Source organism: Helianthus annuus, chromosome 14 (genome assembly GCF_002127325.2).
Source record: "Helianthus annuus cultivar XRQ/B chromosome 14, HanXRQr2.0-SUNRISE, whole genome shotgun sequence".
NCBI lineage: Eukaryota > Viridiplantae > Streptophyta > Magnoliopsida > Asterales > Asteraceae > Helianthus > Helianthus annuus.
In genome coordinates, this window is record NC_035446.2 from 116,780,192 (window position 1) to 116,852,280 (window position 72,089).

General features: G+C 37.5%; 3 protein-coding genes across 3 annotated transcripts in view; all 3 read right to left on the minus strand.

Annotated features, from left to right (window-relative positions):
• The window catches only part of LOC110909173 (cysteine-rich receptor-like protein kinase 2), a 4,174-nt gene extending 3,862 nt beyond the window's left edge, over positions 1-312 (minus strand). Inside the window, exon 1 of the mRNA XM_022154196.2 lies at positions 1-312. This exon is cut by the window's left edge and continues 105 nt beyond it. Within this exon, the coding sequence (XP_022009888.1) occupies positions 1-281 (281 nt within the window). The 5' untranslated portion in view covers positions 282-312.
• A 17,745-nt stretch (positions 313-18,057) lies between these two features.
• Positions 18,058-18,921, minus strand: LOC110907240 (activating signal cointegrator 1 complex subunit 2 homolog). Its single transcript, XM_022152248.1, has 2 exons — positions 18,754-18,921; positions 18,058-18,594 (listed from the first exon to the last, which is right to left on the minus strand). Exons 1-2 carry the CDS (start codon positions 18,919-18,921, stop codon positions 18,058-18,060), a joined length of 705 nt encoding a protein of 234 aa, XP_022007940.1.
• Positions 18,922-28,787: 9,866 nt separating this feature from the next.
• Positions 28,788-29,666, minus strand: LOC110907238 (extensin-like). The gene has a single exon (XM_022152247.1). It carries the CDS (start codon positions 29,664-29,666, stop codon positions 28,788-28,790), a length of 879 nt encoding a protein of 292 aa, XP_022007939.1.
• Between the last annotated feature and the right edge of the window lie 42,423 nt (positions 29,667-72,089).

Below are 72,089 nucleotides of genomic sequence, written 5' to 3' on the forward strand. Positions count from 1 at the left end.
AGATATCCCCTGCACCAAGCAAGGCCCCATACTGACTCACCATTGAGCAAAGTGCGTGCCGTGGCATAGCGGCTTGTGGTTAACTGGCTACGGAGGCCAGAAAGGGTGGTGTTAAGGTTGCTCAAGAAATACTTATCGTTCAGACCTCTGTACTTGCTACAATAATATCTCAACAGAGTGCTATTTCTATCGGTCGGCTGTGAGGTCACTTGTTCTGCCATGGTTATGAGCACCACCACCACCACCCACAGGCTGGCTAGACGCCATGACTTCATGCTCATCTTCTTTTTGTTTATATGTATTTGCCTTTTAGCTTACCTGTTATCTGACCAAGAAGAAAAGTATCTCGTAATTTATAAGACATGACTAAAGGACTTGTGAGGAATCTCACAATCCATTTCCGAAGGTGTTTAATATTAATAATTATTAGTAAATTAAATAGATTGCCACCCGAAATTAATTATAATCGTTTATTAGAAGTAAGATAAAACATTACATAAGTAAATACTGTTTTTTTTTTTTGAAAAGTTTATACTTTTTCGACAAAGTTATGCATATTTGGGATGGTGTTTGGAGACGGTGATTTTTGAATTGATCTTCGGGTGTAGGTTTTCTGATTTTGTAATAACCGAATAGCCTTATGAACTGTGTAATCAATTTCATTATAAAGTATTTCGTATATACGAAATCTCTAAGGCTGGTGTGTATGGGGTCCGTCCCCCATGCGTCGAGGACCGGCGCCGTGTGGAACACCATCCCCCCCCCCCGGTCCCCGTCCTCTCCGGCGAGTGCTTGACGTTGGAGACAGGCACTAAATGCCAAAAATTGTGGGGACCAATGCATATTTTGTAATGTTTATCTAATGTTTTTTAATGATAAAAAATATAAAAGTGGTGGGGTAGAATCATCTAGGACCATCCTCCCATTTCCACTAGTTTTGTGAGATGTACCATCCTTGGGAGGACTATGATGTGGTTCCTACGTGACGGATCAACCTTCAAGGGAGGATGGACACCATACCCTCTAGCTTAATAAGATAAGACATAAAGTGTTTCTTATGAAACGAGATGTAATTTCAGAGATAACTGAACTTGTGAGTTCATTGTATATCTAACATACCAATTAAATACCTTATATATGATTTTTTTTTTCTTTCACCATGAATCATTGCAAAGTTTCATGAAGGGGTATAACAATTGCAAGTAACTATTACTGTTACAACCACCAAAGCCAAATTTGATGTGGATGACTAAAGTTGCAACTGAAGACCACATTTAATGCTTAATATCATATTTGATTAGGATGACTAAAGTTGCAAATAAAGACCAAATTTGGTACTCATGTGGTCTAATTTACACATGTTTTATGTGAATATTTCCTATACTTTTTTCTAGCTTTTGGATTTATATGAATACTTCCTATACTTTTTGGTAGCTTATGGATTATGTTTGGTTGAAATCTACTTGTAATTGGGTTTTATATAATTCATAGTTATGGAGAAAATATATGATAGAAATGACTTATATCAAAAGAGTTTAGATATCATAAAGTTTGAATAAAAATTTTATGTTTTGAATTAGATGAAGAATATGTGATATGAATTAATAAGAGTAGCTAAGTTGTTTTTGGTTTGACTTTTTCTTCCGCAGCCAACAAAGGAACTAAACCATGTTACGGCATGTATAAATATATTATCAAGTTGTGGAGACAAATGGAATGATTAGAGGAAAAGGAATTTAATGGTTTGACTTTTTCTTTAGCAGCCAACGAAGCATTTAAACAATGCGAAGCCAAAGCATTAATATATTAACTAAGGTTTTCGTACAAATGGATAACATATAAAATATAAAATGGGCTCAACATAGTAAAGGAGTAATTCTTTTTTTTTTTAATTAAATCTCATCACATATTTTAGTCTTACAATCCAAAAAAAAAAAAAAAAAAACCACTTAATAGAGGCATATGCCTCTTAAATAAGAGGTCTCAGATTCAATTTTGGGTCGGAGTGAATAATTTAAATTATCGGTGTAATAAAATAGAAGCAAGCGTTGTCATTCAAAAAATAAATAAATAAAATAAAATTAAAAAATTTATGTTTTTATACTAGTAGAGTAATTATAATTACCAGTTAGTAATTGTAAGTACTCTAAAGTAATTACTTGCTATACTAATGTAAAAACATGTTTTTTTTTTTTGTTTTTTTTTTTTTTTTGTAATTAAACATTATACTTAAGTAGATGGAAAAAAAAAATCCCTTTACTTCTCATGTTAAAACCATTTTGTATGTTAAACCTCATTTCTATATATTTGATCCCTGCACGTAATATATTATCAAGTTCTAGAAAAGAATTATTGGAGGAAAAGAATTTTTTCTTAATGACTAAATGTTACACTCACTGGGTGTTGAATTTATTACCACCTTCTATTTAAACATCTAAACGGTTTTCCTTCTATCACTAAGCCAAAGCCTAAAAAATAGGGGAGGCCCTCAAATGCAGGTTATGATAAGTTTAAGGATTAAAAAGAGTTGCGAATGGACCAGCTAGAAAGCCCGTATTAAATCTATTTCTATACAACAATATGCCACCGAGTCCTATCATTATGAAGAATTGAAGTTGTACACACTACACACATCGCCATTTATTTGTTTTTGGGCCAGCCGCATGTCATGAGCTCAGGCCCAACTCCATTATAGCAATCTGCCAAACGATCCCACATGTCATGAAATTTATATTAGCATCCTATTACATGATACAACTTGGTTTTACGAGGACCCCATTGTTTTGAGAGACCCACTGTTATACGACAGGGAGATACCCACATAATACATCGAGATAAGGACTGCAGACGGATTCAAGAAATTGTTTAGGGACAATTTGGAGGTGGAAAGCGGATTGGTTCGAGTTCAAGGCGTTGGATCGGAGATTCAAGTTCGTTTGCAATTCATTAGTTTTTTTTCGGTTTAGCTAAACTATTTGTTTTTTTTAGACTTGATAACTATGATTTGCGTATAGTTTATGATTTGTTTATTATTTTCGTTCTTGATTTTGTTTCTTGGCTCGTTCGTTTATCTACCTGGGTTTGTGATGATCAATCGTGTTAATTAGTAATTTATTGGGTTTTTTTTGGTAATTTATTGATGGATTAATACTAAAGTAAACAACCTAATAATATTTGACCACATGTATATGATTTCTTAGCTCTAATTTATTATTAATCAATCGTTCCTCGTGTGTTTTAGTAAATGTCTTTCAGGTATAGATGCATGTCAGGTTACCTACTTTTTGTTTGTAACTAATTTATGGTTTACGGCGCACGTCTCCCATATGAGCATTCTTTAATAATTTAGAGGAGTTTGGTGTTCTACATATTTTGGAGACTAGGAGATAGATAGTTGGGATTGTCTTTGGTGCTAGGTATTTAAATGCAGTGAGACTTGGAGGAGATCTGCCAAAGTTCCCTAATATTATTTGCTTTCCTGAGTCTTGTCAAGAGTTTTTAGGTTACCCCGTACACTCTAAGGTGTGTTGTGATGGAGATCTAGTCTTTGATTACTTTAATATTGTTGGAGAGACAGTGGTGATCCAAACCATAACAATAAGCTTTATATGACATTTAGGATTCTTGGGAGTCCTTGATGAGACCGGAAGGAGATTCAGCTTGACATTGATCTTAGAGTGTCATATCCTTAGAATCTGCTTCCATCAGAGTTACCATTCCCGAGAAAAAATCGAGAGTCACAAATAGGATTCCAAACCTGGGTAGTACTTTATCACCCTTGATTTCCCCTTAGCATCCATAGTTGCGTATTGGTAGTCTAGCTAGTCTAGTTAATATTAGGTTAGTAGTTAAATAATTAATTAATAATCTTAACAAAATAATCCAGTTATGTAATTATTTAGGTCAGAGTCTAGGTAGCGTCACTAGTCTCTCGTGGGTTCAATCTTCGGACTTCCAGTAGGCTTTAGTGCATTCGATAGGTACACTTGCCAGTCTTGTGGTATAGCATTAGGAAAGTCTAGAGTATTACTAGAGAGTCTAGGTTGGGTGTAGTTAAGTAATTTTAGTAGACCATAGTTAGCAAATTAAGTTACTGGCGTCGTGGTTGGGGACACTTAGGCGATTAGATTATTAGCTTTGACTGATCTTACCTTTTTAATTGGTCTTATTTGTAAGTTGAGTCCGTAATTTTTTTATCTTAGTGTTTATTGATGTGCCTGAAAGACAACATAATATTATAGTATAAAAACCAACATTTTGATAGTTATTTGTTGTAAATAACGAGTTTACATTAACCCGCGCGTTGCGGCGGGATATTGTTTATAAATGTCTTTAGTAACCAAACAAAAATAAACGCTCAACCACACACGCATCTTGCGGAACGTTACATAAAACTTGAACCTTGTGACAATTAAAAATGGCCCTTAAAATATAAGTTTATTAATACGACGTAATTGTAATAATGACAAACAAAAGAAAATACGGAAAAATAATCAACTTTTACATAGCTAAACAATTTGCAAGTTTATTATAACAGTTTTTAAAACAAAATTGTTAATCAAAAGCCTCCTGACAGTTTTCTTCTACACACTTAAAACACATAAAAAATGGATCCACGAATCGAAGACGAAGCCAACAGTACACGCCATCGCCATCACAACGACATAGCCGTAGCCGCACATCACCACCACCGAACCGCCGTCTCAACAACACCGCTTCCGAACCACCATCACCACAGCACCTTCAGTGATTCACCGCTGTTCAATTTTGTAAATCCTACACTCTTCATCATCCATCTTCGCCAAAACCTTCGGCCCCGACAATCTCTCTCTGATTTCTCCATAATCGACATGGCCGGAAATTTTTGGTGATGGCGGGGGTTATAAAGGAAGTGAAAGGGTGGCAACCGACAAGGGAACGGTGGTTGTAGGGAATGCGTGAACGGTGCGTCGGTTTAGTTATCAACTTTAGTCATGACGGCATTTGAATGTTGTTGTCGGTTTCATAAACAAGGGTTTGAGAATAGAAACATATATATCACATTATTGTTAGCTGTTCTGATACATCATGTTGTGTTAAGGAAGTTTATATCGACGGTTTATTTTTAATGGGCGCGCTAATTGTGGATGGACGTGTCAGATATTGATATTTGATAAGTGTAGTTATATATAATATATGAATGAAATGGTGTGTATTCGGTGCCTTTTGAACAAAGTGATGCGAAGGTGGGGTTGAGGCACCCTAAGTTACTATTTGTATAAGAGTATAATGTATGGAATGGTTTTAATGTCTGTTTATGAGTATTTTATAAGTTCCATAGTGAAATAAAGAATTTACGGGACAGGCCCAACTCTGTTGTTTACGGGTCGTGAGCCTTGAAAGTTAGTACAGGTCGTGAGCCCCAAGTCAAGACACCGATTATGTGGAAACCCTAGATCAATAACAACAACTTTCCTTTGTTTATGGGCGATAACACAGGTTTGGGTATACGGGTCGTAAACCACCTAACTAACAAACAGGCATTATATAAAGATAGATATGTCATAAAACCCAAAGTTTGGATGAAACAAGAGAAGAGAAGCAAAAAAGGGTTGTTGAAGTTCAAAGGATTTAACATCGGAGATTTAGGAAAGGATTCAAGGAAGAAGAACGTACAGGAGGACAAGAGGTTATTCCTTACTGAGTTAGCACCCTTTGTATTATCATTTCCTGTGATATTATGTCATGTATTCAATGAATTCTTTAGCTTTATTTATTACTATGAGTAGGTAACCGTGCAATAGCCGGTTAGGGTAGGATGATTCTTGTTACTTTGCATTAACTAGGTTGATTTTGTTATGAAAGTGTGTTTTTAGTAAGGTTTGCTTATGAACTTGTGATAGTGTATTCTATATGTTGAGTATTGATGTTCAATTGAGTTTGTCTGGATGATTTAGGTATTTCTATGAGGTTTTGCATGTTAGATCTACTTCATTTATCTTTTGGCTATATATCAATCGTTAGTCTAGGGCTGGATGCTCGGTAGACAAAGGAGAAACTAGGTTGGGTATTGGTAATGCATACGAATCACTAATGGGAAGAATCTGAATATAAGTGTTTTGCTTTAAATTGTATAATCTGGATAGTAATTTGCTCGGTTTGTTAATCTGGGTTGCTTTAGCAATATAAGAGACTCTTAGATCACAAAAGATGAGTAGATGTCTTAGTTACTTAGAACTAAATAATTGAGTGTGTCTATAGCTTGATTATTTGGGGACATGGGGCAAACCCGAGGGGGCTCTAGCTTTTTAACACTACATCCTCGTTACTGGTGTCCACTAAGGCGAATTTTTCATAAGAACCATAATCAACTGTTTTACAAAAGTAATAACATGATCTAAACCTAACTGGTTATTCTTTTTGTCATTGTTTTCTCAACTTAATCAAATAAGTTATTTAGAATCTTCCTTATTCTTAAAAATTACTTAGGTTAAATATTACAAAAGATATAGGTTAATAGATCTTAGTATCCACGGATTGATACTTGGGTACTTACCTAGGCCATACTGTAGTATCCGCCATAAACGGATTCTAGAACCCGACCTGTTGTAACCCGAACTCGAACTATAATAAATGATAATATGAGTTTTTATTATTGCTTGTGATTTTTAATTATTATTTAAATTCCTTGTTATTTATTGATTTAATCTATATTAAAAATAAGAATAAAATCAATGCATCAGCTCCTCAAACCTCAAACGAAGGTCATCCAAGCGAAGGTGACCTATCAAGCGAAGGTCATCCCAAGATAAGGTGACCTAAAACGAAGGTGATATCCAACGAAGATGGTCTTCAAATGAATGTGATCTCTAAACGAAGGTCCATCATTCCAAACGAAGGTCCATTAAGTGGAAGCGAAGGTTCAAACAAAGGTCCCTTGAGACCCAGCGAAAGTCCAAGCGAAGGTCATACCTTCAGGCAAAGGTGAGTTGCATATATTTTACTTTCGCAGTTTCACGATTTTAATCATCCGAACAGTCTCGAAACTCCCACCTATTGGTCTGTTGTTTACTGGTTAATTAATGAGTATTTAAGGTAAAACTAAATGCCTACTAATGGACCATTAACCTGTATTAATTGGTAAATTATAAAACAAAAAACAAAGTGTTCTTGTTTTTCTTTTCTTCATCTAAGAACACAAGCCGACAACGTCAAAATTCTCTAAACACACCCACTCTAGAAACGTAACGCGTAACGATACGAAATTTATAGACGTGATTGAACAGTGTTAACCTCTTAAGTGCGGGTTTTCACACCCATGGTCTTTGGAAAGCCGTAGATATTGTGACAACAATTCAGTCGAGGCTTGAAAGAACCTTGCAGCTAAGGCGTTTAGTTTTAGTTATTGCCAAGAGACGTTCTATTTCAGGTTGTAAGTATAAGAAAGCAAAAGTTCATGGGAACAATCTAGGATTGATTCCTAGGAGCATATCGGGTTCAGAAGGCTCATGTGCAAAACCTAAGAGACAAGTTGGAGGCCCTATAAATAGAAAGAGAACCAAACAATCGATAAGTTTTGAGGGATAAGTTATATGGAAAGTTAAGTGGAATGATAGCAAAATTCAAAAATCTTGGATCAAAATTAGAGGACGAGGTACCGATAAGAAAACAACCCTATTCTATTCAGAGAAAGTTATTGCAAATAGTCACTTCAATTAAAGAATACTCCAATTTTAAAGTAATGTCATTTGAAGAAATGGTTAGACTACTAAATGCTTACCAGGAAACAATTAGAACCAAAGAAGAGTCCGGAGATCATCAATTTAAGCTCCTTCTTACTCCTTCAAAAGATCAAATGGGTGGTGATCATGGAGATTTGCAATATAGACGGGGTTGTCAGTACAACATCAAAGGTCGCAACAGGGGCCGAGGAAGTGGACTTGGAAGAGGAGAGGACGTACATGAAAAAGGATTGGGTCGAGATAACATCAACAGAGTCATATATAATTGATAGAGATCGGTTAGTAATCCATAGGTCACTCGGAACGGGTGGGCCAATATCGCCAGGGTTACGGTTGCATCAAATGGAGCTCCATTATGGAGGTTTAAAAAGCATGCATGTGGAAAACCCCACGTTCACAGTTCCCATCACCACTGGTTAATCCATTAGTTTTGTCGTTTTTATTTCCATGTTTTTCCAAGTGGTACTTCATGCTTTCTAAGTAGTTCTTTAGTTTTTTGTTCTCCTAAAATGTTGGACGTGGGATTGTGATCAATTCTGTATGTATTCAGTTTCACTTTCAATGAAAGGTGGTGTTGTTTGTGTTTAAAAATATTGACTCTACTAGAGTAACCGGTTTTATCTTCCATTACTAATCCAAGGTAGCAACTTGGGTGCTGTTATTTGGAACCTACATTGAGTTTAGGTGGTGATTCTTTGTATCCTATACTCAGTTTAGTACGTTCTTCGATTTGAATTGGGTGGTGTTTATGTATCCCGTTCGACCCGTTGTCTATCCGCTCATTTGAATTTTAAATTTCTATCGGTTGTTTACTTTGATTCTTTTCATTTGGTATCAGAGCTAAAACGCGATCTGTTTCAACTCATCTTTGTCCTACAACTACAAAGCATTCAAATCAGCAACAAATTTCTAATCATGGCATACAAGCAGTTAACCATGGAACAACAAATAAGGGACCTACAAGATCAGCTACATGATCTAACCATTGCCATGCAAAGACAAAGAAACCATGAGCGATCTCCTCTGCCATACCAACATGAAGACGAAGAAGATGAAGACCATTATTCTCAAAACAGAGACTACAATTCCAATGGGCGTCGTAACCGTGACACTAACCACAACGGCGACATCAAAGTAGACATACCCGAGTACGATGGACGCTTGGATCAGGATAAGTTCATAGAGTGGTTATGCATGGTTCAACGAGTGTTTGATTACAAGCAAACAACGAAGGAAAAAAGGGTGAAGTTGGTCACTTTGAGGCTGAGGAAATACGCTTCGACATGTTGGGCTAATGTAAGTTCACAACGGGAGAAAATGGGCAAGAGTAAGGTCAGTTCATGCCAATAAATGAAGAAGTTGCTCAAGGACAACTTCATACCAGTGTATATTACCTTGATGAAAGCTTTTCAAAACTCCATTTTATCAAGCAAGGCACGAGATCTATTGAAAACTTTTCTTAAGAAGTTTAACATCTTCTCATGAAAAGTGATATGGGGAAGATAACCCTCAAACATTGGTACGATATCTCGGTGGTCTGGAGTCAACAATTGCAAACAGTGTGGAGCTATAACCATACTCGACGTTGGCTAAACCGAAGTTAATGGCGCACAAGGTGGAGTCTCAACAGAAAGCATGAGTGTCACACCCTGATATTTCCACATATTTCGGTGGGCCCGGTGGGGAGTATCGTGATGTAGTTGATATCATCATAAACAATTAAACACATTTAAGCACAGCAGAAGGCTTGGAAGTTATTACTATTACAACCCAAAATGTTCAAAGTTCAAAATGAAAGAATATACAGACGATTGTAAAAGAGATTCACAGGCAGACCATTAAAACAAATACATAAAACAGAGTTTGACAGACTTTAGGCATCTAAGGATTTGCAAGATCCTCTTAATTAACGCCAAGTAGCTCCAGCCTAGTTCGTGAGGTACCTGTCACTTAGTATTTGGAAAATACGTCAGTTTTCACTGGTAAATACAATTAACAGACTCATTTGAAAGTATTTATGAAAATTGGTTTAGGCGCACCGGGCACAAAAATCTTTTATAACTTGGGACAATTTCATTTAAAATCTTCTATACAGTTTTACATGTTTGTCACACATTTGGGGCCGGTTTGGAAACCGGACGTGATTAACTAACTCACCACTTATAAAACCCACAAAGGAGTTATCCCCAACTTGTGGGTAATTTATTATTTAGCATTTGCATCTGTCGGGTGTATGCCTACAACCCGTGCATAGGTCGTGGCCATTAATAATTTAAATGAGCCAAGGATATCCAGGACATGGTCGTTAACCCCCAATGTTTATTTTATCAAACAAAACAGATTAAAATGGGTTATGCGGATTTATTAATCACAATCCGACTAAATGATCCCATACCCGACCAAGCGGTAATAATTTACCGTATCCCAAGCCCGTATAAGGGAAAATAAGTTAAAAGTATTTACCTGAGTTAATTATGCAAGAAATGCTACTCAGCCGGATATTTCTAAGACTCTATGCAAGTATCTTCTACTAAGGCTACTTAATCTGAAAGGAAGGTTTTATTAACCTATTAGGATACTAACGGGTCTTATTTAAGTCAAACACTTAGACCGGTAGATTATATCTGAAAGGAAGGATACTTTTTGATTCGAAACGCTAGATTAAGCGGGGACTGACGTGAGGTCGAAGTCTCACTCAAATTTAATCCAAATACTACTAGATAGCTAGCGGTAAGTGGGTATCGAGCACAGGGAGTTTGTGAAATGTGCGTTATCTAAATGTATGCCCAAATTGACTAAAGTAAACTAAATTGCAAAAGTATATTCAGAGAATTGGTTGTTTGGTTTTGAAAACTAAAATTAACTAATTTAATTGCAAAAGAAGGATTTGGTTTGTAAACAGAATAAGAGAATATTGATCATCTCGAGGTTCAGGTTTTAAGTGACAACCAATGTTTATGTTCAACTGGAAAGAACTACATAGACATAGCTCATGCAAGATCAATTGTTTGTGATGAAAGGGAACTAAGTATTCGGATTCCTAGAACGCAAGGTTGTTACCCGATGATCAATTAACATATATCTAACCCCTAATCCCTCCCATGATATCTCGATTGCCAACGACACCAAGAACGTATGGTTTAGAATTATAAGCAAACACACATTAACAATTTACAAACTATCAATCAAGCACCATAATAAACTAAACAACACATGCAAAGTCTATTATTCCAGAAATTCAAGAACAAAAACATAATTGTCACAAGAAAACCTTACATTTGAGATGATCCCTAACGAAATTAGCCACTCATGTCTTGAGAAATCATGATCATACACACATCCATGTTCATATGAATCAAAAATACCAAAACAATTGTTTAGAAATGTTCAAAACCAAGCTAGAACAACCAAAATCGCCTCTAGACTGCTGTGTAACTGAATGGGAATGATTGCACATGAAGAGACTCCTTAAAACCGCAATAAAGGTGGCAGTTACAAAGTTCACGCCAGTCGGCGCCGTAACCTACAACACCCGCCGTAGGCTACGGCGGTAATAAAAGTGCTACGATGGCTCTGTACTGGACTACGGTGGTCAATAATTGCCAGTCGGCGCCATAAGCTACGGCCCTTGCCGTAGCCTACGGTAGGCTTCAACAGGAAATTTTGTTTTCAGCATAACTTTTTCGTTTCAACTCCGTTTTCTTCACCATTTTCGCCTACGTTCTCGTAATTTCATCCTCTAACATGTTATCTTCTTAATTCTTCAATTCCAATAATTGATTTTTTTCATTTATTCTCCGTCTTTCAATCTCCAATACTGTTGCGCCTATTCGAAGCTTCATTTCCACACTTTTAAGCCCCAAATGTACCTGAAACACAATATCAAACGTAGTCATCTAATTCTAGACAATTACTCGATTAAATGTAGGATTAAAAATACCATTTATAGCACTTAAGGGTCGTCCTACAGACTACCCGTCACATCCCCACAGTTAACCGTTGCTTGTCCCAAGCAACCAATTCATTTAAAACACAATTTATCAAGCGATCAATCAAGTACAAACCAAGCAACAACTGTCCTCATTTACTAATTCTTTCTTAAAACCACACATAACACACCCCTCACAATAACTCTCTTCTCGGTGGCAAGTAATAACTACGAAAGATACGCTAAATCACACTCAAAGCGAACGGGTAGTTACACGACAATATGCTTGTACTCAAATCGGTCCTTCGCCTAAAGAATTTGCTAAACATGCATGTGAATCAATGGGACTTAAAGGTTGTAACACAACTATTACACCCTAACACGCTTTAACTGAAAAGACGCAGCGGAAAATACGTACCATAAAATTTCTTTCATTATGAATGTCTTAACTTACTTGAAGATCATTTTAAGGTGACACATTTACAATGAATACATCAATCGAACTCATTTACGAAATAGAAACATAAACTATGTTTACTAAATTAGTTATTCAAACATTCCCGTACAATCTAACTTGTGACTCAGTCTTCGATCTCCACTCCTCAGTGATCCTCCGTGACTCGCACAACCTACACTTACCATACAATTTCAAATGTTAGTACACATTATGAACGTAACAAGATTCATACACTTTTACTTTCTATTCCATTATTCCTTTGCACTTAGGAATTTCCGTCTGAGTATCCACTCCCCGGTGAGACTTCAACATTGTACCTGCATTATTCTTCATTCTCAAGGTACACTGTTATTAGCATCAATACTCAATCGTATTGAAAACATATGAGCATACGTACTTACCTACTGGCATACGGTTTTACATGCATATTGGCATCCACATATATACGTTCACACCTACACACGTATGCACCTTCACACTTAAATACATAAAACTTACGCCCATGCATATCTACTCGCATACACACCTACACCGTTACCTACATATATACCTACCTACGTACATATCTACATACTTACACCCATACTTAGAACGGAACATAACTATACACGTGCATACATACATATATACATACATACCCAGGTACTTAATTCATTACCCCGCATACTCGCTTACATACCCCATTCTTATTCGCACATCTTAAACGCTTTCAAAATATCTATCGGGTATGTTTCGATCTTAAAAATGAGTTTCATAGTCATCCGTAACTTACCAAGCCATTTGGTAGGGTTAAGGAACATTATAAAAACTTAACGAGGCTTGGAATAGGTTCACGGGGTCCGAATTCGAAGAAAAACGAAGAAATTACATAAACAATACTTTTACACCTGACCTCCACCGTAAGCTACGGTGGCTACCGTAGCTTACGGTGGCCCCAAAAGCTTACGGTAGAAATAAACTGCCTTACAGCAGAATTAAATGCCCAGCACCCACCGTAGCTTACGGTGGGCACCGTAAGCTACGGTGATGCCCAGTTCAGCCTTCGTATTTAATACTAAAACTCGCATAACTTGCTCGTTTTTTATCCGTTTTACCCGATTCTTTTTCCTACGCGACCGTAATTTAATTCTCCATCACATGGAGTGGAAATCCAATATTTGGACTACCTAACTTTATGACTCTTATGCCTTCAGCTTACTTCCCTTTTACCAAATTTTGACCCGTTCATGCATATCTCAACATAACTTGTTTCTAATTGTCCGTAAAACCTATCCCTGCATTTTAGACTAAGAATCCTTGCCTCGGGTCCGTAATCTTTACGAATTTCATTACCGCTACCTTACTTATACATAATTATTCTACCCGTTTAAACCCATCAAATTACCTTAATGCTTTCCTCATTACATAACCTTACATAATTTCCCCACAATCATGAACATGAAAATTCTATATACATACTAAGGAGTGAGTCGGAAATCACTTACCTTGAGCGTCCAAGTTCAAGCATAGGTTCCATGCTTTCTTTTGACCCGCTAGCCTCCGTTCTTGAGCCCGTAGACATGCTATCTATCCTTACATGACCATACATTGATACCCTTGTTAGTAAACAAGGCCACACATAGCATCAATCACGATAAATCTATGCTCAACAATTGACTATCATTAGTGGATTTCTTGCAACTCATAGCATAGATTAACAATTAGATCCTTTTTACTCGCATAATATAAACACGCCATTACATATCTCGCTATGAATATACCGTGCATCACTTTGACTTCCTAAACCGTACATTTATGACAAGAGATCCACCTCACAACATTCCTACCATTGTTGAGTTTCCATAAAGTCAACCATCAAGCATTTCAATTTCCAACTTAGACACACATTCATTCACAAATTAACATGTTAGAACATAGTCATTATGCCATCTATGCTTCATACTCATTTTGTAGGACATATTTGGTCGCATAATCAAATAGTTACATATACACATATACATACCATTCCGTTCATAACAACATCTTCATAGTTAACGCCAATATCATTTAAGTTTACTCTTTTCTAGGATTCTCATTCGTTCCATAACTATTCTTAAGTCGAAACTAATACGATCAAACAATCCATATATATTCATCACATCATTCAAGCTTATGATACGGATTTCACATATTATTGTCATTTAGGCATTTCATCAAACAACTTGTGTGCGTACTACCATCTAAGCTTAATGTACAACTAATTCATGCATATCCTTCTAACCTCATACATAATTCACCAAAATCCCTCCTTCTAATCATCATGAATCATTTCTACATATTCATTAAACATACTAGTATCACATTTCTTTCAATTCCTCTCACAAGAATCTATCATGCATGCCAAAATACATCAATATTAAGCAAGAATTGGACATGGGTGATCATTCAAGTTGTCATCATCACCATAACCAAATGGGTTTCACATATAAACATCAAATTAACCCAAACCATGCATGATTCATGTTCCAAATGAGGATTCTAACACATACTCATACTCAATTTCATACAATTTCGAAATTTACAACATAACCCACTTCGGGCCTAATCATAAATCTAAATTTTAAGACATACCTTGCGATCCCCTTGTGAAGGTGATCAATAATCCGTGCTCGGTTATGAGTTTAAGCTTCATTTAACCTTTCAATTTGATGATTTCTTGATTAGGGTTCTTGAGCTCTCATGGAGCTTCCTGGCTCCTTCCAGAACACACGTACGTGTGTGTGTGTTTGTGTGTATATTTCATATATAACCTCAACTTTCATTTTACCTCACTTTAGCCCCTCATGTTTGATAATTAAACATAATTGGCACCATTTTCATATTTCCTTAGCTTTTTACCTTTCCCTTAACTAGGTTAATTAGCCTAGTTACTTATTTCATAATATATCCCAAAGGAACATACAACAATATAAACATTCGGGTTTTGGGGTGTTACAACAACTAGGCATACGAGTAGGAAATGGAAATATATGTAGTAGCAAACGAATTAACCCGGTCTTTTATTTCTAACTAAACAAAATAAAAGCAACTATATACAATACATCTCAACATTTTTTTCATTTAATTTTTTTTCATTTCTTTTTTCTCTCTTTTTTTTTCTTTTCTTTTCATTTGTCTTGTCTTTTTTGAACATAACATGATAAGACACTAAAACAAGATAATCAAACTCATACAATACGCAACACTAATAGGCCGGGTCAAATACAGGATATTTTTTAGAGAAACTAGGTACGGGTTATAAATGATCGGCTCTTAGGCTCAAATGGGTTACTAAAGTCCAACCCCCCGCCCCTCTCACTACCATGCTCATATATGTAATTTATGAGATCCAACCCCCCAAATCCCACACTCGCACACACCTTGATGAGGCTACCTAAATGCCCTTATCCTTTTCACATTCATGCAAAGCTAAGGCTTCAAACCACATCTAAGCACAACTTCTAATGTACCCCCACCCATTGCCACTCTCATCAAAGACAAATATTTCTAATAAATTCAAAGAGATGGCTCAACTCTCACCAAGAAAGAACAAGGGGATATGGGGTTGCCGGTGTGTCATGTGATTTAATACTCAAATTTTCGATTTGGACCATTTTTTTCGCTTGATTTGTTCAAAATTTCACAATTTTCACAAATTTTTCAAAATTTCCCTCATCCCCACACTTGGGATACATTGTCCCCAATGCATGGTTTTGAAGAGAAGATCGCTTAACACCAAAAACATCAACTTAACCTTGTTTTCTCAAATCCCAACTTTCTTTTTGTTTTTTTTAAACAACACAAAAGCACACAAAGTAACTACCAACATTTCAAAGCTAAAGAACATAACAAGACTAAGGAAAGAGTACATTGACCTGGTGAAGTTTGACACAACAGATGTTGTAGATAATCCGACTTCCTATCACCACCTTCACACAAATATGTGCACATCTTCCCCACACTTGAATGTCGCCATGGCCTTGAAACATAGAAAGATAAAAAAACAGCAAGATCAATATAAAACCCTGGGTTACCTCCCGAGCAGCGCTAAGTTTCGAGTCTTCAGCCAGACCGTGCCACCCCCATTTATGGTGGCTCAAAGAATCGGTTCCTATTACCTCCCTCACTGTAGCTTGTCATTGGTTGAAATGCATCCATCAAATGTCCATTCGGTGGATAGTCAATTACATACCTGCTCGAACCCTCATACTTCTTTTCACACCCCGGTGGTTTGTTTGTTTTTATTCTTTGATGCACACTTTTCATATGGTCACTAGACTCTCTACCCTTCTCTTCAATAGATTCATAACGAATCTCCCTAGTATGAACATCGAAGTACAACTTATGGTTCTTTTCGGTCATAGTAATAACCCCATCTCTATAGTTGATTTGAGCACTTGCTGTATAAAGAAACGGTCGACCTAAAATTACCCTTTGTTGTGATGCCAATTTGGTAGAAACAAAATCTAAGGCTAGAAAATCCACCGGATAGTCGAATTCTCCCAACCGAATCATGACATTCCTAACCACTCCTCGCGGAAGCGTCCAACTCTCATCCGCCAAGCTCACCATGGTGTCTATATCTTCAAGCGGACCAAAATCATACATGTCATATAGATCACCTGGTAGCACACTCATGCTCACCCCGTAGTCCAACAATGCGTGAGGGATTTTTAATTTTCCCACACGGATAGGCACGATTGGTGCTCCATGTTCTTTATCATTCTCACCATCGGCGTCCTTCCCTATACCTGTATTTATTTAACATGAAGAGGTTAGAAATTTTTCATTAAATTCGGTACTAGGAACGGTGCCTACCACATTGATATTAACGCTTTTTATGTTCTTGGGATTTGTCACCGTCTCACTCGGTAGCTGGCCTTTTGCTTTCTTCAATATCGCCACTTCACTCGCAAGTTGACCCATTTTAGTGGTCAACGATTGAATAGCTTTGTCACGGATTTCATCTTTTTGCATACGAACCTCATCAAGCTGATTTCTTCGTTGCATCTCTATTTGCATTGCTTTCAACATCTCCATGACCTCATTTCCACCAGAGGAACCTTGACCCGAAAACCCACTTTGTTCATTACCCGATTGTTGGAATTTCCTTTGAAAACCTTGATTATTAAATTGTTGGTGAGGAACACAATTTCCTTGGTTTCCTTGAAAGTTCGGGTTAAGTTGATTTGAAGTGTTCCCATATCTAAAATTCGGGTGGTTTCGTAACCCGGGGTGGTATGTATTTGAATTCATGTTGTAATTTCTACCACCCCCACCTTGACCTTCAATAGCATTCACTTCTTCATATTGCCCTTCACCTCCTTAGCAATTTCCAGCTGCATGCCCCAATTCATTGCAAAGTGCACAAACATCATAAATTTGGTTTGTAGTTTGTACATTTGCATCTTCCGCTGCATGCATTTGAGTTCGGGTAATGGATTAAGCCTTCCTCTTCAATGTAACCGCCATTTGTTCCAAGAATGCCCAATCATCTTGCTAGTAATTAACACCGAATGTACCATTCGTGATAGACATCAAATCACGAGCATCCTTGGAACATAACCCCTCATGAAACGCCTTCAACAACTCCCATAATTCAATACCATGATGTGGACAATTTTTAAGCATCAAGTTGAACCGTTCAAACGCTTCATGGAACATCTCACCTTGTTGTTGTTGGAAGCCTCTCAAACTTCTTCTCGCATCATTGGTCTTTTGGGCCGTGAAAAAATCATCCAAAAAGATTTGTTGCATTTCTGCCCACGTATAGATTGATGCTGACGGTAAGGTGTAGAACCATTTCTTTGCCTTATCTTCTAAAGAAAACTGAAAAAGTACCAACTTCACTTCATCTGACGAAAACCCTAGACCACCGATAGTATTGCATATTGTATCATATGCTTCCAAATGAAAATAGGGCTCCTCCATTGCTAAACCCTTATACTTCGGTAGACTTTAAAAAAAATCGTTCTAACCTCAAAAGTCCTTCCTTGATTGTTTTGAGGAATGACTATTGGTGACGGATTGTTGGTAATCACCAGCCTAAAGTGTGCCTCTATACCTCTAACGACATCCCAATTATGTCTTCGTGGAAAGTCCAATTGAACTCTTGGACGTGGTGGACCCATCGGTCTTTGAACTTGTGGTCTTTGAGGCCCGAATTGTTGAGGTGGTGGTTGTTGAAACATTTGCCCCACATGTTGTTGCTGTTGAACTTGCCTTTGAATCGGTGGACCTTGTGGTGGAAATTGTTGAGGAATAATTTGTTGGATCATTAGTTGTTCTTGAGGAACTCTACCATAACCTTGCATCCCTTGACTTCCACATTGACCTTGACCTTGCACGTAAGTATACTCCCCTTGATCTCGATCTCCTCCATACATGTACCCTTCTTCCTCATATCCCCCAAACTCTTTCTCATATCCATCGTCATACCCGTCTCTTCTCACTCCCGAAGGTTGTGGAAACTGTGATGTTTGGTATTGTACCCCTGGTTGTAATGGTTGTTGAAAGGAAGGGGTAGAATGGACTATGGATGAACTTGGTTGAAATAAACCGGGTGGTGGTATTTGTTGTGATGAAGACGATTATCCTGATGTTGGAAAAAACGATGAAAAGGATGGAACGGCTGATGATGTAGGAGCATAGCTAAAAGTGTACTCAGTTTGGGTATTTGCGGATAAGGTGGTGTTGGTCGGTTTAATTTCAGGTGTTGATGTAGGAATGGTAGAATTTGGTGGAGGTGTGGATGATGTTAGTTGACCCATAGTGGGTGGTGGTTGTGCGGGATCCATTGTTCTGATCGGTGTAACTGGTGTTGTATGTGTTGTTGGTAAACCACTGATTTTGTTTTCTCTTAGTAATACTCAGTTTCTTCTCAAAGTTCGTTCAATCACCGGATCAAATACCAATGGTGTTAGCTTGTGAGAGCCTCTAGTATGCATGCACCTGTAAATACCTGCACACTAAACACAACCAGCGTAAACACGAAAAATAACAAACTAAACTATAAAAGGATACTTTATGATTCGAAACACCAGATTAAGCGGGGACTGACGTGAGGTCGAAGTCTCACTCAAATTTAATCCAAATACTACTAGATAGCTAGCGGTAAATGGGTATCGAACACAGGGAGTTTGTGGAATGTGAGTTATCTAAATGTATGTCCAAATTGACTAAAGTAAACTAAATTTGCAAAAGTATATTCAGAGATTTGGTTGTTTGGTTTTGAAAACTAAAATTAACTAATTTAATTGCAAAAGAAGGATTTGGTTTGTAAACAGAATAAGAGAATAGTGATCATCTCAAGGTTCAGGTTTTAAGTGACAACCAATGTTTATGTTCAACTGGAAAGAACTACATAGACATAGCTCATGCAAGATCATTTGTTTGTGATGACAGGGAACTAAGTACTCGGATTCCTAGAACGCGAGGTTGTTACCCGATGATCAATTAACATATATCCAACCCCTAATCCCTCCCATGATATCTCGATTGCCAACGACACCAAGAACGTATGGTTTAGAATTATAAGCAAACACACATTAACAATTTACAAACTATCAATCAAGCACCATAATAAACTAAACAACACATGCAAAGTCTATTATTCTAGAAATTGAAGAACAAAAACATAATTGTCACAAGAAAACCTTATATTTGAGATGATCCCTAATGAAATTAGCCACTCATGTCTTGGGAAATCATCATCATACACATATCCATGTTCATATGAATCAAAAATACCAAAAAAATTGTTTAGAAATGTTCAAAACCAAGCTAGAACATCCAAAATCGCCTCTAGACTGCTGTGTAACCGAATGGGAATGATTGCACATGAAGAGACTCCTTAAAACCGGAATAAAGGTGGCAGGTACAAAGTTCACGCCAGTCGGCAAATAAAAGTGCTACGGTGGCTCTATACTGGACTACGGCGGTCAAAAATTGCCAGTCAGCGCCGTAAGCTACGACCCTTGCCGTAGCCTATGGTAGGCTTCAACAAGAAATTTTGTTTTCAGCATAACTTTTTCGTTTCAACTCCGTTTTTTCATTTATTCTCTGTCTTTCAATCTCGAATCCTCTTGCGCCTATTCGAAGCTTCATTTCCACACTTTTAAGCCCCAAATGTACCTGAAACACGATATCAAACTTAGTCATCTAATTCTAGACAATTACTCGATCAAATGTAGGATTAAAATACCATTTATAGCACTTAATGGTCGTCCTACAGACTACCCGTCAGAGACCGGAATGGAATGTAATTTAGACCCAATAAGTATGAATACTTGTATAATATGGGTAAACTAAATACATTCTGTATTTTGAAGTTTAGATGATATGGTTAAACCCGTGTCGGTTAATTTATGCAAACTAGTTACATAAACCAAACCGAACGCGTATAGGCATGAACGGGTAACCGAATGAGTTATATACAAGTTCCATATGTTATTATTCTTAAAATATGTTAAGACATTAGTAGTATGTCAACATGTATACCCAAAAAGATTTTAAAACTGAATTAGGCCCCATAAGGGCGTTTTGGTCATTTTTGGATCTATAAAAGAGGTTTATACGAAAAGTGAAGTTCTGGTCTAAAACATTTTGTAAAAATATTTAATTTATGATGTTATATCAGTAGGATATCATACATATGTGTGGTTTACCATTTATGGCCAAACTATGCCCCGAAAGGGCATTTGGGTTATTTCACATATGCTTTTAGGGACATAATTGGAATTCCGAGTTCATGACTTATACTTACTGTAAAAATATTAAAAATCATTTATAAAATCAGTAAGTAATAAGTCTTAGGTGCCAAATATGGTTTGAAACCATACTATGCATTTATTAAGCGTAAAAACTGATATTTGACCATAATTTCGAAGTTTAAGTGATTCTGAGATTTTGACCAGCCTTGAATGATCAAAATATTTTATTTTTCATATAAGATCAGTAGCATAAAGTTTTGCATGTTCATTATATGTAAAACTCATTTTATTCGCAAAAAGGGTATTATCGTCAATTATAGATTTATACGAGAACTCAATGTTATGGTCAGTGCATAATCTGATCCAACATTTCAAAAGTTCCTAAAAATGATATCACAACAGTAGGTAAAGAGTTTTGAGTCAAATTTATGTTTAAAGCTTGATTTATATATCAAAGGGCATTTTTGTCTTTATAAAAGCTTCATTTACGATCATTTGCATAACATCAGTTTATGACCAGAATGTGAGTGTTAAAATACTTTAATTATGTTTACTAATCAGTACCTAATCCTTTTGCATGTTCATTTATTTAAAAATCTCATTTTTAGACCATAAGGGCATATTAGTCAACAATAAGCATAATAACGGAAACATGCATATAATTCAGATTACTAAGTGACCATGTAATATAACCTCAGAGGGTTATACTACAACATTATATGGTCACAATGGAACCTTAATACATAAAGGAATTAAGCTAATTCAGGTCAGAACTAAAAGTCAAAGCAAAAGTAAAGCTTTTATGACTTTCGGTTGCTAACCGAGCTTAAACTTAGAATTGTCAGGTTGAACATGTTTAGACATGTTCTAATAATGTTTACCAAGTTATTAAAGTGATAAAACATGTTTCATAACTTCTACATTATCAGTTTTGATTTTTATTTAAAAATCTGACTAGTTTGACTTTTTATTTAATTACTTTGACCCGACAATTAACTAAGTAAACGTGATAATTAGGAGGTGCCCTTTTGAGGCGTTAACACCTACCTAATTATGATCACGTAGCCATATTCGCCTCGAACAATGGTTGGACCGTTTAGGTCTAAACCGAAAATCAAAGCCGTTTTGTGGCAACTTTGACTTTCGGTCTTTAAACTTATAAAAACCGAACTAAAGTGCTAATGACACTTACAAAGGGTCCTAGCTCGAAGTTTAAACTCAGGGGAGCTTCCTTTTTGATCAGGAACCTCTATAAATGCTCAAGAAAGCTTAAGCAAGTGAGAAAGGAGTGAAATGGAATGGTGCAAGGAATGAAGGCTGCTCAAAGCCTCTATTTATAGTTGAAGAGGGTGTTCTTGGATCATGCTAGGTGTTAGGGAGGTCCAGAGATGATCACAAGTGTCCTAGCTGATTGTTAAAACCATTAAATAGCTCCATGTTTCGAGTTATGAGTGTACGGAGTGGTATGTGTGGTGAACAAGGAAGAAACCTGCAGTTGTCCAAATATTTCTGCCCAGATGTAAGCGTCGCGTCGCGCGACGGCAAAAGTGGAAGGGTGTCGCGCAGCGCGACCACCCAATGTTTCAGCAAAACAAGTTTCTAACTTGTTACATTTAGTCCCTGAACCTTTTTATGCGATGTATCTTTCATATTTGGCACATTTAACCCTTCTAGTTAGTTTGTAAGTGATCTTGGAAGTATAACCAAACACCGTTAGGCTCCGAGTTTCGTTAAAGGTCACCCGAACACACTAGTTTCTCTCGTTGACGCTTTTAACCCTTTTTCTTGAAATCTTTTACAATTAATACATAACGATATCGAAACCTTGTGAATTTATTATCACGTATTCTCGAGAGTATAATCGAACATTACGAAGCCCCGGTTTGTTAAAAGGTCACTCAGAGGTAAGAATTAACATGTTGAGACATTTAACCCTTTTGTCTTGTAAACTTTTAATTTCTTTCACAAATTGCTTCTTACGTCCGAATATTTACTTGTTTAAGAATACGTTCATCGTGTGTGGTCAATCAGAGGCATAAGTTTAGCATGTTGACACTTTTAGTACCTCCGCATACATCTTTTCACTGTTTGTCAACTTTAGTCCTTCTAACTCAAACTTTTACATGTTTAGGGTTTAAGACACGTGTCTTCAAATAATTGGAAACGATTTTTCGAGGTGTTACATCCTCACCCCCTTAAAAGAAATCTCGACCCCTTGATTTACTGAAATAAGTGAGGGTACTTTTGTCGCATAGTGGACTCAACCTCCCATGTATACTCAAGGCCTCTATGGGCATCCCATTTTACTTTCACAATCAGTACATGCTTCATTCGGAGCTTTTTAACCTGTCGATCCTTGATCGACATAGGTCTTTCAACAAACCTCATGCTTTCATCTATCTGTACGTCTTTATGAGACATTGCTAGCGATTCATCAACTAGACACTTCTTTAAGTTACAGACATGGAACACATTGTGAATTCCACTAAGCTCCTCAGGCAAGTTCAGCTTATAAGCTACATTCCCGGCACATTCAATGATCTCTAATGGTCCAATATACCTTGGGCTTAGCTTGCCCTTCTTACCAAAACGCATCACACCTTTCTAGGGTGATATCTTTAGTAAGACCTTGTCTCCTACCTCAAACTTTAGAGGTTTTCGCCTCTTATGTGCTTAGCTTTTCTGCCTATCTCTGGCAGCCTTTAGGCGATCACGAATTTGGACAATCTAGTCTGTTGTTTCAAGGACTATCCTAGGTCCTGATAGTTGAGCTTCTCCAACTTCTGCGCAGCAGACGGGCGTTCTACATTTTCTTCCATATAAAGCCTCAAAAGGCGCAGCCTGAATGCTGGTATGGTAACTATTATTATAGGAGAACTCAATTAAGGGAAGGTGGTCATCCCAACTACCACCTAGATTAATGACACATGCGCGAAGTATGTCTTCCAATGTTTGAATTGTACGCTCACTGTACCCATCCGTTTGAGAAGTGTATTTAGTATCTCTATCGGATATAATAGATATTGGCACTCCGTGGAGAGGCACAGTCTCGTCCACATACAACTGAGCTAGCTTATCAGAGCTATGAGTTTCCTTGATGGGTAAGAAATGAGGTGAATTAGTCAGTCTGTCAACTATGACCCATATTGTATCATTCCCATGCCTTGTCTTAGGTAACTTGGTAATGAAATCCATGGTTACCATCTCCCACTTCCATGTGGGAAGTTCTAATTGTTGTAGTAATCCTGACGGCTTTTGATGGTCAGCTTTAATCTAATCGCTCGTCAGACATTTAGTTACATGTATGGCCATGGATTTCTTCAAACCCATCCACCAATAGTTTGCCTTTAAATCTTGATACATCTTGTCACCCCCAGGGTGAACTGAATATCTGGAGTTATAAGCTTCCTGGAGGATTATATTTCTAAGTCCTCCATGAATAGGAACCTAGATTCTACCATTTAATATGAGGATTCCATCATTCCCAGGTGAAAACTGATTGATAGTTTCACCTAATTTCTCACTGGGAAGGTTAGTCTCCAGTACAACTTCTTTCTGAGCGACTAACAGCCTTTCATTCAAGCTGTTCTTAACTTCAATACTTTTGGCAATAATCCGTATGGGTTTAACTCTTTCCTTTTGGCTTAGTGCATCAGCGACTACGTTCGCTTTACCAGGATGGTAGCGAATCTCACAATCATAGTCATTTAAAGTTTCCATCCAATGACGTTGTCTCATATTGTGATCTTTCTGATTAAACAAGTGTTGGAGACTTTTGTGATCTGAGTATATCACACATTTGGTTCCATACAGGTAATCTCTCCATAACTTAAGTGCAAATACAACGACACCCAGTTCCAGATCGTGGGTGGTGTAATTCTTTTCGTGCACTTTCAGTTGTCGTGATGCGTAGGCAATCACTTTGCCTCTTTGCATAAGCACACAGCCCATGCCAGTGTGTGAAGCATCACAGTAGACAACGAATTCTTCTACTCGTTCAGGCAATGTCAACACAGGAGCATTGCTCAACTTTTGTTTGAGGACCTCGAAAGACTCCTGCAGTTTAGGACCCCAGTCAAATTTTACGTTCTTGCGGGTCCGAGTAGTTAAAGGTGCGGCTATCCTTGAGAAGTTTTCGATAAATCTTCTGTAGTATCCTGCCAATCCCAAGAATCTGCAAATCTCAGTAGGTGTTTTAGGTGCTTCCCAGCTCATTATTGCTTCTATCTTAGCGGGATCCACTTGGATACCACGCTCGCTTACAACATGTCCAAGGAATTGGACTTCGCGAAGCCAGAACTCGCATTTGGAGAATTTAGCGTAAAGCTTCTCCTGTTGTAGCAGTCTTAGGATGCACCGAAGGTGCTTCTCGTGATCAGCTTGATTACGAGAATAGATAAGTATGTCATCTATAAAGACGATGACAAACTTATCTAGGTACGACTTTCAGACTCGATTCATGAGGTGCATGAATGTTGCGGGTGCATTAGTGAGCCCGAAAGGCATCACTAAGAACTCATAGTGGCCATACCTTGTCCTAAACATGGTTTTAGGTACATCTTCAGTTCTAACTTTGAGTTGATGATACCCTGACCTTAGATCAATCTTTGAGAAAAAGCTTGCCCCTTGGAGTTGATCGAACAGATCGTCGATCCTGGGCAATGGATAACGGTTCTTGATTGTCACTTTGTTTAGCTTGCGGTAACCAATGCACAGACGCATTGAACCATCCTTCTTCTTTACAAACAGTATGGGTGCTCCCCAAGGTGATGAGCTGGGTTATATAAAACCCTTTTCCAGTAATTCGTCCAGTTGGGTTCTCAGCTCTTTCATCTCAGTTGGTGCTAAGCGGTAAGGAGCTCGTGCAATCGGTGCTGCTCCAGGCATGATGCCGATCCTGAACTCCACTTGCCTCTCAGGAGGTAATCCGGGTAGCTCATTTGGAAAGACATCTGGGTATTCAGAAATGATTGGAATATCTTCTATCTTTGGTTTCGGATCGTCTACTGTCACCTGTGCCATGTAAATGACGCATCCGCTTTTTAAGCACTTGGATGCTTTTAGTATAGACACATTATCAGGCAATCCGTATTGCGTATCTCTGTGGATGGTGATCGATGGGGTTTTGATGTTAACTAGTTTCTTATCGTAGGCAATTTAGGCTTGGTTACGTGACAACCAATCCATGCCTAAAACTACATCAAACTCAGCCAATTTCATTGGCAAAAGAGATAGCGGAATAGAATGATTCTTAATGGATATAAAGCATCCATCAAGAAGAGTCGAAGCGGTTTCTAAGGTACCATCTGCGAGTTCTACCTCATATTTAATGTCTAGAGTTTTAATAGGCAGATTCAGCAATTTACTAAACTTAAGGTCTACAAACGACTTATCTGCTCCTGAATCGAATAAAACTCTAGCATAAATATCATTAATGAGGAAGGTACCTGTTATAACTTTATTATCATTCACCGCCTCCTTGGCGTTCATCTGAAACACCCTAGCATTCTTTTTCTTTGCCTCATCAGGCTTCTTGGTGTTCTTTGGGCAGTTTGTCTTAATGTGCCCTTTTTCATTGCAACCATAGCAGGTTGCATCTTTCAAATTCCGGAACTCCAAAGATTTGTGCCCTTTCTTCTTACAGATTCCACAAGGCTTGGCTTGTGGATCTAGAGTGCATTTCTGAAATGCCTTTTATCATAATTCTTGCATTGGGGTTTGTTACCCGACTGATCCTTCTTAAACCTAGAGTTTCCCTTCATCTTCTTGTTTGACTGGTGGGACTGATCATCCTCTCTCTTTATCTTCCCATCCTCAGTGGCCTTCCTAGACTTACTCCTTACAACATCAAGAGTAAGAGACAGTGATAGATCTACAGCCGATCTATAAGTGGTTGGCTTTGAGGCCTTGACATTCCCCTTGATTTCAGGGGTCAAACCACCAATGAAGCGCGCAATGCACTTAGGCTCTGGAGTGACCAGGTACGGGACAAGTCTGGACATTGAGTTGAAACTGGTAACATAGGACCTGCAGTCTAGATCTTTCATAACCAAGGTGAGGAAATCAGTCTCCACCTTTTCCACTTCATGCTGTGGACAGTAAGTATCTTTCACAAGCTCAACAAACTTAACCCAAGTGAGGTTATACAAAGGAATTTTCCCCTTGGATTGCACTAAATCATTCCACCATGTCAGGGCATCGCCTTTGAAGGACTGGGACACAAACTTCACAATGTCCTCCTTGGCACACCCACTTATATCAACAACTGTCTCCATCTCATCCAGCCATTTCATACACTCAGTGGCTCCTTTTTCCCCAGTGAAATCCCTTGGTTTACAAGAGATAAAATATTTGTAAGTACATCCCTTGTTATACCGGGGAGCCTGATCAAACATAATCTGCTTATGGGTTTCACTTTTCTGATTGGATGAATGTTCAGATTCATCCTTTCTCGACGTATGGGGTTTTGAGTGGGACTTAGAATGAGTTTTCGAGCGAGCATCACTTGACTCTTTGAGTACCTCGTTCACAGCTTTAGTAACCGCTGTGTTTATCATGGCTTGCAGTTCAGCGCTAGTAACATTCAATCTGGTATTATTATTCCCATCAACTGGGTGACTATGAGCTTCATCTGAGCCACCCATTGTGTAGATTTGAATACTATAATCAAGTAATAATGATTTGTTTAGTTATCACATATCGAACCATCGTATTTGATGATTGAATAGCCATTGTATAAAATAAACCATATGGGCTAATAGGTTTAATATTTCTGAGAAAAGTGTATTTGATCATAATTTGCCTAGGTTACAAATGAACCATCAAGGGCATTTAAACAGGACGTAATCCTTTATATTTATTAGACAGGGGACATAAGTCACTATTGTCATTTTCGTATAGACATTTTTATATAGCATAAAGGCTCGTCTCGAAGGACATTTAGATGGCACAAAAAACCTTGCCACTAGGACAATATAGAATATGATTATGATCTTTTTAGATCGAAGGTTTTAAGGATCGAACATAGTTCATTTCCTTTTGACAAAAAGTTGTAGACTATTAACTATCTTTGTCATGAATATCTGTATATTTGGCCTGTAGGCAGAATGAATAACATCTCTAACGGATGTTTTGGTATAGACATCATATTTGATGATATTAGCCATGATTTACAATAATCATTTAGGCTATGTAAGGGCTTGGAAGAATCCAAGTACTTTAGAAGGCTGGTGTGGTTTCTTAAGTCACACTGCCAGGAGTGTTAACATATTTTTGGATGTTAACAAGGATTTATCGTCTTAAGAAGGTTATACCATCATAGCCATTGATATTTTGGCTAGGTTATACCTTTAAGAACATCTTTTGAAATTTCTTTTGCACATCAATTAAAATTGAAATGATTGTTTGCATGTTGATGTAATGAAAATACATATGTATAAATTTCAAAAGAAAATTCCATTAATAGTACTAAGGATTACAAAAACTGTCCTAAACGGGTCTTTAAAATAAATTTTCCATGCAGGGACTAAAAAAGAAAACAAGTCCTCGCAGGGACTGATACAAGAAAGAAATGTCCACACAGGGACTTAAATTAAATAACAAATAAAAAGAAAATAAAGGTCTTCAATTATCTTTCTTCTTTCCCTTGATAAATTTTGCAAGACCCTTAAGGAACTTATGGGTCTTTCTATCACGTTCTTCTACCCTACGTTCAACTTCTTCCACCCTTTGCAAGATTTCTTGTTGTTATTGTTGAGGTGGAGGTTGAGGTTGTGGTTGTGGCTGATATGGAGGGTATTGATACCCTTGGACAGGATGCCCAGTTGGGTATGCAGGAGGAAACGGTGAAGCATAAAGGGTGTTAAAGTTAACTTCTTCGACCTATGGGTTGTATGCAGGTGGTTGGTAATTGTAACCAGTAGGAGCTTATGGCTCGAACGGGTTATACCCAGTCATTTCTGGGTAGGTCGGAATGGGTTTTCAAAACCCATTGGAGGTGGCGGTGGTGCAAAGGTGGCCGGTGTGGTATCGATTTCCGGCGCAGCATGTGAAGGTCCACCCATTTGTGGATCTTCTGGAATCGGAGGGTAGTTGCTAGAAGCTTGAGGAGAGCTAATCCTTGGTCCCCCTCGCACGGATATGCGTGCGTTTCTCCTCCGTATTGGTGGTTTGGGAGGTGGCAAAGGTGGTTCCTCGGCTGGTAGAGGTGGTGGTGTCACCGCTTGAAAGTGCGGCTCCTTTAATGGTGGCTGTGGTGGGGTGTTGTGGTATGAAGGGCTGTTTGCAAACTTCCACTGCCCCCACCATTCATTATAATTATGGGGACCTTGATAAGGAGATCCCGCAAAGGAAGAACCGCTAGAGATATCTATGGGATGCGTAGGCGTCCCAGAAGGTGGCATTTCTGGATCCGGATCTTCATCCAAATCCATGTCTTGCAAGAAGTTCTCATCAGGGCCCAACGGGTTAAATCCCGCTGGCGAATTGATATAATCATCAGGGTTAAAGTAACCCTGTGAGTAAGAGTGATGGGAAGCAGAATGATGTGATGAGGGGTGATAAGAGTGGTGGGAATGGTGTGAGTGCAGCGAATGCTGCGAGTGATGCGAATGTTGGGGCTCGTCTGGTTGTGGCGGCCCGAAAGAGTGATGGTAGGAAGGTGAGGTGCTAAGAGAAACGGATCGTCTCGCTGGTTCGAGAGAATGCCTCCAATCGTCATACAGATCGGAGCTGAACGAAGCAGAAGACGTACGTCGATGAGAGGGTCCTGCTTGACTAGATGGTCCCCCTCTCATGGGACCCTTTCCTCTACCCTTTACACGTGGCAGCATTTTTACAAGTAAACCTGTCAAAAACAAGAAAACAACATATAAACAAAATAAAGGTTAAGAATAATCCTAGGTCATTTGCCTAGACTCGGGAGTCTAAGGAATGTGTTATTGTGTCATTGAGATTAAAAACAAAAGGCTAGTGTTTAATTCACTCAATGTTGGCTCTGATACCAACCTATCACACCCCGATATTTCCACATATTCCGGTGGGCCCGGTGGGGAGTATCGTGACGTAGTTAATATCATCAAAGACAATTAAACACATTTATAGCACAACGGAAGGCTTGGAAGTTATTACTATTACAACCCAAAATGTTCAAAGTTCAAAATGAAAGAATATACAGACGGTTGTAAAAGAAATCCACGGGTGAACCATTAAAACAAATACATAAAACAGAGTTTGACAAACTTTAGGCATCTAAGGATTTGCAACATCCTCTTAATTAATGCCAAGTAGCTCCAGCCTAGTTCGCCAGGTACCTGTCACTTAGTCTTTGGAAAATATATCAGTTTTCACTGGTAAATACAATTAACTGGCTCATTTGAAAATATTTATGAAAATTGGTTTAGGCGCACCAGGCACAAAAATCTTTTATAACTTGAGACAATTTCATTTAAAATCTTGTATACAATTTTACATGTTTGTCACACATTTGGGGCTGGTTTGGAAACCGGACGTGATTACCTGACTCACCACTTATAAAACCAACAAAGGAGTTATCCCCAACTTGTGGGTAATTTATTATTTAGCATTTGCATATGTCGGGTGTATGCCTACACCCCGTGCATAGGTCGTGGCCATTAATAATTTAAATGAGCCAAGGATATCTAGGACACGGTCGTTAACCCCCAATGTTTTTGTTATCAAACAAAAAAGATTAAAACGGGTTATGCGGATTTATTAATCACAATCCGACTAAATGATCCCATACCCGACCAAGCGGTAATAATTTACCGTATCCCAAGCCCGTATAAGGGAAAATAAGTTAAAAGTATTTACCTGAGTTAATTATACAAGAAATGCTACTCAGCCGTATATTTCTAAGACTTTATGCAAGTATCTTCTACTGAGGCTACTTAATCTGAAAGGAAGGTTTTATTAACCTATTAGGATACTAACGGGTCTTATTTAAGTCAAAGACTTAGACCGGTTAGTTTTAAAGACACTTTACGATTCGAAACGCTAGATTAAGCGGGGACCGGAATGGAATGTAATTTAGACCCAACAAATATGAATACTTGTATTATATGGGTAAACTAAATACATTCTGGATTTTGAAGTTTAGATGATATGGTTAAACCCGTTTCGGTTAATTTAAGCAAACTAGTTACATAAACCGAACTGAATGCGTATAGGCATGAACGGGTAACCGAATGAGTTATATACAAGTTCCATATGTTATTATGCTTAAAATATGTTAAGAAATCAGTAGGATGTCAACATGTATGCCCAAAAAGAATTTAAAACCGAATTAGGCTCCATAAGGGCGTTTTGGTCATTTTTGGATTTATAAAAGAGGTTTATAGGTAAACTGAAGTTCTGGTCAAAAATATTCTGTAAAAATATTTTATTTATGATGTTATATCAGTAGGATATCATACATATGTGTGGTTTACCATTTATGACCAAACTATGCCCCGAAAGGGCATTTTGGTCATTTCACATATGCTTTTAGGGACATAATTAGAATTCTGAGTTCATGACTTATACTTACTGTAAAAATATTAAAAATCATTTATAAAATCAGTAGGTAGTAAGTCTTGGGTGCCAAATATGGTTTAAAACTATACTATGCATTTATTTAGCGTAAAACCCGATATTTGACGATAATTCCAAAGTTTAAGTGATTCCGAGATTTTGACCAGCCTTGAATGGTCAAATTATTTTATTTTTCATATTATATCAGTAGCAAAAAGTTTTGCATGTTCATTATATGTAAAACTCATTTTATTCGCAAAAAGGGTATTATCATCAATTATAGTTTTATACGAGAACTCAATGTTATGGTCAGTGCATAATCTAGTGCATAATCTGATCCAACATTCCAAAAATTCCTAAAAATGATATCACAACAGTAGGTAAAGAGTTTTGAGTCAAATTTATGTTTAAAGCTTGATTTATATATCAAAGGGCATTTTTGTCTTTATAAAAGCTTAATTTACGATCATTTGCATAACATCAGTTTATGACCAGAATGTAAGTGTTAAAATACTTTAATTATGTTTACTAATCAGTACCTAATCCTTTTGCATATTCATTTATTTAAAAATCTCATTTTTAGACCATAAGGACATATTAGTCAACAATAAGCATAATAACGGAAACATGCATATAATTCAGATTACTAAGTGACCATGTAATATAACCTCAGAGGGTTATACTACAACATTATATGGTCACAAGGGAACCTTAATACATAAAGTAATTAACCTAATTCGGGTGAGAACTGAAAGTCAAAGCAAAAGTCAAGCTTTTGCGACTTTTGGTTGCGAACAGAGCTTAAACTTAGAATTGTCAGGTTGAACATGTTTAGACATGTTCTAATAATGTTTACCAAGTTATTAAAGTGATAAAACATGTTTCATAACTTCTACATTATCTGTTTTGATTTTTATTTAAAAATTTGACTAGTTTGACTTTTTATTTAATTACTTTGACCCAACAATTAACTAAGTAAACGTGATAATTAGGAGGTGCCCTTTTGAGGGATTAATACCTACCTAATTACGATCACGTAGCCATATTCGCCTCGAACAATGGCTGGACCGTTTGGGTCTAAACCGAAAGTCAAAGCCGTTTTGCGGCAACTTTGACTTTCGGTCTTTAAACGTATAAAAACTGAACTAGAGTGGCTAAGGACAGTTACAAAGGGTCCTAGCTCGAACTTTAAACTCAGGGGAACTTCCTTTTTTACCAGGAACCTCTAGAAATGCTCAAGAAAGCTTAAGCAAGTGAGAAGGGAGTGAAATTGAATGGTGCATTGAATGAAGGTTGCTCAAAGCCTCTATTTATAGTTGAAGAGGGTGTTCTTGGATCATGCCAGGTGTTAGGGAGGTCAAGAGATGATCACAAGTGTCCTAGCTGATTGTTAAAACCATCAAATAGCTCCATGTTTCGAGTTATGAGTGTATGGAGTGGTATGTGAGGTGAACAAGTAAGAAAACTGCAGCTGTCCAAATGTTTCTGCCCAGATGCATGCAGGCGTCGCGTCGCACGATGGCAAAAGGGGAAGGGTGTCGCGCAGCGCGACCACCCAATGTTTCAGCAAAACAAGTTTCTAACTTATCAAATTTAGTCCCTGAACCTTTTTATGCAATGTATCTTTCATATTTGGTACATTTAACCCTTCTACTTAGTTTGTAAGTGATCTTGGAAGTATAACCAAACACCGTTAGGCTCCGGGTTTCATTAAAGGTCACCCGAACACACTAGTATCTCTCGTTGACGCTTTTAACCCTTTTTCTTGAAATCTTTTACAATTAATACATAGCGATATCGAAACCTTGTGAATTTATTATCAAGTATTCTCGAGAGTATAATCGAACATTATGAAGCCCCGAGTTTGTTAAAAGGTCACTCAGAGGTAAGAATTAACATGTTGACACGTTTAACCCCTTTTTCTTGTAAACTTTTGATTTATTTCACAAACGTCTTCTTACGTCCGAATATTTACTTTTTTAAAAATACGTTTATCGTGTGTGGTCAATTAGAGGCATAAGTTTAGCATGTTGACACTTTTAATCCCTCCGCATACATCTTTTCACTGTTTGTCAACTTTAGTCCTTCTAACTCAAACTTTTACATGTTTAGGGTTTAAGACACGTGTCTTCATATAATTGGACATGATTTTACGAGGTGTTACAACGAGGAAAGATGCAAGAGACCAAACAAGTTAATAAACTAGGTGTTGCACCAAATGATTCATCCATGCCATATCCCGAACGGTCACTTATGAAGACTTTAGATAACCTTGATGGTTCCAGTACTACGTCAAAGCATTCAAGGCATTGTTTCCATTTCCAATGACTTGGACATATCGCATCAGAATGTCCCAGGAAATGGGTCATCACTTTATAGAACTGTTATACATTGTGAAAAGCTGAAGCATTCCTTGACCGAGCCCAAGTTCGACGAAGAACCAAACCACCAACGTGATAAAGAAGAGGTAATGATTGGACCTAATTAGGGAGAGTGTTTGGTAATGCGTCGAGCACTCAATAGAACTGCTATACATTGTGAAAAGCTGGAGCGTGAATCTCTCTTTCACACTTGTTGTACAATTCGAGACAAGGTTTATTCGATAGTTATTGATGGCGGAAGTTGTACCAACATGGCGTCTCAAACCATGATCTCAAAACTGAACTTGCTAGCTAAATCCCATCCTTCTCCTTATGACATTCATTAACTAATCAAGGAAAAGGTGTGTTTCAACATGTGTTTTACTCTCATTTAGTATTGGACATGAATATACAAAGATGAAATCTGGTGTGACGTTATACCAATAGATGCATGCCATGTGCTATTAGGAAGACCTTGGTTGTTTGATCAAAAGGTTATTCATGACAGGTATAAAAACACATATTCGTTTATTAAAGATGGTTAAAAGATAACATTACTCCCCATGTTCTACACTAATGCAACTTATCATCATTTCTTAGTTATCACTAAGTGTATTAACATGTCTTCACAAGATCTTACAGGAACTAAAAAACTATGTAGATTGGATTTAAAGAATGTAAGGCACTTGGCACATGTATCATTCAACTAGAGATTAATCATTTAAGTTTGAGGGCAAACTTTTCAAAGGAGGAGAGGATGATAGCGGTCGGTCACTAATCCATGGGTCATACGGACGGGTGGGCCAATACAGTCACGGTTACCGTTGCATCAAATGGAGCTCCATTATGGAGGTTTAAAAAAATCACGCATGTGGACAAAAACCCACGTTCACAGTTCCCACCATCACTAGTTTATCCATTAGTTTAGTAGTTTTTATTTCCATGATTTTCTAAGTTGTACTTCATGCTTTCTAAGTAGTACTTTAGTTTTTAATTCTTCTAAAATGTAGGACGTGGGATTATGATCAACTCTCTTTATGTATTTAGTTTCGATTTAAATGGAAGGTGGTGTCGTTTGTGTTTAAAAATATTGACTGTGTTTGTCTCGTACAAGAGTAACTGGTTTTATCTTCCTTTGCTAATCCAAGGTAGCAACTTGGGTGGTATCCTTTGGAACCTACATTGAATTTAGGTGGTGATTTTTGTATCCTATACTCAGTTTAGGACACTCTATAATCGAGTGGTGTTTCTGTATCTCGTTCGACCCGTTGTCTACCCATTCATTTGAATTTTAAATTTCTATCCATTGCGTACTTAGATTCCTATCAGTAATATTAGGTGTTGCGAGTGTGGAATGAACGGGCACTTCCTATTTGAACATACCAAATGGAAGGAAAAGATGGAGAAAAGCAAATGCAGCTCATGGGCAAGTAGATGAGCCAACACTGCTCTAGATCAAGCAAGTCTAAATCAGAATGATGGGGAAGATTCTTTGAATAATTCTTATAAAGTTCACATGTGAATGATGAAGATATAAAGAGAATGAGTCGAGGCTTAATGTTTGAAATAAATAAAGGGTGTACATATTGGCACACCAAGCTGCCTATTTGCACGCCAAACCATATCTTTATATACGTCGCGTATAGGTCTATACGCGGCGTATAGCCACCTTTTTCAATTTCCAAGAGAATCTCTAATATGATGTGGAAATTTGTTGGTGCACTTCATCTGTCGAATTCGTCTTGGATCGAGTCATACATTGTATTATATAGATTAGGGCACAATATACGAGAAAATAGGCGAGTGTATGTGTTTAGAGAGTTAGTTTCGCTTATAGGGACATTGTCTAGAGGTTCCGCTTTTATGTCAAGTGGGAGGTTTCGCTTATACGGTAAGTGGTAGGTTTCGCTTATTCGTACATGACATTTGAAGCGAAACCTCACACCTATATAAACCCTATAAGCGAAATCATTTGTAACTTTGTCAAATTCCATACCGAGGTGCTGCCGGTGTGACGATTGAGCTGTAATCATTGTCAAATCAATAAAACAGTAGATTAAGTGAAGAACAAGCTATTTCTACCTACGTTTCTTGTTATTCCGCACCTGAAACATAGAAGAACGCCTCTGAACGACTCGTTCGGGTTAATTCTCGATCCTACAATTGGTATCAGAGCCTGGGAGGAGGTTTTCTACAGAAATTAGCTGGATTTCATCATCATTTCTTACTTCTACACCTTCTTTCTTCAGCAGATCAAGATTTACCGGTCGGAATTTGTTAAAAACTTCACAGACAGTGCGCAATAGAACATTAACAAACCCTGGAAAGTTTCAGATCAATTTACGGAGTAAAAATGGTTGAAATTACCTTCGAACTTGGTTCCGCTTATTCGGACATAGTGTAGTTCCGCTTTTCTGTACATCATAGTTCCGCTTATTCGGTCAATTATCAGAGGTTCCGCTTCAAATTACTTGGTAGTTTCGCTTCAAAGGACACATAGTTCCGCTTTTGTGTCACAGTAAGTAAGGTTCCGCTTCAAAATCATCAGGGTTCCGCTTGAAAGGTTCCGCTTCAAGGGACATATTTGGAGTTTCACTTATTAGTTTCGCTTATTCAAACATCAACCAGTTTCGCTTATAAATATATCAGAAGGTTCCGCTCTTCTGAACATCCTGGTTTCGCTTCAAAGGTTGATTAAGGCATAGTTTCGCATATTTGGTCATCAGCAGATTCGCTTATTTGGTCTTCAGTAGATCCGCTTATTTGTCACTGTTTTTGATAAACGTGCTAAGTCATTATGGATACTGAATTTTACAATGCGTTTGCAACACCGTCTACTCCAGCTGCGATTGTTCAGGCCATGAATTTAGAAAACGAGACGGGAACCACCCAAAAGCCCCCGAAATTGATGAGTATCGAAGAATATTACGGGTGGAAAGATAGATTCGAGAACTGGGTTCAGGCGAATCATCTTAGATCATGGGAATGCATATTGAAAAAATACGTGTTGCCTCGAACAGAATTGCAGGTTATCAAACAGTTATCAGAATTCACAGATCAAGAACGGGTGATGTACAAAGCCAAGAAGATGATGATCAGTTTATTGCAGCAAGCGATCAAAGAAGATATATTCATATTGCTTCAGCATGACAAAACTGCAAAGTCAATCTGGGATGCTCTTAAAGTAAAATTTGAGGGTAGCGAGAACATGATAAAGAGCAAGAAAGCGCTGCTTAAGAAAGAGTTTGATCTGTTTAGCAGTTTACCAGGTGAAGACACAAAGAAGCTGATTGAGAGATACTGTCACTTAGTGCGATCGATGTCGATGTTGAGTATTACTAAAGATCGTGAAGAGTGGGTAGACAAGCTAGCCGATGCGCTACCACAGAAAGAGTGGGGAACATATCTGATGATTCTGAAGAACACAGGTGTTTATGATGGATTAACGATTTCTTAGTTTATCGAGAAAATCGAGAGTCAGGATCTGGAACAACAGAAGATCGCTAGGATGAACAGTCCAAGTGGTCAACAGGATGTAAAGATGTACTATAAAGGTAGTGTTCCAGTTCCTGAAGCTGAGAGAAGTCCGAAAATCCAGACTGCGTTCAGTGCTGGGGATTCATCAGAAAAGGCTGATCAGGGTTCTGGCAAAAGCAGTAGTGGATTCTCATCATTTCCGAGTGTTAATCCTAAAGAGTCAAATTCAAGTTTTCAGTCACAAAGCACAAAAACGGGAAATGGATATGTGATTCAGTGTAACATCGCGCTAAATCTTCCAGAAGGCCAAAGCTTTTCAGAAGACACTGCTAAAGACCACATGGCTCTACTTGGTTCTGTATTGTTATCATATGAGGGTCTTGTAGCTGGTCGGATTGGAAATCCTATGCTCACCAAAGAGGATTACGACCAAATTGACGCCGAAGGGATGGAGTTAATGGATATCAAATGGTGTCTTGCAAGTGTTCTTCGACGTGCTGAAAAGTTCAAAACAATCACCGGGAGAAATGACTTTCTTGATGCTCATGTATCTACTTTAGGTTTTGATAAATCTAAAGTTACTTGTTTTCGATGCAGGGAGAAAGGCCATTTCAAACGGGAGTGCAAGGGTAGAGAAGCTAGCGGTGCTCAGAATCCGTTCGGAAAAGACGACTACTACCGGAAAGCCATTTATCAGCAGGTTGGTCAATCTCAAGACTCACAGACGGCTCATGGTAGGAAGATTGAAGATTCTAAGAGAGCATGTTTAGTGGACTTCAGCTGGGACAAATACATATCTCCTGACAGCAAAGCCTGTATAGTTGATCAAGATGATGAGAGACTACCTGAAGGTTTCAGCTGGGATATGTTCGTTGATGAAAAAGGAGAATTCAAAGCCTTCATCGCCAAGATTGTCAGAGAGCCAGACATGTTTGCTACCTGGATGAAGTCTATTGGAGTAAATGTGACGAGTGAGGATGAAAAGTCTGTTACATCTGATGAAAATTCAGAAAGTGTTGATGAACTTTCAGAAAATGTTGAGGAAATTTCAGAGAGTTTAGATGAGAGTGTTCAAAATGTTGCTAGTTCTGAAAAAGAAGTTGTATTTGATCAAACACCATCTGATTCTAGTTTGTCGGATGCTGATTCTAAAAAGACTGTACAGTTTGATCAGTCACCAGTTGATAGTAGCAGTGATGATGAGGAAGAAAAACATATCAATATTGCAAAATCTCATCTTTCTCCTGAAAGTTTTCATTTCTATTTTGCAGATCGCTTGGAGAAACTGAAGGAGAAAAGAGCTGCTAAAGAACAACAAAAGAAATCTGAAGATGATGTTCAAAATGTTGAAAGTGTTGCTGAGAAAATTACTTATGTTGAGAAAGTAATTGAAGCTGAGAAAGTGAAAGAAGAAGAAAAGGTGATTGAAGTTGTGAAAACAATTGAGGTTGAGAATATTGTTGAAGTTGTCAAGCCTTGCACAAAGTGTTTGGAAGACTGCAAGGAATGTGCAGCAAAAGACGAAATTATTGCTGAGTATGAGAAGAAGAAGGAGCACTTATTGTTCAATCTCAACTATGTAAAAGAATCATATGATGTCTTGAACAAAACAGTAACTGGTCTCCAAAAGACAAACTCAGACAGAGAACAAGCACTGACGATGATGAATGCAGTCATGATGTCAAAGCAAAAAGCCATAAATTTTTACATCGAAGAAAGTGCTAAGTGGAAGCAAGAGTTGGAGACAGAAAAGATTGAGAATGAGAGAATTAGACGTTTATTGCAAAGTTATTCTAGTTCTGATTATCTCATTGACCGTATTTACCCAACTGTTGCAAGAATGGAAGCTTTTCAAGACGAGAAGCCGAAGAAGAAGAAAGATTGTGGTAAGAAACTGACTGTTAGCTATAACAAGTGTCCGCCTCCAATTTGGGAAGGGTATTCTCCTAGAAAACCAAACGAGGAGCAACTTGAGAAAGCAGTCAATATAAAGCTAAAAACCGACACAACTGACATTTTACCAGATAACATTGATATCACGTTTACCTCGTCTGATACCGATCATGAGTCTGAGTTAATCAAAAAGGTGGTCGATCAGGTGTTGGATACTGATGAGGAGTCCGAGTCAAAGTCTGGGTCTGAAGGGTTAAATTCGTCAGTCAACAGTCCAAAGTTGTCGGTCAAACGGTCTTACAGTAAAGAATTTATGTTATCAAAGGCAAATTTGAATGATGAAACATTCGAAGTTGTTTATACTTTGAATGGTTCTGACAAATTATATTACAACAAAGAGTTTCCTATAATGAGTACTAAAACAGAATTGATTAATAAAACTTTCAAACTAATAGAAATTAATATTCCTGAATTGAAAGTTTTGAAAAATTTTGGAAAATCTAAAAAATATACTTCAAGAGTTCAACAACGTCTAAACAAGAAAAAGGGTTACAATTCTGGTTCTGGTTTTAAAAAGAAACCTAATCAAATCGTAGCTACAAAAAGAAAGGTGTTGGTTTTATTCCACCAGAAAACTATAAAAATGAGAAAAATACTAAAACAAAAACAGAATTTGTTTCAGGTGGAAGTTCAGAAGATGAACAGAAGAAACCGTTTTGGAGACAGTCAAATCAAGAGTTTCTTGCTGAAAAAAAGAAGAATGGAATTGAAGTGTCACATCCAAAGGAAACTCGTACCTGTTACAAATGCAATGAAGTTGGTCACATTGCATGGAATTGTCAGAAAAACGCCAAGACAAAATAGGGAGTTTCTCAGAAATTAAAAGAAAAGATTGTTGATGTCGAACCACCAATTGAGAAATTTAGAATTTTCGAAAATTCAGTTTATGAGATTGGTGAGTGTTCGAAGAAGAAGTTTTACAAAAAGAAAGAAAAAGACAACCAAGTGTGGGTTGTTAAAAAGAATGATGAAAATGTCGGCGATGAATCTGGTTCCACAAAGCCAGAAGAGCCACAGGCTGAAGTGAAAATTTCGGTGAATGATGATGAGTTTCCATCACTGAAATTTGAAGAGGTTAAAAAGAAAATTGGTAATGTTGAAATCTCGAATCAGTTTTACAAAGAGAAAACTAAGTTTGATGTCGAGAAAACTTTTAATGGAAGTGTAAAGAAAATTTTTGGGAAAATGCTGAATGGGAAAGCAAAGGGGGTTAAATATTTTTATGCAACTAAAAAGGCAACATACAACCCCACTGCGCAAGAACTGGAAGCCATCAAGTCTGAAAAGACTTGGATGGAAGTCTGTTTCCCATAATAGTCTTAGGACTATGTCGGAGATCCCAAGTTTATATCGTGGATCAGGAATCGGCATCATTCTAGTGTTTGAAAAGTTTGTTTGAAAGATTTTGAATAGTGTTTGAATTTTACAGGTTGAAGGACTACGCCGGAGCTTCCAGGTTGGTAATTGAGAAGCAGGAATCGACATCTTTCTGACTAATTTGACAAGTGGTAAAGAGGTTTCTGTAGATGTCTCATTCCTACAGGAAAACCTACAAGTGATATTATTTGGTTTACTTACATGTGGTATTTGTTGGTTATACTTTGAAGAGATTATGTTTACAAGTGATACAGAGGTTTCTGAACTGCAAATAGTAAATCAGGGACATTAAGTTGTACTTGATTTACTATACATATGAGATTGATAAACAAGATGATGAACCAGATTCCCATGTTTCACAAGTGGTAAACTTAAAAGTGGTAAAAACAAACTTATTTTCCGGAAAAATCATTTCGATTGAAACAAACTTAAGTGTTTTAAGATCTAAATGAGAAAATGGTTTGTTGAAAGGGGGAGTTCAGATTGTTTTTGCCGAGTGAATGGCGATTTGATGTGATTCGATGTCAGTTGTCAAGTTTCTGTATAGTTTCTCTTTCTTTTTAGTTTTCAAGTGGGTCAAAAGTCTAGTAGTTTTCAAATTTCCTTTGAAATGTGTTTGCATTTTAGGGGGAGTAGGGAAATTTCAGAAAATCCAAAAACATTTGAAAATTTGAAAAAGACAAAAACATGATAAAATTCAAAAATGAGTTTCGTTGTGAAAAGAGGAAATGATAGTACATCAGTAGGCTGTCACAACATGCTAAAGAAATGTAAAGATAAAATGTGATAAACAATCTTACTGTGGATATGTCAGTAGATTTTTACACATTTAAGAGATTGTGACGAGATATAAACCTAAAAATTCAAACTTGCTTGTTCTGTGGGTTAACACAAACTTGGATATATAGGTAACCCCTGAAATCTTGTTTGAAAGGTCCCTTATTCTGAGATACTAGGTCTTTATGCTCAGTGATATCTGGGGTATTATCCCGGGACTTCTGCTGTATGGAAGTATTGACCTAGTCCCCGGACACTACAACAAAAATGGCTTTTTAGGACCTTTTCTGTGGGACGCTTGTTAAAGAGGGTCCTAAAAAACTATTTAATAGGACTAATGAACTTTTAGGGTCCTTTTATAATATACTCTACTGAACCGGTGTCCTAAAAAACTATTTAATAGGATGGATGATTTTTTTGGGTCCTATTATCATATAATTTAATAGGACACTTAAAACGTAGATCCTAATAAAGTACTTTATAAGACATTTAGTTGTTAGTGTCCCATTATGTGGTATTGTATTAGGACACTTGATCATCTGGGGTCCTATTATAACATAACTTAATAGGGCACGTTGTAGTTAAGTCATAAATGTTCAGTGTTATAGGACCCTTTCTAGTCGAACTCAAATTAGAACTTAACTTAATAGTACACTTGACAAATTGAGTCTGATAACTTCAAACTTTATAGGACGCTTAATCATTGTGGTGTTATTATAATACACCGTAATAGGACACTTGATATTTGAGTCATAAAACACTAGTTTTATAGGACGCTTATTCGCTAGAGTTTTATTATAATATAACTTAAAAAAACACTTGACACTTGGGTCTTATAAATTTAAACTTTATAGGACGCTTAATCATTGTGGTGTTATTATAATACATTGTAATAGGACACCTGATATTTGAGTTATAAAGCATTAGTTTTATAGGACGCTTATTCGCTAGAGTTCTATTAGAACATAACTTAATAGGACACTTGACACTAGGGTCTTATAACTTTAACCTTTATAGGACGCTTAATCATTATGGTGTTATTATAATACACCGTATTAGGACACTTGATATTTACTAATGTGGCTAAAATTTAATACATATGGTTATGTATATAATTTTCTGTGACCAAAGGTTATATAATATCTACACTTAAAATTTAAAAAAAAACATGGGCCTTTACATAACATTCATCCAATCATTGTCACTATGTTTATTTTCGTGTGACGATATATTATCAAATTTTATGAAAAAATGTGTGATTAAATGTTAAACTTACAACATATTGAAAAATTTCCCAAAATTATTTCATTCTAAAACTTCCCACCAAAATATTTATCCTATAATTTAAATTTTCCCTCAAAATATTTAATCCTAAAACTTCCCACCAATATATTTCATCCTAAAACTTGCCACCAAAATATTTATCCTAAAAGTTAAACTTACCCCCAAAATAACTTCTCCCCAAAAATATTTCATTCTAAAACTTCCCACCAAAATATTTCATTCAAAACTCCCCTCTCAATTAATATTCTCATTTGAAAAATTATATTAATTAATATTATAAAACAAAAAAGAAATCTTACTACATATTAAAAAATTTATCCTATTATTAATGTTATATATTCTAACCATACGTGTTTTCTTCTAAATAATATGTAAGAGTATGCATATTAGTTTCGTTTATATACGTTTTTAATGTATGCAAAATTAGTACTAGTGCCAAATTTCCCGTACCGAATTATTATCAGTACCCACTTTTTGGCATTTTCGGAACGGTACCAATATTATACCGAGTTTAATTTTCAAATTCCGGTAACGTAGAGTATCGTACCAAACATTTTAAGTACCGGTACCTATACCCATAGTTGACGATTTTCGGTAGCGGTATTTTCGTATCGATGCTGAGCTCATCCCTAATCATATATGTATTAATAGACCATATTGGGCCTTAATGGATCACAATGGCCAATAGTGGGCCATATATGTGTGTTAATGGACCATATTGGGCCTTAATGGATCATAATGGAGAATAGTAGTCAAACTTGTCTTAATGGACCACAATTGGTCATGTGGATGGAAATAGTGACCTAGCTGAGAGTGTGCTTGAGGTATTTTTTTATTTTATTATTCTCAATCTACACACATTATTTAACATGATGCTGAGATCAAGCAATTAATCTTTTATGTTAGTATTTCATTAAACTTAATCAACAATCTGAATTTCTGAATAGAACTGATTTAGAATGCATTGGTGCATCCATCGCATGGCCCTATCCATTCATCTCGGTATGTATTTGTTAAACTTGTGATACAAATAATTTTAATATCATGGAACTTAATGCTTATACATGGATGGTTTATTTGTAGGTAGTCCATGAGGATTGAGGACGCATGATGACTCAAGATTTTATGCTTCTTATTTCTTTAATTTCTTTGTTAAATGTTAAGACTTTATGTTAGATAATGTTATAACTTATTTATGGTTAGTGTTTTTGTTATGAACATGCTTATTTGAAATATAATGAAGTTTTATTTCTTTCATTAGTTGATGTTATACAATAACTATTAGGATGTTATATGTTGATTGTCTGTTTATAAAATTGGTTTTATAATCTTATTTGGGATATTAGGACCATTTTCTTGATATTAAAGTAGCTATAACGTTACATCATAAGGGTTCTACAAATTAATTTTTAAGGACGCTTGTATGTGTATCAAAAGATTAAAAGTAGGTAATCACATATTAGAACATTGTTAAAGTGTCCTAATATTTTCTTTTTAGGACGCTATTTAAGTTGTCTATAGACATATTATGCGACCATAAAATTTGTTTCATAATCTTATTTGGTATATTAGGACCCTTTTCTTGGTATTAAATTAGCTATAATGTCACATCATAAGGGTCCTATCAATTAATTTCTAAGGACGCTTGTAAGTGTATCAAAAGATTAAAATAATGTAAGCACATGTTAGAATATCGTAAAAGTGTCCTAATATGTTTTTATTAGGACACTATTTTGGTTGTTCGAAGACATATTACGCGACCATAAAATTGGTTTTATAATCTTATTTGAGATGTTAAGACGCTTTTTTAGTTCCGGGACTTATTACGACCCCTTTACATGAAATGCTTTTACCGTTAGTCCTATTAAATGAAAGGTCCTATAAAATAACATTTTAGGACGCTTTTGCGCGTACTAAAAACCCAGTTTTCTTGTAGTGGGATAATGCTTTCCGCAAAAGCTTGAAACATCGCTTCGCCCTCAGCATGCTGATGAAACAATAAAATTGATAGTCGCTGCTGTTGAAATTAAAAGATCCTCTAAAGGGGACACACCAAAAGTCGAAGCCGTCATCTCTCTGCGTATACGGAAGTATCGACCTGAGCTCTCACGGCCCTCGCATCAAACTCCTATACAGATATCAGCTGTGGTATACTCACCTGTAAGACTGAATATTGGGATCTGGATACGGGAGTATATTCAAGTAGTGAGACACACGAATAAGTCAGTATCTAAGACATTAACATCGTATCTCGAATCAATTGCACTTTGTGTGAGAATTTCAGTGGACCGATATACTGAAAATCTAGGTAAATTGTTTTGAACTGAAAATGTAATCAAGCTTAACGGTGTTAGTGACATGTCTCATAAACTGATATGATCCTCTTACACGAACTCACAAAAATATGTTTGTAAATATTTCATTTCTACATTCTCTTGCTTTTACAAGTGGTGTCTTTTACTTTCTATTAGAAAAATCCAAAAAGATTTTGGGTGTTTTATAGCATAAATCTTTTGAAAAGACCAAAAAGATTTTTGACAACTGATGTAGGAAAGCTGATTTTCAAAATTCCGAGTGCTAAACATGATGACATAATTGTGAGGGGGAGTGTGGTTGAAATATCCAAATATGTTGTCTAAATCAAAAAATGGTTCATCATGTGTGTGTGAACTAAGAGAGAGTGTTGTTGGTGTACATGTTATGAGAAGGTGTCATCTGATTATGTCAGACTGTTGGTGCATTAAATTTGTTAAATCAAAAAATTTATTTCTGGGTTAAGTCTTTGCAGGTTAAGTTGTGTCACGTTGATCCAGATACTCAAGCTAGAAGATAGCCAAGTTTTGATCTTGAAACTGAACGAAAGTCAGGTTGCGATTCATGAGAATTTTGATTGATGAAAAGCCAGTCAATGATCCTGATTCAGATTTTGCTGAAGAACAAAGGAATGCTAGCAAATCGAGAGGGGGAGTCTGAAGATAGAGAGAAAGAAAAGCCTAGAGACTGATCAAGATTGAAGATGTGAAGATACAGCATTGTCGTGACTCGATGGACGACTCCGTCAACATATGAGGGGGAGTCTGTTGGTGCACTTCATCTGTCGACTTCGTCTTGGATCGAGTCATACATTGTATTATATAGATTAGGGCACAATATACGAGAAAATAGGCGAGTGTATGTGTTTAGAGAGTTAGTTTCGCTTATAGGGACATTGTCTAGAGGTTCCGCTTTTATGTCAAGTGTGAGGTTTCGCTTATACAGTAAGTGGTAGGTTTCGCTTATTCGTACATGACATTTGAAGCGAAACCTCACACCTATATAAACCCTATAAGCGAAATCATTTGTAACTTTGTCAAATTCCATACCGAGGTGCTGCCGGTGTGACGATTGAGCTGTAATCATTGTCAAATCAATAAAACAGTAGATTAAGTGAAGAACAAGCTATTTCTACCTACGTTTCTTGTTATTCCGCACCTGAAACATAGAAGAACGCCTCTGAACGACTCGTTCGGGTTAATTCTCGATCCTACAATTGGTATCAGAGCCTGGGAGGAGGTTTTCTACAGAAATTAGCTGGATTTCATCATCATTTCTTACTTCTACACCTTCTTTCTTCAGCAGATCAAGATTTACCGGTCGGAATTTGTTAAAAACTTCACAGACAGTGCGCAATAGAACATTAACAAACCCTGGAAAGTTTCAGATCAATTTACGGAGTAAAAATGGTTGAAATTACCTTCGAACTTGGTTCCGCTTATTCGGACATAGTGTAGTTCCGCTTTTCTGTACATCATAGTTCCGCTTATTCGGTCAATTATCAGAGGTTCCGCTTCAAATTACTTGGTAGTTTCGCTTCAAAGGACACATAGTTCCGCTTTTGTGTCACAGTAAGTAAGGTTCCGCTTCAAAATCATCAGGGTTCCGCTTGAAAGGTTCCGCTTCAAGGGACATATTTGGAGTTTCACTTATTAGTTTCGCTTATTCAAACATCAACCAGTTTCGCTTATAAATATATCAGAAGGTTCCGCTCTTCTGAACATCCTGGTTTCGCTTCAAAGGTTGATTAAGGCATAGTTTCGCATATTTGGTCATCAGCAGATTCGCTTATTTGGTCTTCAGTAGATCCGCTTATTTGTCACTGTTTTTGATAAACGTGCTAAGTCATTATGGATACTGAATTTTACAATGCGTTTGCAACACCGTCTACTCCAGCTGCGATTGTTCAGGCCATGAATTTAGAAAACGAGACGGGAACCACCCAAAAGCCCCCGAAATTGATGAGTATCGAAGAATATTACGGGTGGAAAGATAGATTCGAGAACTGGGTTCAGGCGAATCATCTTAGATCATGGGAATGCATATTGAAAAAATACGTGTTGCCTCGAACAGAATTGCAGGTTATCAAACAGTTATCAGAATTCACAGATCAAGAACGGGTGATGTACAAAGCCAAGAAGATGATGATCAGTTTATTGCAGCAAGCGATCAAAGAAGATATATTCATATTGCTTCAGCATGACAAAACTGCAAAGTCAATCTGGGATGCTCTTAAAGTAAAATTTGAGGGTAGCGAGAACATGATAAAGAGCAAGAAAGCGCTGCTTAAGAAAGAGTTTGATCTGTTTAGCAGTTTACCAGGTGAAGACACAAAGAAGCTGATTGAGAGATACTGTCACTTAGTGCGATCGATGTCGATGTTGAGTATTACTAAAGATCGTGAAGAGTGGGTAGACAAGCTAGCCGATGCGCTACCACAGAAAGAGTGGGGAACATATCTGATGATTCTGAAGAACACAGGTGTTTATGATGGATTAACGATTTCTTAGTTTATCGAGAAAATCGAGAGTCAGGATCTGGAACAACAGAAGATCGCCAGGATGAACAGTCCAAGTGGTCAACAGGATGTAAAGATGTACTATAAAGGTAGTGTTCCAGTTCCTGAAGCTGAGAGAAGTCCGAAAATCCAGACTGCGTTCAGTGCTGGGGATTCATCAGAAAAGGCTGATCAGGGTTCTGGCAAAAGCAGTAGTGGATTCTCATCATTTCCGAGTGTTAATCCTAAAGAGTCAAATTCAAGTTTTCAGTCACAAAGCACAAAAACGGGAAATGGATATGTGATTCAGTGTAACATCGCGCTAAATCTTCCAGAAGGCCAAAGCTTTTCAGAAGACACTGCTAAAGACCACATGGCTCTACTTGGTTCTGTATTGTTATCATATGAGGGTCTTGTAGCTGGTCGGATTGGAAATCCTATGCTCACCAAAGAGGATTACGACCAAATTGGCGCCGAAGGGATGGAGTTAATGGATATCAAATGGTGTCTTGCAAGTGTTCTTCGACGTGCTGAAAAGTTCAAAACAATCACCGGGAGAAATGACTTTCTTGATGCTCATGTATCTACTTTAGGTTTTGATAAATCTAAAGTTACTTGTTTTCGATGCAGGGAGAAAGGCCATTTCAAACGGGAGTGCAAGGGTAGAGAAGCTAGCGGTGCTCAGAATCCGTTCGGAAAAGACGACTACTACCGGAAAGCCATTTATCAGCAGGTTGGTCAATCTCAAGACTCACAGACGGCTCATGGTAGGAAGATTGAAGATTCTAAGAGAGCATGTTTAGTGGACTTCAGCTGGGACAAATACATATCTCCTGACAGCAAAGCCTGTATAGTTGATCAAGATGATGAGAGACTACCTGAAGGTTTCAGCTGGGATATGTTCGTTGATGAAAAAGGAGAATTCAAAGCCTTCATCGCCAAGATTGTCAGAGAGCCAGACATGTTTGCTACCTGGATGAAGTCTATTGGAGTAAATGTGACGAGTGAGGATGAAAAGTCTGTTACATCTGATGAAAATTCAGAAAGTGTTGATGAACTTTCAGAAAATGTTGAGGAAATTTCAGAGAGTTTAGATGAGAGTGTTCAAAATGTTGCTAGTTCTGAAAAAGAAGTTGTATTTGATCAAACACCATCTGATTCTAGTTTGTCGGATGCTGATTCTAAAAAGACTGTACAGTTTGATCAGTCACCAGTTGATAGTAGCAGTGATGATGAGGAAGAAAAACATATCAATATTGCAAAATCTCATCTTTCTCCTGAAAGTTTTCATTTCTATTTTGCAGATCGCTTGGAGAAACTGAAGGAGAAAAGAGTTGCTAAAGAACAACAAAAGAAATCTGAAGATGATGTTCAAAATGTTGAAAGTGTTGCTGAGAAAATTACTTATGTTGAGAAAGTAATTGAAGCTGAGAAAGTGAAAGAAGAAGAAAAGGTGATTGAAGTTGTGAAAACAATTGAGGTTGAGAATATTGTTGAAGTTGTCAAGCCTTGCACAAAGTGTTTGGAAGACTGCAAGGAATGTGCAGCAAAAGACGAAATTATTGCTGAGTATGAGAAGAAGAAGGAGCACTTATTGTTCAATCTCAACTATGTAAAAGAATCATATGATGTCTTGAACAAAACAGTAACTGGTCTCCAAAAGACAAACTCAGACAGAGAACAAGCACTGACGATGATGAATGCAGTCATGATGTCAAAGCAAAAAGCCATAAATTTTTACATCGAAGAAAGTGCTAAGTGGAAGCAAGAGTTGGAGACAGAAAAGATTGAGAATGAGAGAATTAGACGTTTATTGCAAAGTTATTCTAGTTCTGATTATCTCATTGACCGTATTTACCCAACTGTTGCAAGAATGGAAGCTTTTCAAGACGAGAAGCCGAAGAAGAAGAAAGATTGTGGTAAGAAACTGACTGTTAGCTATAACAAGTGTCCGCCTCCAATTTGGGAAGGGTATTCTCCTAGAAAACCAAACGAGGAGCAACTTGAGAAAGCAGTCAATATAAAGCTAAAAACCGACACAACTGACATTTTACCAGATAACATTGATATCACGTTTACCTCGTCTGATACCGATCATGAGTCTGAGTTAATCAAAAAGGTGGTCGATCAGGTGTTGGATACTGATGAGGAGTCCGAGTCAAAGTCTGGGTCTGAAGGGTTAAATTCGTCAGTCAACAGTCCAAAGTTGTCGGTCAAACGGTCTTACAGTAAAGAATTTATGTTATCAAAGGCAAATTTGAATGATGAAACATTCGAAGTTGTTTATACTTTGAATGGTTCTGACAAATTATATTACAACAAAGAGTTTCCTATAATGAGTACTAAAACAGAATTGATTAATAAAACTTTCAAACTAATAGAAATTAATATTCCTGAATTGAAAGTTTTGAAAAATTTTGGAAAATCTAAAAAATATACTTCAAGAGTTCAACAACGTCTAAACAAGAAAAAGGGTTACAATTCTGGTTCTGGTTTTAAAAAGAAACCTAATCAAATCGTAGCTACAAAAAGAAAGGTGTTGGTTTTATTCCACCAGAAAACTATAAAAATGAGAAAAATACTAAAACAAAAACAGAATTTGTTTCAGGTGGAAGTTCAGAAGATGAACAGAAGAAACCGTTTTGGAGACAGTCAAATCAAGAGTTTCTTGCTGAAAAAAAGAAGAATGGAATTGAAGTGTCACATCCAAAGGAAACTCGTACCTGTTACAAATGCAATGAAGTTGGTCACATTGCATGGAATTGTCAGAAAAACGCCAAGACAAAATAGGGAGTTTCTCAGAAATTAAAAGAAAAGATTGTTGATGTCGAACCACCAATTGAGAAATTTAGAATTTTCGAAAATTCAGTTTATGAGATTGGTGAGTGTTCGAAGAAGAAGTTTTACAAAAAGAAAGAAAAAGACAACCAAGTGTGGGTTGTTAAAAAGAATGATGAAAATGTCGGCGATGAATCTGGTTCCACAAAGCCAGAAGAGCCACAGGCTGAAGTGAAAATTTCGGTGAATGATGATGAGTTTCCATCACTGAAATTTGAAGAGGTTAAAAAGAAAATTGGTAATGTTGAAATCTCGAATCAGTTTTACAAAGAGAAAACTAAGTTTGATGTCGAGAAAACTTTTAATGGAAGTGTAAAGAAAATTTTTGGGAAAATGCTGAATGGGAAAGCAAAGGGGGTTAAATATTTTTATGCAACTAAAAAGGCAACATACAACCCCACTGCGCAAGAACTGGAAGCCATCAAGTCTGAAAAGACTTGGATGGAAGTCTGTTTCCCATAATAGTCTTAGGACTATGTCGGAGATCCCAAGTTTATATCGTGGATCAGGAATCGGCATCATTCTAGTGTTTGAAAAGTTTGTTTGAAAGATTTTGAATAGTGTTTGAATTTTACAGGTTGAAGGACTACGCCGGAGCTTCCAGGTTGGTAATTGAGAAGCAGGAATCGACATCTTTCTGACTAATTTGACAAGTGGTAAAGAGGTTTCTGTAGATGTCTCATTCCTACAGGAAAACCTACAAGTGATATTATTTGGTTTACTTACATGTGGTATTTGTTGGTTATACTTTGAAGAGATTATGTTTACAAGTGATACAGAGGTTTCTGAACTGCAAATAGTAAATCAGGGACATTAAGTTGTACTTGATTTACTATACATATGAGATTGATAAACAAGATGATGAACCAGATTCCCATGTTTCACAAGTGGTAAACTTAAAAGTGGTAAAAACAAACTTATTTTCCGGAAAAATCATTTCGATTGAAACAAACTTAAGTGTTTTAAGATCTAAATGAGAAAATGGTTTGTTGAAAGGGGGAGTTCAGATTGTTTTTGCCGAGTGAATGGCGATTTGATGTGATTCGATGTCAGTTGTCAAGTTTCTGTATAGTTTCTCTTTCTTTTTAGTTTTCAAGTGGGTCAAAAGTCTAGTAGTTTTCAAATTTCCTTTGAAATGTGTTTGCATTTTAGGGGGAGTAGGGAAATTTCAGAAAATCCAAAAACATTTGAAAATTTGAAAAAGACAAAAACATGATAAAATTCAAAAATGAGTTTCGTTGTGAAAAGAGGAAATGATAGTACATCAGTAGGCTGTCACAACATGCTAAAGAAATGTAAAGATAAAATGTGATAAACAATCTTACTGTGGATATGTCAGTAGATTTTTACACATTTAAGAGATTGTGACGAGATATAAACCTAAAAATTCAAACTTGCTTGTTCTGTGGGTTAACACAAACTTGGATATATAGGTAACCCCTGAAATCTTGTTTGAAAGGTCCCTTATTCTGAGATACTAGGTCTTTATGCTCAGTGATATCTGGGGTATTATCCCGGGACTTCTGCTGTATGGAAGTACTGACCTAGTCCCCGGACACTACAACAAAAATGGCTTTTTAGGACCTTTTATGTGGGACGCTTGTTAAAGAGGGTCCTAAAAAACTATTTAATAGGACTAATGAACTTTTAGGGTCCTTTTATAATATACTCTACTGAACCGGTGTCCTAAAAAACTATTTAATAGGATGGATGATTTTTTTGGGTCCTATTATCATATAATTTAATAGGACACTTAAAACGTAGATCCTAATAAAGTACTTTATAAGACATTTAGTTGTTAGTGTCCCATTATGTGGTATTGTATTAGGACACTTGATCATCTGGGGTCCTATTATAACATAACTTAATAGGGCACGTTGTAGTTAAGTCATAAATGTTCAGTGTTATAGGACCCTTTCTAGTCGAACTCAAATTAGAACTTAACTTAATAGTACACTTGACAAATTGAGTCTGATAACTTTAAACTTTATAGGACGCTTAATCATTGTGGTGTTATTATAATACACCGTAATAGGACACTTGATATTTGAGTCATAAAACACTAGTTTTATAGGACACTTATTCGCTAGAGTTTTATTATAATATAACTTAAAAAAACACTTGACACTTGGGTCTTATAAATTTAAACTTTATAGGACGCTTAATCATTGTGGTGTTATTATAATACATTGTAATAGGACACCTAATATTTGAGTTATAAAGCATTAGTTTTATAGGACGCTTATTCGCTAGAGTTCTATTAGAACATAACTTAATAGGACACTTGACACTAGGGTCTTATAACTTTAACCTTTATAGGACGCTTAATCATTATGGTGTTATTATAATACACCGTATTAGGACACTTGATATTTACTAATGTGGCTAAAATTTAATACATATGGTTATGTATATAATTTTCTGTGACCAAAGGTTATATAATATCTACACTTAAAATTTAAAAAAAACATGGGCCTTTACATAACATTCATCCAATCATTGTCACTATGTTTATTTTCGTGTGACGATATATTATCAAATTTTATGAAAAAATGTGTGATTAAATGTTAAACTTACAACATATTGAAAAATTTCCCAAAATTATTTCATTCTAAAACTTCCCACCAAAATATTTATCCTATAATTTAAATTTTCCCTCAAAATATTTAATCCTAAAACTTCCCACCAATATATTTCATCCTAAAACTTGCCACCAAAATATTTATCCTAAAAGTTAAACTTACCCCCAAAATAACTTCTCCCCAAAAATATTTCATTTTAAAACTTCCCACCAAAATATTTCATTCAAAACTCCCCTCTCAATTAATATTCTCATTTGAAAAATTATATTAATTAATATTATAAAACAAAAAAGAAATCTTACTACATATTAAAAAATTTATCCTATTATTAATGTTATATATTCTAACCATACGTGTTTTCTTCTAAATAATATGTAAGAGTATGCATATTAGTTTCGTTTATATACGTTTTTAATGTATGCAAAATTAGTACTAGTGCCAAATTTCCCGTACCGAATTATTATCAGTACCCGCTTTTTGGCATTTTCGGAACGGTACCAATATTATACCGAGTTTAATTTTCAAATTCCGGTAACGTAGAGTATCGTACCAAACATTTTAAGTACCGGTACCTATACCCATAGTTGACGATTTTCGGTAGCGGTATTTTCGTATCGATGCTGAGCTCATCCCTAATCATATATGTATTAATAGACCATATTGGGCCTTAATGGATCACAATGGCCAATAGTGGGCCATATATGTGTGTTAATGGACCATATTGGGCCTTAATGGATCATAATGGAGAATAGTAGTCAAACTTGTCTTAATGGACCACAATTGGTCATGTGGATGGAAATAGTGACCTAGCTGAGAGTGTGCTTGAGGTATTTTTTTATTTTATTATTCTCAATCTACACACATTATTTAACATGATGCTGAGATCAAGCAATTAATCTTTTATGTTAGTATTTCATTAAACTTAATCAACAATCTGAATTTCTGAATAGAACTGATTTAGAATGCATTGGTGCATCCATCGCATGGCCCTATCCATTCATCTCGGTATGTATTTGTTAAACTTGTGATACAAATAATTTTAATATCATGGAACTTAATGCTTATACATGGATGGTTTATTTGTAGGTAGTCCATGAGGATTGAGGACGCATGATGACTCAAGATTTTATGCTTCTTATTTCTTTAATTTCTTTGTTAAATGTTAAGACTTTATGTTAGATAATGTTATAACTTATTTATGGTTAGTGTTTTTGTTATGAACATGCTTATTTGAAATATAATGAAGTTTTATTTCTTTCATTAGTTGATGTTATACAATAACTATTAGGATGTTATATGTTGATTGTCTGTTTATAAAATTGGTTTTATAATCTTATTTGGGATATTAGGACCATTTTCTTGATATTAAAGTAGCTATAACGTTACATCATAAGGGTTCTACAAATTAATTTTTAAGGACGCTTGTATGTGTATCAAAAGATTAAAAGTAGGTAATCACATATTAGAACATTGTTAAAGTGTCCTAATATTTTCTTTTTAGGACGCTATTTAAGTTGTCTATAGACATATTATGCGACCATAAAATTTGTTTCATAATCTTATTTGGTATATTAGGACCCTTTTCTTGGTATTAAATTAGCTATAATGTCACATCATAAGGGTCCTATCAATTAATTTCTAAGGACGCTTGTAAGTGTATCAAAAGATTAAAATAATGTAAGCACATGTTAGAATATCGTAAAAGTGTCCTAATATGTTTTTATTAGGACACTATTTTGGTTGTTCGAAGACATATTACGCGACCATAAAATTGGTTTTATAATCTTATTTGAGATGTTAAGACGCTTTTTTAGTTCCGGGACTTATTACGACCCCTTTACATGAAATGCTTTTACCGTTAGTCCTATTAAATGAAAGGTCCTATAAAATAACATTTTAGGACGCTTTTGCGCGTACTAAAAACCCAGTTTTCTTGTAGTGGGATAATGCTTTCCGCAAAAGCTTGAAACATCGCTTCGCCCTCAGCATGCTGATGAAACAATAAAATTGATAGTCGCTGCTGTTGAAATTAAAAGATCCTCTAAAGGGGACACACCAAAAGTCGAAGCCGTCATCTCTCTGCGTATACGGAAGTATCGACCTGAGCTCTCACGGCCCTCGCATCAAACTCCTATACAGATATCAGCTGTGGTATACTCACCTGTAAGACTGAATATTGGGATCTGGATACGGGAGTATATTCAAGTAGTGAGACACACGAATAAGTCAGTATCTAAGACATTAACATCGTATCTCGAATCAATTGCACTTTGTGTGAGAATTTCAGTGGACCGATATACTGAAAATCTAGGTAAATTGTTTTGAACTGAAAATGTAATCAAGCTTAACGGTGTTAGTGACATGTCTCATAAACTGATATGATCCTCTTACACGAACTCACAAAAATATGTTTGTAAATATTTCATTTCTACATTCTCTTGCTTTTACAAGTGGTGTCTTTTACTTTCTATTAGAAAAATCCAAAAAGATTTTGGGTGTTTTATAGCATAAATCTTTTGAAAAGACCAAAAAGATTTTTGACAACTGATGTAGGAAAGCTGATTTTCAAAATTCCGAGTGCTAAACATGATGACATAATTGTGAGGGGGAGTGTGGTTGAAATATCCAAATATGTTGTCTAAATCAAAAAATGGTTCATCATGTGTGTGTGAACTAAGAGAGAGTGTTGTTGGTGTACATGTTATGAGAAGGTGTCATCTGATTATGTCAGACTGTTGGTGCATTAAATTTGTTAAATCAAAAAATTTATTTCTGGGTTAAGTCTTTGCAGGTTAAGTTGTGTCACGTTGATCCAGAGACTCAAGCTAGAAGATAGCCAAGTTTTGATCTTGAAACTGAACGAAAGTCAGGTTGCGATTCATGAGAATTTTGATTGATGAAAAGCCAGTCAATGATCCTGATTCAGATTTTGCTGAAGAACAAAGGAATGCTAGCAAATCGAGAGGGGGAGTCTGAAGATAGAGAGAAAGAAAAGCCTAGAGACTGATCAAGATTGAAGATGTGAAGATACAGCATTGTCGTGACTCGATGGACGACTCCGTCAACATATGAGGGGGAGTCTGTTGGTGCACTTCATCTGTCGACTTCGTCTTGGATCGAGTCATACATTGTATTATATAGATTAGGGCACAATATACGAGAAAATAGGCGAGTGTATGTGTTTAGAGAGTTAGTTTCGCTTATAGGGACATTGTCTAGAGGTTCCGCTTTTATGTCAAGTGTGAGGTTTCGCTTATACAGTAAGTGGTAGGTTTCGCTTATTCGTACATGACATTTGAAGCGAAACCTCACACCTATATAAACCCTATAAGCGAAATCATTTGTAACTTTGTCAAATTCCATACCGAGGTGCTGCCGGTGTGACGATTGAGCTGTAATCATTGTCAAATCAATAAAACAGTAGATTAAGTGAAGAACAAGCTATTTCTACCTACGTTTCTTGTTATTCCGCACCTTAAACATAGAAGAACGCCTCTGAACGACTCGTTCGGGTCAATTCTCGATCCTACAAAATTTGTCCCTCTATATACGCCGTGTATAGGCCAATACGCATCGTATATAAAGGGTGTTTTTTTCTAAGAAACGTTGTTATGCATTGTTTATCGTTTTAGCAAACTTTTATAATAGATAATTTTAAAAAATAGATAAATAAAAAACATTGTTAAGTATTCTATCGTATAGTATAATATATGTCTCGTATAGGCCTACGGATGTAGTATCGTATCATATAGTGTAGTATAAATGTCGTATAGGCCTATACATGTAATATAATATTGTATCCTATCGTATCATATAGTGTAGTAAAAAAAATTGTTAAGTATTCTATCGTATAGTATAATATAGGTCTCGTACAGGTCTATGGATGTAATATCGTATCATATAGTGTAGTAAAAATCTCGTATAGGCCCATACGTGTAATATAATATTGTATCCTATTGTATCGTATCGTACAGTGTAGTATATGTCATGTATAGGCATATATGTGTAGTATCCTCTCGTATAGGCCTATAGGTGTAGTATCGTATCGTATCATATGGTATAGTAAAAGTCTTGTATAGGTCGCCTGTATAGGCTTATAGGTCTCGTATAGACCTATGGATGTAGTATAGTACTCACGTAGGCCTATAGGTGTAGTATAAGTCTCGTATAGGACTATATGTTTAGTTTAGGTCCCGTATAGGCCTACACCATACCATACCATACCGTATCGTACCGTACCATACCATACCATACCTTACTACGACACGACACGATACTTATCGTATAAAAATGATTAATGTTGTATAAAAAAGTTTGTAAGAAATACTTACTTTTTTATTTATATACACTACAAGAAAACTGGGTTTTTAGTACGTGCAAAAGCGTCCTAAAATGCGATTTTATAGGACCTTTCATTTAATAGGACCAACGGTAAAAGCGTTTCATGTAAAGGGGTCGTAATAAGTCTCGGAACTAAAAAAGTGTCCTAACATCTAAAATAAGATTATGAAACCAATTTTACGGTCGCGTAATATGTCTTTGAACAACCAAATAGTGTCCTAATAAAAACATATTAGGACACTTTTACGATGTTCTAACATGTGTTTACATTCTTTTAATCTTTTGATACACTTATAAGCGTCCTTAGTAATTAATTGATAGGACCCTTATGATGTGACATTATAGCTAATTTAGTACCAAGAAAAAGGTCCTAATATACCAAATAAGATTATGAAACCAATTTTATGGTCGTATAATATATCTATAAACAACTTAAATAGCGTCCTAAAAAGAACATATTAGGACACTTTTACAATGTTCTAATATGTGACTACCTACTTTTAATATTTTGATACACATACAAGCGTCCTTAAAAATTAATTTATAGGACCCTTATGATGTAACGTTATAGCTACTTTAATATCAAGAAAATGGTCGTAATATCCCAAATAAGATTATAAAACCAATTTTATAAACAGGTCCATCAACATATAACATCCTAATAGTTATTGTATAACATCAACTAATGAAAGAAATAAATCTTCATTATATTTCAAATAAGCATGTTCATAACAAAAACACTAACAATAAATAAGTTATAACATTATCTAACATAAAGTTTTAACATTTAACAAAGAAATTAAAAACAATTAAAGAAATAAGAAGCATAAAATCTTGAGTCATCATGCGTCCTCAATCCTCGTTCGTGGACTACCTACAAATAAACCATCCATATATAAGCACTAAGTTACATGATATTAAAATTATTTATATCACAAGTTTAACAAATACATACCGAGATGAATGGATAGGACCATCCGATGGATGCACCAATGCATTCTAAATCAGTTCTATTCAGAAATTCAGATTGTTGATTAAGTATAATGAAATACTAACATAAAAAATTAATTGTTTGATCTCAGCATCATGTTAAATAATGTGTGCAGATTGAGAATAATAAAATAAAAAAAAATACCTCAAGCACACTGTGAGCTAGGTCACTATTTCCATCCACATGACTAATTGTGGCTTGTGATGAATCCTATTCCGGATCAACTTCATCTGAAACAAGCATGTAACTTGCATAAGATAAGATTTAACACTAGAAGAGATAAAGTAGAGGTGGCAACGTGGCCGGGTCGGGTCGGGTAACATGTTTGGGTCAACCCAATCCTTTTGTACAGGTTGAAATAAGTCTCAAGGTTGAGTTGACCCGTCACTTTTTGTCCATTAACTTTGAAACTTAACATATCAAAATGATTATAAAAATAATATTGTATTATTTCGACAATAGTTAATTGAAACCATTTAGGAGGTTTTATACGTTAATAAAACTTTAGATGACTTTCAACCTGTTTGACTAGGGGTGTCAACAATCCGATACACCAGTGAGCTACTCAAGATCAGTTTGCTAAAAGCTCGAACCATGCCAAGCTTAAAAAACGAGAGCGATCCTAGATTGGAGCTCGTTTAATAAACAAGCCTGAGCCTCATATATCAAACTTGACTAGGCTCATGAGCCTAAACAAGCCAACTATTTATAAAAATATAATAACTTCTATTTACTATAGTAACTATAAGATTGCATAATAGATAGTATTGTATATAAAAATGAGAAAAATACCAATAATATATATACATAAACTTATAACTGTAAATATATAAATAAATGAATATATACACATATAAATAAATAAATAGTAAATAATAAATCAGCCAAGCTCGAGTTTGAAAAATTACTCACACACCAGGCTCGAGCTCTCTTAATTAAATGAGCCGAACCCCTACGTTTAGACCTGGCAAACGGGTTGGGTCGGGTCATGGGTCAAAACGAGTTCGGGTCAAAATGGGTCAATTATAAAAAAGAGTTGTTTTGGTTCGGGTCGAAACGGGTTCGGTTCGGAATGAGTCTGTGTCAGAACGGGTCCGGGTCAGAACGAGTTTCGGGTCGGGTTGGGTTTTTTTACACAAAATTGGATACACTAATTGATATAAAAGCATCATGTTAGGTACCAAGAAACCTCTTTGTCCATATCAACACATCGGTTCACTAAAGGTACATTAAATGATACAAAGATTCACAGTCAACCTCTGTAAGCGAGTAAGCAACTCGTAATATTTTGCGCAAAATAAACAACTGATATGAACTTAACGAGCTACTGTACATTCGTACCACCTGTCTTAAGAAACACCAGCTAAACTACCAAAGTATATCTTTTATAAAAACATTTAATTTGCTTTAACTAAAGCAAAACACAGAAAACTCCACACAATAAAAGAAATTGACATGAACCTCAAGAATCTTTGAATAAAACCATTTTAAAGGAAAGATTTCAGTAAAACTGTAAAAGATAAAGAAGCTATACCTCCTCTGCTCACTGAAACAATTATCTGATGCTTATAAGACTCAATTCCATCACAGAAGTCAAAGCTGAACTATCATTCATACATAACCTAATAATGCTTAGTACAAACAATGAAAATTCCCAATAGGAAATTAAATGAAATCAGAATCCGATTAATAACACATATGTGCCACCAAAACTTAAAGGGTAGGCACAGGTTCTGCCTTGAAATTGCAGGCATGACTGACAAAACAACAAATTCACAAATATTGAGAATGCTCGTTTCGTTAATAACACATATGTGCTACTATATATTAATTTTTTAAGTTGGTTTTTCGAATTGAGTTTAGCTGCTAAACTAATCTAGATTTAAACCAACTTATAGTTATTTCACCATAATTGAACTGAACATTGCGTTGTTGATGATAATACATTAAGTTGTGATGGGAGTTGTCTCCATCAGAATATACAATAAACCCAAACCGCTGCCACCGGAAAGAACCACCAAAACCCGTCGTCAACCACCATGGTTGCTGGAATACCACACCCGAATCACCAGAATCCGTTTCATGCCCTAGCCGGCTTTAGATCTGTATTGTTGTTGCTTGAGAATGTCACCACCGTCAGGGGACGGCTGAGCCGCCACATCGCTGCCACCATAAGATTAGGAGGAACCCTAACCGTGTCACCTCTGCCCCTTGTTGTCTGTGGTTTCTCCGCCATCATTAACCGCTGCATTCCATGTCACACCCCGATTTCCACGTGTCTCACCGGTGGGCCCGGTGGGGGATTACTGTGACGATGTTGGCAACAATATAGTCAAACCTCACAATTATATAATGCACAGCCGAAGCTTAAGATAAATATATAAATTTCAACCTCTGGTTGTAATATCAAATGTATTACAGAAGTGGAATATATCCACAGCGGATCAAAAAGTAATAAATATTGTTCATTCAGATGCAGCATCGAGTTTGCGAGACTATGTACGATGCTTAGGACGCCTATACCAGCCCATTACGTATAGTACCTGCATTTAATCTTTTTTGGGAAAATACGTCAGTTTACACTGGTAAATAAATTCAACCGACACATTTGAAAATGTTTGTTAAAATTGATTTGAATGCACAAGGCACAAACTCTTTTATAACTTGGGAAAATTATTAAAATCTTGTGAACGTTTTACATGTTCTTTTATGCGTTCAGTAGCCCGGGTCGTGCCGGGTTAAAGATTTATAGACACACCACATTGCGTAAAACCGTAGTATAAAAACCAACGGCTACGTCTTTTAATTTAATGTCGACACTTTATACCGGGTGTACGCCTACACCGGGATGTCGATGGTCGTGGCCATTTCGTAAAATGATGCCAAGGATATCCGGGACAACGGTCATTAAACCCCCCAAAGGCTTTTAAGAAACAAAACTGTTTAAATGAGCCGATCATATTATTTAATTAACCACCTAAGCGATGGAAGAATATAATGCTCAATCAAGCGGTATTAATATACCGTAACCCAAGCCCATATAGGGGAAATAAGTTAAAGTATTTACCTTTGCAAGTATATTTCCTTAATTTGGATTAAATCACCGATAGCTTTTACTAGGGCTCCTAATCTGGAACGAAGGTTTTAATTAACCTCTTAGAATCCTAACGAGTCTTTATAATGGCCGTAGCCTAGACCGGTTGGTTCCGATATATATAGATATGGTTTAATCGCGCGAAAAGGCGAAAACCGAGAATGGAGTGTGATTCTGACCCAACAAGTTCAGAGACTTGTTTTATATGGGTTTATGGTTCACACTCTGGAATTTGGGGTTCAAATAATATAATTTGACCCGTATCGGCTAATTTATGAAAACTAGTTTCATAAGCCGAACCGTGCGCGCAATAGGCGAAACGGTTAACCATGAGAGTCGTACACTTATTTCCTAAGTCAATATGCCTTAAAGAAGTTGTGGTATCAGTAGGATACCTTCCGTGATGCCCGTAACGAGTTTTAGTTAATATTACGCCCCGTAGGGACTTTTCGGTCATTTTAAAGTCTTTAAAAGGGCTTTTCGAGTTCTACAGGAAATCTGAGTTTCCCGAGCAGCTTATAAAGCTTAAAATACTTTATTTATTATTTAAAATCAGTAGCAACTGGAATCGGGTCAAAAGACCTTGTAGAACTCATGTTTTGGCCGAAAAGGGCATATTCGGTATTTACCGAACCGTAGCCATAACCGCAGGTTATGAGCAAGGCAAAAATTATTAAAAATCTTTAAAATTCCCAAAATATTATTTTAATACAGTGGGTAAAAGTTTTTGTGACGAAATCTTGGGTTAGATGGGCGTTATGCTAATTGCGCCGTTAATTACTAAAGTTTACTTTAAATGCGCCATTTAGCATAACTCTCATTCTAGACCCTGGATTGACGTGAAACTTTAAGGACATGCTTATAATTTAATAAGCAAGGTTATGGTCCGTTCACGTGTCCGAAATACTCGTTTTATTTTCAAAAGGCCGTTACGGTCAACTTTTAGGCGATTAACGGAAACGCGTAAAAGACTCGGATAACTCATGAACCGATCACAGAGGTTTATACCATCATGTAACCTGGTCCTAAGAGAGTCCTAAGGTATATCTATACCTCATTAAAACGGGTCAGAACTGAAGTCAATGCAAAAGTCAAACTTTTGCGACATTCGGCTCCGAACCGGTTCAATATAGCAAATGGTCGATTCAAACGAGCGCAAACAAGTTTATATACTTAATATCATATTTTATGAGTGTCAAAACAGGTTTCTTAGTATGTACATTACAGATTATGCATAAATCGCTAAAATAGCTTTCTGTTGACTTTTTAACCGCACGTTTGACTCGATATTTGACATAGTTAGAGTGGTGATCAGGGGGAACCCTTTTAGAGGTTTATTACCCACATAATTACCTACTCAAAACTACTTTTGATCCGTCATAAGACTGAACCATTTGCAAGTTATTGTAATGACAACCGTTAGTTACGACGGTTGTGTTTATAGGCTAAAACTATGGAAATGTAAGACCAAAATGGGTATGAACGACTTACAGCAGTTGTATCTTGCTTAGAGAGCAAAAGAGAATGCTAGAGAGCTTCTTAGAATGATCAGATAGTGTGTTTTGTGTTGTGTGAATGTTATGAGCTCAAAGTGGCTATTTATAGTGAAGTAAAGCTCTCTAGTTCACTACACAACAACCTACACTGATCATGATGATGGGTAGATGTCTCCTGAGTGATATGGGTCGAGTAGGGGCGCCCATGCCTCATTTATTGGAGATTGATCGTTCATAATGCTCAAAAGTCAAGAAAACACCAACTTTCTGCATCTGGGCGTCTCACGCGACCCGCATGGAAGTTCCATGCCATTTTAATGCGGGTCGCCTGGGATTCAAATAACAGACGCGTAATAGAGGAGGCTCGCGACCCGCCTACACTTAGGCGATTATTTACCGCGGGTCGCGAGAGGCCAGATTTCCAGAAATTTTAAATCTTTTGTAATGATTATCAGAATCCGGTAATTAATAACGAAATCTTTCGTAATGATTTACCTGACCTTTCGGGTTTGAAGGGGTAACTTTGCGGTTTGGCCCTCGGTTATTTACCGATAGGGGCCTCGTGTTATTTACCCGCATTATTAAGTCCCCGGTTAGTTTATTAATTATTTGGAAAGCCTTAACTTTCACTGTTGACGCTTTTAACCCTTTCTCTACGAATTCGATCGTAACTTTCTCGTTTCATAACGAAACTTCGCGAAATTTATATATTATATTTTAGTGAGTGTATAATACCGTTACAAAGCCTTGGGAACGTTAAAGGGTCACTCAGAGGTATATAATTAAACATGTTGACACAGTTAACCCCTGTAGCTTGTAATCTCTCACTTTCTTTCGTGTTTCGCTTTCGTACGATCTATGATACATTCGTTTGAAGGTTCAAGCATTTATTTAGGGTTACTATTCAGTATATTTACCCTTGTTGATATTTATAACCCTCGAATTTATATACTTTCAAGGTTTGTCAAAATTAGTCCTTCATTTATTATGGATGCCACGTGTAATTAAATGACACGTGTTAACACATCATTGGACACAAAAATTCGGGGTGTTACATCCTCACCCCCCTTAAAATAAATCTCGACCCGAGATTTACTCAAATAAATAGGGGTACTTTTCTTTCATTGTGTCTTCGACTTCCCACGTATATTCGGGACCTCTACGAGCATCCCATTTGACCTTTACAATCGGTACGTGCTTTCTTCGAAGTTTCTTCACCTGTCGATCTTCAATCGACAAAGGTTTTTCTATAAACTTTAAGCTCTCATCTATATGCACATCTGTGTGTGGAATCACCAATGATTCATCGGCGAAGCACTTTTTGAGATTGCAGATGTGGAACACATTATGAATTCCATTGAGCTTTTCAGGCAAGTTCAACTTATAGGCGACTGACCCGACCCGTTCAATGACCTCAAAAGGTCCTATGTATCTCGGACTCAGTTTGCCTTTCTTGCCGAAACGCATCACCCCCTTCCAGGGTGATACCTTAAGCAACACTTTTTCACCTACTTCGAAGTGAAGATCCTTACGTTTTGGATCAGCGTAGCTCTTCTGCCTATCACGGGCAGCCTTGAGACGTTCCCGGATCTGAACAATCTTGTCCGTTGTCTGGAAAACAATCTCTGGTCCTGATAATTGGACCTCTCCTACTTCCGCCCAACAAACAGGAGATCTACATTTCCTACCGTATAATGCCTCGAACGGCGCAGCCTTTATGCTGGTGTGGTAGCTATTATTGTAGGAGAATTCGATCAGGGGTAGATTCTTATCCCAGTTACCGCCTAAATCGATTGCACATGCACGAAGCATGTCTTCTAGCGTTTGGATAGTATGCTCACTTTGACCGTCCGTCTGTGGATGGTAAGCCGTACTAAAGTTTAAACGCGTGCCCAAAGATTGCTGGAAACTCTTCCAGAAATGAGACGTGTACCTGGTATCCCTGTCCGAGATAATAGTCACAGGTATGCCGTGTAAGGCTACAATCTTATCAACATAAAGTTGGGCTAACATATCGGAGCTATATGTCTCCTTGATGGGTAGAAAATGAGCTGATTTTGTCAGCCTATCAACTATGACCCATATTGTGTCGTTTCCTTTCCTGGTTTTGGGTAACTTGGTTATGAAGTCCATAGTTACGCATTCCCACTTCCACTCGGGAAGCTCAGGTTGTTGTAGCAAGCCAGACGGCTTTTGGTGCTCGGCTTTGACTTGAGCACAAGTCAAGCACTTTGCTACATGGGCGGCTACAGACTTTTTCAAGCCTATCCACCAATAATTTGCCTTTAAGTCTTGGTACATTTTGTCTGCACCAGGATGGACTGAGTATTTGGAACTATGGGCTTCCTGGAGAACAACATCTCGTAGTCCTCCATAAATCGGAACCCATATACGTCCGTTCAATCTAAGGATTCCATCCTTGCTAAGAGTCAACTGCTCCTCAGTTACTCCTAACTTTTCATTAGGATAATTAGCTTCCAACACAGCCTCTCGCTGTGCAGCCAAAATCCTTTCAATTAAATTGTTCTTGACCTCAATGCTCTTGGCATTGATTCGAATAGGTTTTACCCTTTCTTTTCTTCTCAAGGCATCGGCGACTACATTCGCCTTGCCGGGATGGTACCTGATTTCACAATCGTAGTCATTCAAGGTTTCCATCCAACGGCGCTGCCTCATGTTCAACTCCTTCTGGTTGAACAGGTGCTGGAGGCTTTTGTGATCAGAATAAATCACAAATTTAATACCATAAAGATAATGCCTCCACAATTTCAGTGCAAATACAACGGCACCCAACTCCAAATCATGGGTGGTGTAATTCTTTTCATGCACCTTTAATTGCCTTGAAGCATAGGCAATCACCTTGCCCTTCTGCATAAGCACACACCCCATGCCCGTGTGTGATGCATCGCAGTAAACCACGAATTCCTCTGTACCTTCCGGTAATGTTAGCACAGGTGCGTTGCTTAGCTTTTGCTTCAGTATTTCGAAGGACTCTTGCTGCTTTGGGCCCCAAACAAACTTTTCTTTCTTCTTGGTTAGGGAGGTCAAGGGCGCAGCAATCCTTGAAAAATTTTCAATAAACCTCCTGTAGTATCCTGCTAACCCCAGGAAGCTACGGATTTCGGTAGGCGTCTTTGGCTCTTGCCAGTTCATGACTGCCTCTACCTTAGCGGGATCCACTTGGATACCACGCTCACTCACAACGTGTCCTAAAAGCTGAACCTCTCGTAGCCAGAATTCACATTTCGAGAATTTGGCGTAGAGTTTCTCACGCTGTAGTAATTCGAGAATGCAACGGAGGTGCTTCTCGTGGTCTGCTTGGTTCTTGGAATATATAAGGATATCGTCGATGAAGACTATGACAAATTTGTCCAAATACGGCTTGCAGACGCGATTCATGAGATCCATGAACGCAGCCGGTGCATTTGTGAGCCCAAAAGGCATCACTAGGAACTCGTAATGACCATAGCGAGTCCTAAACGCTGTCTTATGTACATCCTCATCTCTGACCCTTAGTTGATGATAGCCCGACCTTAAGTCGATCTTTGAGAAGTAGCTCGCTCCTTGCAGCTGATCGAACAGATCATCGATCCTCGGCAAAGGATATCTGTTCTTTATGGTAACTTTATTTAGCTCTCGGTAGTCGATGCACAACCGCATCGATCCGTCCTTCTTCCTTACAAATAGGACTGGTGCTCCCCAGGGAGATGAACTAGGTCTGATAAAACCTTTCGCCAGCAGTTCATCCAACTGGGTCCTCAGTTCTTTCATTTCCGTTGGAGCTAGCCTGTAAGGTGCTCTTGCTATTGGAGCTGCTCCAGGAATGATGTCTATTCTGAACTCCACTTGTCTATCTGGTGGCAAACCAGGTAGTTCTTCAGGAAAAACCTCGGGATATTCAGAAATGACAGGAAGATCCTCGATCTTCGGCTTAGGTTCTTCTATTATCACCTGGGCCATGTAAATTACACAGCCTCTGTTTAAACACCTTGAAGCTTTGAGCATAGATACGTCCTCGGGTAACCCGTACTACGTATCTCCTCGAATGGTAAGCGATTCACCACTCGGAGTCTTTAAAACTATCTGCCTCTTGCCGCAAATGATTTGGGCCTGGTTATGGGATAACCAGTCCATGCCTAGCACAATGTCAAAACCCGCTAATTTGAAGGGAAGTAGAGATAAAGGAAAAGAATGGTTCCTAATGGACATTTCGCATCCTTCTAGAACAGTTGAGACGGTTTCTATCGTGCCGTCTGCTAACTCTACTTCGTATTTCATATCAAGGGTTTTGATAGGCATATTTAGTAATTGGCAAAATTTCTGGTCTACAAAGGATTTATCAGCGCCAGAATCGAATAGTACTCTTGCAAATATATTATTTACGAGGAAAGTACCTGTAAGCACATTGTCGTTCTGGACCGCTTCCTTTGCATCCATGCGAAAAACTCTCGCATTTGACTTCTTTGTCTCTTCCGCCTTCTTGGCATACTTTGGGCAGTTACTCTTGATATGCCCCTTTTCATTACAACCATAGCAGGTTGCATCCTTGATCTTTTTGCACTCCACAGTCTTATGATCCTTGGACTTGCATAGTCCACAGGAAGGAGTCTTTGATTGCGACTGTGAGTTCGATGCAAATCTGCATTTCCCAGAGTGGGGTTTCTTGCAGATTTTGCAGTTGGGCCTTTCACCAGCTTGCCCATCTTTCTTCGCCTCCGACCCTCTTTTGCCTTCACCGTTTCCACGGTGCTTCTTCCCTGATCTTCGTGAGGTATCATCCTCACGTTTTCTCTTCTCAGCCTCCTTGTTCCTTAGTGTCCTCAGACGGACAGCGTCTAAGGTGAGAGACAAGGAGAGGTCAGTAACTGACCTGAAGGTCGTCGGCCGAGAGGCCTTTACACTCGCCTTTATTGCGGGCTCCAAGCCCCCAATAAAACGGGCGATTCTTCGGGGTTCTGGTGTCACAAGGTATGGGACCAGACGAGACATGGTATTGAAACTCGTCAAATACGCCTGGCAGTCCAGGTTCGTCATCACCAGTGACACAAAGTCAGCCTCGATCTTCTCAACCTCATGCTGAGGGCAGTAGTTTTCCTTAATGAGAGCAATAAATTCCTCCCATGTCATTTTGTACAAAGCAGACTTACCAGATGCCTGCACCAACGCCCTCCACCATGCCAGGGCCTCGCCCTTGAATGATTGGGACACATACTTCACCACATCCCTCGCTGCACACCCGCTGATGTCCACAATAGTGTCCATCTCATCTAGCCAGGTGATACAATCAACAGCACCTTTCTCCCCTGTAAATTCCCGGGGCTTACAAGATACAAAGTATTTGTAGGTGCAACCCTTAGCATTTGATGCATCAGTATATTCTCTATCGCGATGAACGCTGTTCTCAGTGGACGAGTGTTTGTCGTCATCTTTCTTGGGTTCAGAGGGTGGTTTGGAGTGTGTCTTTGGTTTAGAGGGTGGTTTTGACACGGTTCTGCCTTGGAACTCAGTATATTGACGATCAAGAGCTGCCTGAACAGCATTGTCAATCAGAGCCTTCAGTTGTGCGCCTGTCAGATGCACTGGCGCATTGTCGTATTCATCATCATTAGTATGGCTATTCTCTCCGTTGGGATCCGCCATTGTAACTTGAATCTGTTACAGAAGATAACAAAATTTTATTCAGGAGATTAATATATATAATTGTCTTTTATGACAATTTGTCAACCATGGTACAGGGACCATATTTGGTTAACTTATTATTTCATTACATATTAGGATTTGAATATATCCTATTTCAGCTATATAAATAGTATTGGCGGCATAAAGCCTAATCATGATGATGTTTTATAATATAAGCCGAGATTTCAGAGAATCAAAGGCATAGAGGTTTGAACCGTAGTTCTCTTACCCCTTTCTGGCAGGGAGTCATAGACCGCCACTGTCTTTTGTCGTTTTAAGACAATTATTACGGCCCATAGGCACTACACCTCTAATGGGTGTTTTTAATATGGTTGGCCCGTAGGCACTACATCTCTAATGGACGTTTTAATAAGGTTGGCCCGTAGGCACTACATCACTAATGGATGTTTTAATAATATTAATCACCTTCATTGGCGATTTAACCCATGATTTATAAATCATTTAGTTGGGTTTTGCAATCCTTAAAGGATTAACGTATAAGAATGACGTGCGTGATTTTAACGAATCACATCTGCCATGATCGTTAACATGCGTACAGAGGTTAACAGGGAATCAGAATCTTTTCAATTAGGTCGTACCATCTTGACTGGATCTTAAAAGACACCAAGCTAGGTTTCACCTTTTAAGATTCTTTATTTAGGCAGATCAATATAAAAGGAATGGCTTTGATTTATTTTATACATATTAAAACAAAACTCATAACATACATTCCAAAATCTCAAATACAATTACATATTGCCCTAAACGGGTCTTTCAAATAGTACATACCTCCATAGAGGTTTAAAATAAGTGACAAGTCCACGCAGGGACTAATACAAGATAGGTGTCCATGTAAGGACTAAAAGATAAGTCTTCGTAGAGACTGAATACGATAAATGTCCACGCAGGGACTTTATTTCAAAGTAGAAATTACATTGGTACAACTATTAAGGGCTAGGGGTCACGTTTCTTCTTTTTGCCCTTTAGTAGATTCGCCAAGCCCTTGAGAAATCCACGGTGGCTCTTTTTCTCTTCCTCGAACTCTCTCTCCACACGATCTAGTCGATGGAGTATTTCTTCCTGTTCAGGAGGAGAAAATCGTGGTTGTGGCGCTTGTTGCGGAACTGGAGGTCTGGGAGGGATTGGATACCCATGAGCTGAGTAGTCCGGTGGTCCCATGTTTCCATGTGCTCCGTCAGGGTAGCGCGCATTATATCTTGCCGACACCACATATGGGTCGCGCTCATAGCCGTAGTTGTATTGTGCTTGTGACGGTTCGAACGGGTTATAAGCCGTTGGACCCGTGTAAGCAGGTATGGGTTGGTCATACCCAAATGGTGGCGAATTTTGTGCAGCTGGTGCGGAGTTCGCCTCCTGTATAGGACTTGAAGGTCCTTCTTCTCGTAGTGGCGGATAGTGGCTACTACTAGAATGTCGAGGAGTGCTGAAGTGAATACCCCCTCCTCCTCGTGTAGTCATACGAGCATTTGTCCTCCTACGCCTTGGCGGATCAGTTATTACTGGTTGTGCCGGTGGCGGAGGTGGTGGCGTAACTGCCTCAAAGCGTGAATCCTCAGAGGGATCCTGTGGATGTCGCGGTTGTTGAGATGTCTGTTGAGGTGGCGTGTAGTACCACTCATGTCGGTCAAATAACGCTTGGAAACTGTCTGGTCCCTGATAGGGTGTGCCATGGAAGGATGACCCATCAGAGACTTCTATCGGATGCGTGGGCGTACCACGAGCTGGTTCAGTAGGATCCTCATCTTCCTCCATGGGATCTTCAGAAAAGTGGTCTTGTGGCCCTAGTGGAACAAAACCTGAAGGTTCCTGTATGTAGTCAGCCGGATTAAACTGACCTATGTAGTATGGAGTAGGGTCGTCATAATTCCGGGTCGATACCGAACGTTGTAGAGGTATGAAGGAAGGTTGTGGGTTGTTGGGATCATTCTCTGAGTTTGGTCCAAAGGAGTGCCGATAAGATGGCGTCGAGCTGTGTGAGGTGGAATGCCTCGCGGGTTCGTAGAGATCTCTCCTTCGTTGTGGTTCTTCGCTCCGTGTCATCGAAGGATGTCTTGTACCTGATGGTCCAGCTTCGTTATCGTGATGTGTCACGATATCTCCCCTGCCTCTTCTTCCCCTTCCCCTTCCTCGGAATATAACAGGTGGCATTTTCCTGCTCCAAAACTTATTAAAAATCGAATTGAAAATAAAGACAAAAAGGAGTATTAATCCGAATTTGTCCTAAGTTATTGTATAGACTCAAGTAGGTGCAATTGTGTCATTGAGATTAAACACAATAGGATAGTGTTTAATTCACTCAATGTTGGCTCTGATACCAACCTGTCACACCCCGATTTCCACATGTCTCACCGGTGGGCCCGGTGGGGGATTACCGTGACGATGTTGGCAACAATATAGTCAAACCTCACAATTATATAATGCACAGCGGAAGCTTAAGATAAATATATAAATTTCAACCTCTGGTTGTAATATCAAATGTATTACAGAAGTGGAATATATCCACAGCGGATCAAAAAGTAATAAATATTGTTCATTCAGATGCAGCATCGAGTTTGCGAGACTATGTACGATGCTTAGGACGCCTATACCAGCCCATTACGTATAGTACCTGCATTTAATCTTTTTGGGGAAAAAACGTCAGTTTACACTGGTAAATACATTCAACCGACACATTTGAAAATGTTTGTTAAAATTGATTTGAATGCACAAGGCACAAACTCTTTTATAACTTGGGAAAATTATTAAAATCTTGTGAACGTTTTACATGTTCTTTTATGCGTTCAGTAGCCCGGGTCGTGCCGGGTTAAAGATTTATAGACACGCCACATTGCGTAAAACCGTAGTATAAAAACCAACGGCTACGTCTTTTAATTTAATGTCGACACTTTATACCGGGTGTACGCCTACACCGGGATGTCGATGGTCGTGGCCATTTCGTAAAATGATGCCAAGGATATCCGGGACAACGGTCATTAAACCCCCCAAAGGCTTTTAAGAAACAAAACTATTTAAATGAGCCGATCATATTATTTAATTAACCACCTAAGCGATGGAAGAATATAATGCTCAATCAAGCGGTATTAATATACCGTAACCCAAGCCCATATAGGGGAAATAAGTTAAAGTATTTACCTTTGCAAGTATATTTCCTTAATTTGGATTAAATCACCGATAGCTTTTACTGGGGCTCCTAATCTGGAACGAAGGTTTTAATTAACCTCTTAGAATCCTAACGAGTCTTTATAATGGCCGTAGCCTAGACCGGTTGGTTCCGATATATATAGATATGGTTTAATCGCGCGAAAAGGCGAAAACCGAGAATGGAATGTGATTCTGACCCAACAAGTTCAGAGACTTGTTTTATATGGGTTTATGGTTCACACTCTGGAATTTGGGGTTCAAATAATATAATTTGACCCGTATCGGCTAATTTATGAAAACTAGTTTCATAAGCCGAACCGTGCGCGCAATAGGCGAAACGGTTAACCATGAGAGTCGTACGCTTATTTCCTAAGTCAATATGCCTTAAAGAAGTTGTGGTATCAGTAGGATACCTTCCGTGATGCCCGTAACGGGTTTTAGTTAATATTACGCCCCGTAGGGACTTTTCGGTCATTTTAAAGTCTTTAAAAGGGCTTTTCGAG

Coding starts and splice junctions, on each gene's coding strand:
- LOC110907240 (XM_022152248.1), bottom strand. CDS start 18,921: ATGGATCCCGCACAACCACCACCCACTATGGGTCAACTAACATCATCC. Junction 18,595..18,753: donor ATGCTCCTACATCATCAGCC/GTTCCATCCTTT, acceptor CAAACATCACAG/TTTCCACAACCTTCGGGAGT.
- LOC110907238 (XM_022152247.1), bottom strand. CDS start 29,666: ATGCTGCCACGTGTAAAGGGTAGAGGAAAGGGTCCCATGAGAGGGGGA.